The sequence below is a fragment of the Oncorhynchus masou genome, chromosome 24 (genome assembly GCF_036934945.1).
Source record: "Oncorhynchus masou masou isolate Uvic2021 chromosome 24, UVic_Omas_1.1, whole genome shotgun sequence".
Lineage (NCBI taxonomy): Eukaryota > Metazoa > Chordata > Actinopteri > Salmoniformes > Salmonidae > Oncorhynchus > Oncorhynchus masou.
In genome coordinates this window covers 73,925,462-73,986,409 of record NC_088235.1, presented here as the reverse complement: position 1 = coordinate 73,986,409, position 60,948 = coordinate 73,925,462, and the positions used below count along the sequence as shown (strand labels likewise).

The 60,948-nt window shown below is 42.1% G+C and overlaps 2 protein-coding genes across 4 annotated transcripts; one reads left to right on the top strand and one right to left on the bottom strand.

Moving 5' to 3' along the window:
- Positions 1-2,203: 2,203 nt before the first annotated feature.
- On the top strand, positions 2,204-33,397 carry LOC135512615 (zinc transporter 7-like). Of its 2 annotated transcripts, none has more exons than XM_064934825.1 (11): positions 2,204-2,369; positions 2,926-3,027; positions 3,570-3,683; positions 6,749-6,836; positions 6,999-7,131; positions 14,492-14,674; positions 15,448-15,495; positions 19,583-19,718; positions 30,694-30,784; positions 30,946-31,095; positions 32,448-33,397. In XM_064934825.1, exons 1-11 carry the CDS (start codon positions 2,290-2,292, stop codon positions 32,493-32,495), a joined length of 1,173 nt encoding a protein of 390 aa, XP_064790897.1. In that variant the 5' UTR covers positions 2,204-2,289; the 3' UTR covers positions 32,496-33,397. The 2 variants fall into 2 exon arrangements, with proteins under 2 accessions (XP_064790897.1, XP_064790898.1); XM_064934826.1 differs by lacking the exon at positions 2,204-2,369 and adding an exon at positions 2,721-2,787.
- A 1,001-nt stretch (positions 33,398-34,398) lies between these two features.
- dph5 (diphthamide biosynthesis 5) lies at positions 34,399-47,804 on the bottom strand. Of its 2 annotated transcripts, none has more exons than XM_064934828.1 (7): positions 47,704-47,804; positions 46,213-46,337; positions 39,591-39,699; positions 38,034-38,154; positions 36,288-36,327; positions 34,966-35,069; positions 34,399-34,889 (listed from the first exon to the last, which is right to left on the bottom strand). In XM_064934828.1, the coding sequence occupies exons 1-7, from the start codon at positions 47,740-47,742 to the stop codon at positions 34,654-34,656; spliced, it is 774 nt and encodes a 257-aa protein (XP_064790900.1). In that variant the 5' UTR covers positions 47,743-47,804; the 3' UTR covers positions 34,399-34,653. The 2 variants fall into 2 exon arrangements, with proteins under 2 accessions (XP_064790900.1, XP_064790899.1); XM_064934827.1 differs by lacking the exon at positions 47,704-47,804 and adding an exon at positions 46,809-47,289.
- Positions 47,805-60,948: the final 13,144 nt, after the last annotated feature.

Here is a 60,948-nt window from a genome sequence, read left to right as displayed (position 1 = left end):
TTTTCATTGATGGATTTAATTTATTAGTCTATTTTTTCAATACATACTGTACATAAGGGTGCTCCAGCCAGTGACGCCTCCACATTCAATTTAAGAAAATCATCAAGGATAACACAACGCTTAACAGATTATTTCCATTGTGGTCCTTTTGGAAGGGGGACGGGGGATGCAGCAAGTTTAGGCGGCAGTTGTAGTTGCAACAGACAATGACAGACAGAATTGTTGTTTGTTTCATAAAATGAGCTAATTAGTACAGTTTCACTCCTAATAAACAACCATAGGTATATCTCCCTTGTCTCACATACCCTTAGTATATAAAACAACCAATACCTAATATATACAAGACAATCACAATATGACACACAATAGGCACCAAAAGGCAGACTATATGCTATCCCGGGCATTTCCTTCTCAGCCACGCACTATAATCTTACTACTCACTTTTGAGACATGCTACTGTTTAGAAATTTTTCCAGTGAGAACTTGAAACTATTATTTGGAAGACCATTCCAAAGAATGGCAGCTGAGTTTAAAAAAAAGTGAATTTCCCCATACCACTATTAAATCTAAAATGAACAATGTCAGTTTCACCAAGTTAAAGGATTTACATAGGTACCTGAGGACCGTCCTGTGGACAATCTTATGGACAAGACAATTTAGTCTGAGAGACTCTCTCGTTCCACTTTGGAGCAATCTAAGGCTTTCAAAGTGGGAATGGTCAAGATTAATACGTGCTGGAAGTTTAAGAGTTATCCTGACTAATTTGTTCTGAGATGTCTGCAATTAATTTTGTATTATCTGTGGGGCACTATTGTATCAGGAAGAGCACGCATAGTTGAAGTGGCACTGAACAAGAGCCCCTGCCAATGCCACCATTGCATTCTTATCCAGATATTTGGAGGTTCTTGCCAGAAGCCAAATTTTATGTTCCACTTTGGAGATCATTTTTTTGTGCCGTGCTCTCTTCTGTCAGATGGTTATCTAGTGTAACAGTATAGCAGCTTCCGCCCCTCTCCTCGCCCCAACCTGGGCTCGAACCAGGGACCCTCTGCACACATCAACAACAGCCACCCTCGAAACATCGTTAACCATCTCGCCACAAAAGCCGCAGCCCTTGCAGAGCAAGGGGAACCACTACTTCAAGGCCTCAGAGCAAGTCAAGTCACCGATTGAAACGCTATTAGCGCGCACCACCGCTAACTAGCTAGCCATTTTACATCGGTTACACTAGCACACATCCAAGATAATTAACAGTACTTTACTGTGAGCACTAAGTCATCTACTACCACCTTAAAATCAGGGGATTTCCTCAATTTCACTTTGGAGCCGAACAAGATGGACTTTCCAGGGCGAAGTGACAGCTTATTGCCATTTACTGACATTCCGAAGTTCAGCACTGAGGTCTTTCTCAACCACATTTTTGTCTTTGTGGGAAACCAACAGCGGAGAATCATCTGCATAGAGGAAAAGGTCACAGGTACAGGCAGATTTCAGATAATTTATATTCAACAAAAAGAAAAGTGGACCCAGCACACTCCCTTGGGATTTTCCGCAGTTCAAGATTTGGGTTTTAGACAGGGTCTCATCCACATTCACCATCTGTTTTCTTTCTTGCAGATAAGAGCTAACCCATTTTACTGCTAAGTTATTAAAGCCCATGGCTCTTAGTTTGATTAAACAGAATTTCATGATCCACTGTATCAAGCTCCTTTTGGAGATATAACATAACCATACCACAAAAGTTCCCTCCAACTTCTTCCTTCCTGATGTAGTCAGTTAGATATAGTAGGCAAGTATTGATTGTATGGGATTTCCTAAAGCCAGATTGGAGCTCATATAGTAGGTTATGTAAGGAAATATCTGCTAATATCAATCTGCTCGAACATAATTTTTTCCATGACCTTAGATAAAATACACAGGATTGAGACAGGCCGGTGGGGATCCTAATAAAATACCAAATACCATATCTGATAGGGGGTTCTTAGCACATTAATGAGAACTCTGGGGGCTCTTGGACCTCCATATGGGAACCCCAGAATATAGGATTACCTACTGTATCCATACACCAACATACCATTCATTGGCTTTATTTGAGAATCTGTCTGAAAACCACTTGAACCATAGCTGTAGGCAGGCAGTACAGTCCCTATAACATGTATTACATGTTTTGGTAGCGCAAGCGACCTCTATTGATCGGATGTATTTGGCTGAGAGCTGAGTTGGTGGTTCCAGCTCAAACCAGCAGTATTTAGCTAGCTAGCTTGGCACAACCTGGGAGGGACTGCTAAAATGTTACCATTATCTATAAAAGACGACGAGTACAAGCCACCCAAATTCAACCTCCTCGCCAAGATTTCAGGATGGTTCAGGTAAATTGTCTTATTTGTTTGTGTTCTTGATGTATTTTTTTTTAGGTCTTAATTAGCTTGTTAGCTAGCTATTTTGATTTCTATGCTCACTGGCTAGTTTAATTCCGATGTGAAATATATGATGCAAAATATTATGCTGTAGTTACCAAAAACAGCTTGCTAGGGGTATGGGACCATCCACCTTGGTTGCTGACCAAATAGATATTTGTTAGCCTTATGTTTGTCTATTGAGCTAACTAAGTTAGCTGTCTAGGTAGCCAGTTAGCTTCAGATGCACGAATGTCTGGCCAACACAGCTGGAAGTTAGTTACTTCCCGACTTACTTAGCTAGGAGGGGGGGTTATAGTATTAAATATTTGTGTGCGGTCAACAACATGCGTGTTCAGGAAATTGATGCAATTTTGCACATTTGACATAGGTAGGTACTTCTAATTCTTAACTGGCTCTACTGTTTTGATGAGCGCAAGCTAGCAAACGTTAGTTAGGTGACGTTGGCTTGGTTGATAACTCGCGCTAGCTGCGACTAACTCAGTGAAATTTCTTTTTTCCCCCCCAGATCGATCCTATCTGATAAAACATCACGGAATTTGTTTTTCTTTCTTTGTCTGAATCTGTCCTTTGCTTTTGTTGAATTATCGTACGGCATATGGAGTAACAGGTAAGTTCCGTATCATTCGACGGGAAAAGCCTAAAAAACGCAACTCTTATTTCAGGATGTGCCACGTATGTCTAAGCAAGCGTTGTACCAACAATGCCCGTTGTTTGCATAGGCTCCCATCAGTGGGAATGCACCACAAACTACATTATAACATCTAGCTAGACACATGTTATTCCCTGGTTATGTGTTTTGAAATGGCTATCCATCTTGATAGCTGTATTTTATGCATGGATTTCTGCCAGGACATCCTATCTGCAACATGTGTTCAAATTGTTGCCTGGAACCAGCTGCTGGGGTTAAAATGTCACTGTTATAAAATCTGTGTGTTCCCATAGACAAGTAACTAGCCAATTAGAACTAATATGTGCAGTAATGTTTTATCAGCCATAACTTAGTCATTCATTAAAAAAAACTATTTGTTTGTGTTTTAGTGTAACTTTTACCCCCGGCAATTGTAAAGCTTGGGGAGGATATCTGGTGCGGGAGACAGTCCAGTCTAACAAGTTTTTTTTGTGTGTGTGTGTGTGTATATATGCTCTCAGTTTAGGTTTGATATCAGATTCCTTTCACATGTTCTTTGACTGCACTGCACTTTTAGCCGGACTTGCAGCCTCCGTGATTTCCAGGTGGAGGTCGAATGACTCATTCTCATATGGGTACGTATGCAATCAATGTAGACTGTAGCTTCACTAGCAAAGGTAACGCCGCCTCCAACACTGCTAAGGAGCCTCTGCTAATGTTAACATTTTGAACTTTGTGACGTCTTACCAAGCGTGTATGATTACCTGTATTTTTGATCTTATGCCTTTATTGATATCCAGGGTTGCCAATCTGCACCTTTAGTACATATTTGGATGTGTGTATTGCTACTAATGTAGCAAAGGTGTTGCAGCTGTATGGTGTGATTTCAGTTCAAACTGAAATTGTATTTAGGTTCTATAATTCTGAATTAGGATTTTGAATTTGTAATGCACAAATGGAATCGTAGAAGTCCTAATTGACCTTGTATTTTATGATTTGATACTGAATTGAATGAATATTGCATTGAATGTTCAATAGAATTTCAAATTGAAGTTCAACATTTATTTTCAGTTTCAATATGGTAGATATTGAATTCATTGTCTGTGTATCAAGTTTACAAACTAATTTCAAGTTGATCAATATTTAATATATTCAGCTTCTTGGAGGCTTTAAGTTCTCTAAATTCAGATAAAAAAACAGAGATGTAAGCCTGGTACTTTTCCAGACAGGAAAGGTAGTCAAAAGCTATCTGTTCTCCTCTGTCTGTGGTAAAGTTTCTGAAGCCAATGTGGCATGTTGAATATTTTTTTCCAGTGAATTTACCTCTAATGTTTGAACCGTTTTGGCTATAAGCTATTATGACCCCATTCCTGAAGCTAATGCTCTTGGACATGGAATCGCCTTCTGTTCCCTAATATGCTGATCACAGGCCGCGTAGGACACGTTAGAAGGACGTGTGACAAGTTTGACCTCCATAAGAATATATTTGAATAACCTTGCCATAGTCTTTCTATGTCCTATTTCATTTTGCTCTTGTGAATGACTGGGTTTGAACCATGTCTCCTATATGTCACAAGACTGTGCCGATCCACTTAGCTAAAGCCCCTGGGGAGGAAATCAGGAAGCTAACACATGTCTTCAAGTCTGCAGCAAGTTACTCCTCAAAAGAGCGTGGTTCATCGGACCACCTCGGTCACATTTCAACGCCCTTTGACCTCCTATTCAGAGATCACGGCACCAAACTGTCTGGGTTCGAAATCAGGCCTACCATTTTCCGTGGCAAACGGCAGCATAAGGATCTGTGCCCTCCATTTTTATGAGTGCAACAGAGGTGGTTTGGTGATCTATGCATGTGATGAGTAACCTTGCCTGAGACCTGAAGACTTGTTTTTTACTGATGGGGTTCGGGCCCAGGTATCCTGAGCGCCAGACAATGCAACTTTTCAGGTCTCAGACAAGTCACTCATCACATGAGCGTTGTCACCGAACCTCTTGCGTTACGCTTCACCCCCCTTTGACCTCCTTGAAGAGACCATCCAAGTCACAGGACTAATGCCTAGGCTTTAGCTCAGCAGGCCAACAGTCTTAACCCAGTCAGTCACATGTTACCCTTATAATGATGACCCTTGATGGAGACTTAAAACTACACGATATATGCGAAAGTATGTGGACACCACTTAAAATTTGTGGATTTGGCTATTTCAGCCACATGTTGCTGATGGGTGTATAAAATCACACAGCCATGCAATCTCCATAGAAAAACATTGGCCTGTGAAATTTCTGCCCTGCTAGAGCTGCCCCGGTCAACTGTGCTGTTATTGTGAAGTGGAAGCGTCTAGGAGCAACAACTGCTCAGCCGCGAAGTGGTAGACCACACAAACTCACTGAAGTGCGTAGCATGTAAAAATCTTCTTTCCTCGGGTAGCAACGCTCACTACCGAGTTCCAAACTGCCTCTGGAAGCAACGTCGGCACAAGAACTGTTCGTCGGGAGCTTCATGAAATGGGTTTCCATTGTGGAAATGCATTCTCTGGAGTGATGAATCACGCTTTACCGTCTGGAAGTCAGACAGACGAATCTGGGTTTGGCGGATGCCAGGAGAACGCTCTCTGCCCGACTGCGTAGTGCCTACTGTAAAGTTTGGCGGAGGAATAATGGTCTGGGGCTGTATTTCATGGTTCGGGCTAGGAAATCGGGAAATCTTAGAGCTACAGCATACAATGACATTGTTGACGATTTTTGTGCTTCAAACATTGTGGCACCAGTTTGGGGAAGGCCCTTTCCTGTTTCAGCATGCCAATGCCCCTGTGTGCAAAGCGAGGTCCATACAGAAATGGTTTGTCGAGATCGATGTGGAAGAACTTGACTGGCCTGCACAGATCCCTGACCTCAACCCCATCAAAGACCTTTGGGATGAATTGGAACGCCGACTGCGAGCCAGGCCTAATCCCCCAACATCAGTACCCAACCTCACTAATGCTCTTGTGGCTGAATGGAAGCAAGTCCCCAGACCAATGTTCCAACATCTAGTGGAAAGCCTTCCCAGAAAAGTGGAGGCTGCTATGGCAGCAAAAGGGGAACCAACTCCATATTAATGCCCATGATTATGGAATGAGATGTTTGATGATAGGGAGTGTAACAGTTATCTACTTTTTTTTTGTGACCCATTAGCCAAAATAGTTGAAACGTTAGCGGCAAATTCATAGGCAGAAAATGTATTCAACATGCCACATTGGCTTTAGAAACCACCAGAAGCTTCTGTATACTGTAGAGTTTAATCCTCTGTTCTCCTCTGCCTTTCCTGGCTGGCAAGGTACCAGGATGTTCTCTCTGGTTTTGAATCTGATTAACTTGAAATTATAGTTTGTAAACTTGATACACAATTAATGCAATATCTACCATATTGAAACTGAATATATAAATATTGAAAATGTAATTAAATATTCAAATAACTCAATGCAATAATTCATTTCAGTTTCAAATCAAATACTATCTCAATTTATGAATGAAATTATTTCATTTGTGCATTTACACGTTTAAAAAATATTACATTAAAATTCAATATCCTAATACAAATACAAAATGATGGAATTCAAATACAATTTCTGTTGGCACTGAAATAGCTCCAGCTGTTTTTAAGTCACATTGATTAGCCTCTATTGTTGACCTGTGTGTACTGTACATCCCTTTCTGTTTTCAGATATGTGAGGGCGGAGGTGTTGGCAGGGTTTGTGAATGGCCTGTTCCTCATCTTCACCGCCTTCTTCATTTTCTCAGAAGGCGTAGAGGTATGCCACAGAACACAATGTGTTTGATTAGGAGTATTTCACATATTGAAAAGAACATTGATTTGAATGATTTTGATAGGCCTTGTCTTATATTGTCAACTTTTATTTAAGATGGCCAATTCTCAATAACGATGTTGATTTGACTGGTCTTGTCTCTGACAGAGGGCTTTGGAGCCGCCACACGTGAATCATGATCGTCTGCTCCCTGTGTCTGTCGCTGGGCTGCTGGTGAACCTGGTGGGCATCTTTGTGTTCCAGCACGGGGGCCACGGCCACTCTCACGGAGGGGATGAAGGTAAGATGAGGATCTCTCTCTCTTCCTGTAGTCACTTTACACATCTACCATCTTCACTCTCTCACAAGTGGTCACTCCACACTTTCCTGTACTGCTTCTATGCTAGGCCTAAAAGCATATGTGTTGGGGTGGAGCCATGAGTTGATTCAACTCATGCACCCATCACTTGTGTCCCCTACAGTTCCTTTACTTGGTGGTCCCCCAAGTTGTTCTCTCAAATTCCCTCAGGCTCACTGCCTAACCCCTTTCTGCTCTTAAGTCACCAGTCACTGTACACTTTTCAAACACTAATAGCTTGCCTCATATGTGGCGCGATACTAAACTCAGCAAAAACAAAAGACGTCCTCTCACTGTCAACTGCATTTATTTTCAGCAAACTTAACATGTGTAAATATTTGTATGAACATAACTAGATTAAACAACTGAGATCTATACTGAACAAGTTCCACAGACATGTGACTAATAGAAATGGAATAATGTGTCCCTGAACAAAGGGGGGTCAAAATCAAAAGTAACAGTCAGTATCTGGTGTGGCCACCAGCTGCATTAAGTACTGCAGTGCATCTCCTCCTCATAAACTGCACCAGATTTGCCAGTTCTTGCTTTGAGATGTTACCCCCACTCTTCCACCAAGGCACCTGCAAGTTCTCAAACATTTCTGGGGGGAATGGCCCTAGCCCTCACCCTCCGATCCAACAGGTCCCAGATGTGCTCAATGGGGTTGAGATCCGGGCTCTTCGCTGGCCATGGCAGAACATTGACATTCCTGTCTTGCAGGAAATCACGCACAGAACGAGGAGTATGGCTGGTGGCATTGTCATGCTGGAGGGTCATGTAAGGATGAGCCTGCAGGAAGGGTACCACATGAGGGAGGAGGATGTATTCCCTGTCACGGACAGCGTTGAGATTACCTGCAATGACAACAAGCTCAGTCCGATGATGCTGTGACACACCGCCCCAGACCTTGACGGACCATCCACCTCCAAATCGATCCCACTCCAGAGTACAGGACTCGGTGTAACGCTCATTCCTTCAACGAGAAACGGGAATCCGTTTCACCGCCGGTGAGACAAAACCACGACTCGTCAGTGAAGTGCACTTTTTGCCAGTCCTGTCTGGTCCAGCAATGGTGGGTTTGTGCCCATAGGCGATGTTGTTGCTGATGACGTCTGAGGACCTGCCTTACAACAGGCCTACAAGCCCTCAGTCCAGCCTATTGCGGACAGTCTGAACACTGATGGAGGGATTGTGTTCCTGGTGTAACTCTGGCAGTTGTTGTTGCCATCCTGTACCTGTCCTGCAGGTGTGATGTTCAGATGAACCGAGCCTTTGCAGGTGTTACACGTGGTCTGCCACTGCGAGGACGATCAGCTGTCCATCCCGTCTCCCTGTAGCGCTGTCTTAGGCGTCTCACTGTACAGACATTGCAATTTATTGCCCTGGCCACATCTCTTTAAGTATCCTAAGTTTTCATAACTGTGACCTTAATTGCCTACCGTCTGTAAGCTGTTTGTGTCTTAACGACCGTTGTTATGGTTCATTGAACAAGCATGGGAAACAGTGTTTAAACCCTTTACAATAGAGATCTGTGAAGTTATTTGGATTTTTATGAATTATCAGGATCCTGAGAAAGGGATGTGTTTTACTTTTTTTTAATTTTTTTTTTATTTTTTACTGAGTTTAGTTGTGGCAGGAAATTGAGTCGCACTACCTACACCTGACTTAAAGCTGCAGCACATGATATGCAGCTCAATCTGAGCTTCGCATCCAGTCAAAGATGACAAACACTCCTCTGCAATGGCCGTTTTTAATTTAGTTCATCATTCTGCAAACGTCATTGCTGCTGCTTGTGCTCACCTCAGCTCCACCTTTCGTGGTTTGCTCTTCTGTCTGTCAGGGGAGATTGACTCTGCTCTGCCTATAGTCTGGCTTTGGTCAGTTTGATTAGCTATATATGCTCTCAACAATTGAATGGGTAATCCTAACGGGTAAGGTTTACCCATTAAATTGTTGGGAGCAAAGTGTGCACCTTTATTTTTTAGAAATTATACAGTGCATTTGGAAAGTATTCAGACCCCCTTTTCCACATTCTTACATTACAGCCTTAATCTAAAATGGATTCAATAAAAAAAAAAGTTTCATCAATCTACACACAATACCACAAAAAAACACAGCATAAACAGGTTTTTAGATTTTGTTTAATTTATAAAAAAATGTAATAAAACGATACATTATTTACGTAAGTATTCATACCCTTCGCTATGAGACTTGAAATTGAGCTCATCCTGTTTCCATTGATCATGGTTGAGATGTTTCTACAACTTGATTTGGAGTACATGTGGTAAATTCAATTGATTGAACATGATTTGGAAAGGCATACACCTGTCTATAAAAGTTGACAGTTCATGTCAGCACAAAAACCAAGCCATGAGGCCAAAGGAGTTGTCCATAGAGCTCTGAGACAGGATTGTGTCGAGGCACAGATCTGGGGAAGGGTACCAAAAACTGTTTGCACAATTGAAGGTCCCCAAGAACATAGTGGCCTCCATCTTTTTTAAATGAAGAAGTTTGAAACCACCAAGACTCTTCCTAGAGCTGGCCGTACGGCCAAACTGAGCAATCTGGAGAGAAGGGCCTTGGTCAGTGAGGTGACCAGAACCCGATGGTCACTCTGACAGAGCTCCAGGGTTCCTCTGTGGAGATGGGAGAACCTTCCAGAAGGACAACCATCTCTGCAGCACTCCAATAATTTTATTTTTATTTTTTTACCTTTATTTTACTAGGCAAGTCAGTTAAGAACAAATTCTTATTTTCAATGACGGCCTAGGAACAGTGGGTTAACTGCCTGTTCAGGGGCAGAACGACAGATTTGTACCTTGTCAGCTCGGGGATTTGAACTTGCAACCTTTCGGTTACTCGTCCAATGCTCTAACCACTAGGCTACACTGCCGCCCCGATAATCAAGCCTTAATGGTAGAATGGGCAGACGGAAGCCACTCCTCAGTAATAGGCACATGACAGCCCGCTTGGAGTTTACCAGAAAGCACCTAATAAAGGACTCTGACCATGAGAAACAAGCTTTACTGGTCTGATGAAACCAAGATAGAACTCTTTGGCCTGAATACCCAAGCATCACATCTGGAGGAAACCTGGCACCATCCCTAGGGTGAAGCATGGTGGTGGCAGCATCATGCTGTGGGGATGTTTTTCAGCAGCAGGGACTGGGAGACCAGTCAGGATCAAGGTAAAGATGAACGGAGCAAAGATCTTTGATGAAAACCTGCTCCAAAGTGCTCAGGACCTCAGGCTGGTGCGACACACACAGCCAAGACAACACAGGAGTGGCTTCAGGACAAGTCTCAATGTCCTTGAGTGGCCGAGCCAGAGCCCGATCAAACATCTCTGGAGAGAAAATAGCTGTGCTGCGACGTTCCTCATCCAACCTGGCAGAGCTTGAGAGGGTCTGTGGAGAAAGACTGGGAGAAACTCCCCAAGTACAGGTGAGCCAAGCGTATACCGTCATACTCACGGCTGTTATCGCTGCCAAAGGTGCTTCAAAGTACTGAGTAAAAGGGTCTGGTCTGTGTGTGATAATTCAGTTTTGTATTTTGCAAACATTTCTAAAAACCTGTTTATACTTTGTCTTTATGGGGTATTGTGTGGAGATTGAGGGGAAAAAAGGCTGTAACGTAACAATGTGAAAAGTCAAGGAGTCCGTACTTCCGGCGCCGACAGATGGCCGCCTCGCTTTGCGTTCCTAGGAAACTATGCAGATTTGTTTTTTTACGTGTTATTTCTTACATTAGTACCCCAGGTCATCTTAGGTTTCATTACATACAGTCGAGAAGAACTACTGAATATAAGATCAGCGTCAACTCACCATCAGTACGACCAAGAATATGACTTTCGCGAAGCGGATCCTGTGTTCTGCCTTTCAACCAGGACAACGGAATGGATCCCAGCCGGCAACCCAAAAAAACGACTTCGTAAAAGAGGGAAACGAGGCGGTCTTCTGGTCAGACTACGGAGACGGGCACATCGTGCCCCACTTCTTAGCATTCTTCTCGCCAATGTCCAGTCTCTTGACAACAAGGTTGATGAAATCCGAGCAAGGGTAGCATTCCAGAGGGACATCAGAGACTAACGTTCTTTGCTTCACGGAAACATGGCTCACTGGAGAGACGCTCTCGGATGCGGTGCAGCCAGCGGGTTTCTCCGCACATCGCGCCGACAGAAACAAACACCTTTCTGGTAAGAAGAGTGGTGGGGGCGTATGCCTTATGGCTAACGAGACGTGGTGTGATCACAGAAACATACAGGAACTCAAATCCTTCTGTTCACCTGATTTTAGAATTCCTCACAATCAAATGTAGACCGCATTATCTACCAAGAGAATTCTCTTCGATTATAATCACAGCCGTATATATTCCCCCCAAGCAGACACATCGATGGCTCTGAATGAACTTTATTTGACTCTTTGCAAACTGGAATCCATACATTCTGAGGCTGCATTCATTGTTGCTGGGGATTTTAACAAGGCTAATCTGAAAACAAGACTCCCTAAAATGTATCAGCATATCGATTGCGCCACCAGGGTTGGCAACCTTGGATCACTGTTATTCTAACTTCCGCGATGCATATAAGGCCCTACCCCGCCCCCCTTTCGGAAAAGCTGACCACGACTCCATTTTGCTGATCCCTGCCTACAGACAAAAACTAAAACAACAAGCTCCCACGCTGAGGTCTGTCCAAGCTGATTCCACACTCCAAGACTGCTTCCATCACGTGGACTGGGACATGTTTCGTATTGCGTCAGGCAACAACATTGACGAATATGCTGATTCGGTGTGCGAGTTCATTAGAACGTGCGTTGAAGATGTCGTTCCCATAGCAACGATTAAAACATTCCCTAACCAGAAACCGTGGATTGATGGCAGCATTCGCGTGAAACTGAAAGCGCGAACCACTGCTTTTAATCAGAGCAAGGTGACTGGTAACATGACTGAATACAATCAGTGCAGCTATTCCCTCCGTAAGGCTATCAAACAAGCTAAGCGTCAGTATAGAGACAAAGTAGAATCTCAATTCAACGGCTCAGACACGAGGTATGTGGCAGGGTCTACAGTCAATCACGGACTACAAGATGAAATCCAGCTCAGTCACGGACCAGGATGTCTTGCTCCCAGGCAGACTAAATAACTTTTTTGCCCGCTTTGAGGACAATACAGTGCCACTGACACGGCCTGCAACGGAAACATGCGGTCTCTCCTTCACTGCAGCCGAGGTGAGTAAAACATTTAAACGTGTTAACCCTCGCAAGGCTGCAGGCCCAGACGGCATCCCCAGCCGCGCCCTCGGAGCATGCGCAGACCAGCTGGCTGGTGTGTTTACGGAAATATTCAATCAATCCCTATACCAGTCTGCTGTTCCCACATGCTTCAAGAGGGCCACCATTGTTCCTGTTCCCAAGAAAGCTAAGGTAACTGAGCTAAACGACTAACGCCCCGAAGCACTCACTTCCGTCATCATGAAGTGCTTTGAGAGACTAGTCAAGGACCATATCCCCTCCACCCTACCTGACACCCTAGACCCACTCCAATTTGCTTACCGCCCAAATAGGTCCACAGACGACGCAATCTCAACCACACTGCACACTGCCCTAACCCATCTGGACAAGAGGAATACCTATGTGAGAATGCTGTTCATCGACTACAGCTCGGCATTTAACACCATAGTACCCTCCAAGCTCGTCATCAAGCTCGAGACCCTGGGTCTCGACCCCGCCCTGTGCAACTGGGTACTGGACTTCCTGATGGGCCGCCCCCAGGTGGTGAGGGTAGGCAACATCTCCACCCCGCTGATCCTCAACACTGGGGCCCCACAAGGATGCGTTCTGAGCCCTCTCCTGTACTCCCTGTTCACCCACGACTGCGCGGCAACGCACGCCTCCAACTCAATCATCAAGTTTGCGGACGACACAACAGTGGTAGGCTTGATTACCAACAACGACGAGACGGCCTACAGGGAGGAGGTAAGGGCCCTCGGAGTGTGGTGTCAGGAAAATAACCTCACACTCAACGTCAACAAAACTAAGGAGATTGTGGACTTCAGGAAACAGTAGAGGGAACATCCCCCTATCCACATCGATGGAACAGTAGTGGAGAGGGTAGTAAGTTAAGTTCCTCGGCATACACATCACAGACAAACTAAATTGGTCCACTCACACAGACAGCATCGTGAAGAAGGCGCCGCAGCGCCTCTTCAACCTCAGGAGGCTGAAGAAATTCGGCTTGTCACCAAAAACACTCACAAACTTCTACAGATGCACAATCGAGAGCATCCTGGCGGGCTGTATCACCGCCTGGTACGGCAACTGCTCCGCCCACAACCGTAAGGCTCTCCAGAGGGTAGTGAGGTCTGCGCAACGTATCACCAGGGGCAAACTACCTGCCCTCCAGGACACCTACACCACCCGATGTTACAGGAAGGCCATAAAGATCATCAAGGACAACACCCACCCGAGCTACTGCCTGTTCACCCCGCTATCATCCAGAAGGCGAGGTCAGTACAGGTGCATCAAACCTGGGACCGAGAGACTGAAAAACAGCTTCTATCTCAAGGCCATCAGACTGTTAAACAGCAACCACTAACATTGAGTGGCTGCTGCCAACACACTGACTCAACTCCAGCCACTTCAATAATGGGAATTGATGGGAAAGGATGTAAAATATATCACTAGCCACTTTAAACAATGCTACCTAATATAATGTTTACATACCCTACATTATTCATCTCATATGTATACGTATATACTGTACTCTATCATCTACTGCATCCTTATGTAATACATGTATCACTAGCCACTTTAACTATGCCACTTTGTTTACATACTCATCTCATATGTATATACTGTACTCGATACCATCTACTGTATCTTGCCTATGCTGCTCTGCACCATCACTCATTCATATCTTTATGTACATATTCTTTATCCCCTTACACTGTATATAAGATATTAGTTTTGGAATTGTTAGTTAGATTACTTGTTGGTTATTACTGCATTGTCGGAACTGGAAGCACAAGCATTTCGCTACACTCGCATTAACATCTGCTAACCATGTGTATGTGACAAATAAAATTTGATTTTAGTCGGAATACTTTCCCACTGTACTTTTCCATAGTCGGCACCTCTCCAAACATTGAGTGCTTTTTACAGAACACATTCCTCAAGTTGGGCGCACCCCCTAATAGACCCTAAACACCAAGACCAAATTATTATTAATTCACGTTTTTATGTTCAATGGAACTGACAACACAAATGTATTTGTAGGTGTAATGTGTGTTTTACGGTCTTTTGCAGGTCACAGCCACAGCCACTCTCTGTTCAATGGCAATGCAGGTCACGGACACAGCCATGGGGGGCATGGGAACGAGTCCAAACATGGAGATGGGCACGAGCACAGCCATGGAGATGGACACGGGCACAGCCACGGAGGGCACGGACATGGGCACAGCCACTCCCACGAGGGGCCCCACTGCCATGGTAAGGCAACAGCACTTCCTAGCACAGAACCAAATGCCTGTAATGCAGTATGAGAGAATAATTTTGTTCTAGAATTGGTAGTTATTTCAGTGGCATCCAATGTTTTAAAATCTTAATTTAGGTAAATACGCAAAACCATTTGAGGAGAGTGAATGTGCAGTGTATGATTTGTGGCAACTGGCAACAATTTCCTAAAAATTGGGTTTTTGTCACAATTGTTGGTGATTTTATTGAAGACCATTTTAAATTAGTTTTCTGCTTCTGTGTGTTTGCTTTAGAAGTCCAATCCCAAATCAATTCCTACCTGGGTCTGTGATGCCTCTTTTAAAAAAATAAAAAAAAATGTTTTTAAAGCTCTGCACACTGGATAAGTTGCCCAAATGTGCAAAATTCTACCTTGCCTAAAACACTAGGTGGCGCTATTGCCACATTGCTGATGCTGTCTGCTCAAGGGGACTCAATGATGTCGGGCAGGGGGATTAGTTTATTAGGCCTGAATGTTCACTATGCAATTCTTGACTGTTCGTTCTACTGTTGTCTATCGCTATTCACACAATTTAGTATTTGCTAGAACTTGATATGTGAGCTGGAGTTTTAAGCATATGTGGCAGCACTTCACTCCCTTTTCGTTGTGTCCCAGCAGAAGTCTCGATGAGCCTATCCAGGTAGTTGAAAGGCTGTTGTAAATCTCATTTGTGGTTTGCCCTGTTTTCTATAGTCAATACTAATTGTCTGCTGTATTTAATTAATGCATGAATTGTATTTTATTTCAGATGAACTGCACACGCCAGGGAAGGGCTCCAGCAAACAGATTTTGCAAGGTACTGAACATTGAAATGACTTGACTAATTTGATGCAGCTTTTTACTTGTCTTTGTTCACCTTACAGCCTTATTCTAAAATTGATTTAAAAAATATTTTCCCTCATCAATTTGTACACACTACCCCCTAATGACAAAGTAAAAACAGTTTATTTGTGTTTATAAAAAAATATTTTTTTTACAAGCCATTTACATAAGTATTCAGACTCTTTACTCAGCACTTTGTTGGAGCACCTTTGGCAGCGATTACAGCCTCGAGTCTTCTTGTGTATTACGCTACAAGCTCGGCACACCTGTATTTGGAGTTTGTACCATTCTTCTCTGCAGATCCTCATGTGTTTTGGCTGTGTGCTTAGGGTCGCTATCGGGGCGGCAGGGTAGCCTAGTGGTTAGAGCGTTGGACTCGTAACCGAAAGGTTGTGAGTTCAAACCCCGAGCTGACAAGGTACAAATCTGTCGTTCTGCCCCTGAACAGGCAGTTAACCCACTGTTCCCAGGCCGTCATTGAAAATAAGAATTTGTTCTTAACTGACTTGCCTGGTTAAATAAAGGTAAAATTAAAATAAATAAAAAATCCTGTTGGAAGGTGAATCTTCACTTCAGTCTGAGGTCCTGAGCGCTCTGGAGCAGGTTTTCATCTAGGATCTCTCTCTGTACTTTGCTCCATTCATCTTTACTTCGATCCTGACTAGTGTCTCAGTCACTGCCGCTGAAAAACATCCCCACAGCATGATGCTGCCACCACCATGCTTCACCGTAGGGGTGGTGCCAGGTTTACTCCAGACGTCACGCTTGGCATTCAGGCCAAAGAGTTGCCTTTTTGCCAAACTCCAAGTGGGCTGTCTTACTGAGGAGTGACTTCCGTCTGGCCACTCTACCATAAATGCCTGATTGGTTGAGTGCTGCAGAGATGGTTGTCCTTCTGGAAGGTTCTCCCATCTCCTTCAGAAGAACTCTAGAGCTCTGTCAGTGACCATCGGGTTCTTGATCACCTCCTTTACCAAGCCATTCTCCCCCGCCCTGTTGATCAGTTTGGCCGGGAGGCCAGCTCTAGGAAGAGTCTTGGTGGATCCAAACCTCTTCCATTTAAGAATTATGGAGGCCACTATGTTCTTGCGGACCTTCAAGGCTGCATAAATGTTTTGGTAACCATCCCCGATCTGTGCCATGACACAATCCTGTCTCGGAGCTCTACGGACAATTCCTTCTAACTCATGGCTTGGTTTATGCACTGACAATCACTGTCAACTCTGCGCCTTTCCAAATGATGTCCAATCAATTGAATTTACCACAGGTGGACTCCAATCAAATGGAAGCAGGATGCACTTGAGCTCAATTTCGAGTCATAGAAAAGGATCTGAATACTTATGTAAATAAGTTTTTTAATTTTTTTTTATACATTTGTAACAAATTCTAAACATGTTTTTTGCTTTGTCATTATGGGGTATTGTGTGTAGATTTCTGAGAATAATCCATGAATACTTATTTCTGAGAATAATGGATATGTAATCCATTTTAGAATAAGGCTGGTCCTTAACAAAAGGTGTAAAGTCAAGGGGTCTGAATACTTTCCGAATGCACTGTATGTGGACTGTGCACAAACTATTTTGATCGTCTTAAAATATTTACTCACGTCAGACTTGGTAAACTACCATACGACACGTCCTTAATGGGCTATAATGTTGCATGTGAGATTGTAGGGATACATTTTCATCCAGTTCAAGGGAAGAATACTGTGGGGGGGTTATGCATAGATTATAGGGTACGGCTGCCTTGACATAGTAGGACTGCCTTGACATAGTAGGACTATCTGTTTGGCAGTATTTCCAACATCTCTGCAAAAAACCTTTGAAATGGAGTGCGATTTAATGGGTCTGGTAACTTGAATTTGGTGGGGAAATGTCAAGGCACCATTACATCTGAGAAAGAGTCCAGGAGAACTGTCACTAAACTCCTTTGTCCAGGCTTCTGTGGGAAAGGATAAAGTAGTTTGTCCCTTTCACCCGGCACATAGAGAGAAATGAAGAGGGGGAGAGCGACTGGGCCTTTTGGGAGGCCTGCTCAGGGGAAACACTGGGCCCACACAGAAGTTGGGGTGGCGTAGGGGGCTCTGGAGAACGGAGGAGGTGGATAGGAGAGAGGAAGGGGGAGCTGACAGTGCGGAAGTTGGGTGGCGTAGGGGGCTCTGGAGAACAGAGGAGGTGGATAGGAGAGAGGAAGGGGGAGCTGACAGTGCAGAAGGTGACTGAACCACTGTTCCCTTTTGGCCATTGATTGAGGACCATTCCTCTTCTTTGGGTGGCATTGTTATGAAGCTGGAACCCAGGAGGTTGGTTGATATTTCTTTTGTCAAATTGTAGGTTATAGGCACAGTAGCAAATTATAATTTTTTTCTTATTGACGTGCTCCTTTAAATAACTGGTAAATGCTTATTTTTTTCCTCTTTTTTAAATTTTTGTGCTACAATGAATGTGTTACACAATATCTCAACTTCCGAAGGCTAACCCCAGCCAAACTCCAAAATGGAATTCCATTCATGTTGCATTTCAATTGAAGGACTAAACAAAAGTGGATAAAATTGAGTTATAAAAAAAATGGTAATTGACCACTATTTAAATGTTCTGATACTGTATCTAGTCATGGCCTTGACTGTTTATTTTTACTATTTTCTGCGTTGTAGAATAATAGTGAAGACCAACTATATGAAATAACATCTATGGAACCATGTAGTAACCAAAAAAAATCAAAATATATTGGAGATTCCTCAAAGTAATCACCCGTTGCCTTGATGACAGCTTTGCACACTCTTGGCACTCTTCACCTGGAATGCTTTTCCAACAGTCTTGTAGTTCCCACATATGCTGAGCACTTGTTTTCCTTCACTCTGCTGTCCAACTCATCCCAAACCATCTCAATTGGTTTGAGGTCGGGTGATTGTGGAGGACAGGTCATCTTATGCAGCACTCCATCACTCTCCTTCTTGGTCAAATAGCCCTTACACAGCCTGGAGGTTTCTTGTGTCATTGTCCTGTTGAAAAACAAATGATAGCCAAACTAAGCACAAACCAAATGGGAAGGTGCATCTCTGCAGAATGCTGTGGTAGCCATGCTGATTAAGTGTACCTTGAATTATAAATAAATCACTGACAGTGTCACCAGCAAAGCACCATCACACTCCCTCCATGCTTCACCGTGAGAACCACACATGGGAAGATCGTCCATTCACCTACTCTGCGTCTCACAGACTCATCAGACCAAAGGACCGATTTCCACCGGTCTAATGTCAATTGTTCATGTTTCTTGGCCCAAGTCTCTTCTTATTGGTGTCCTTTAGTAGTGGGTTCTTTGCAGCAATTTGACCATGAAGGCCTGATTCAGGCGGTCTCCTCTGTACTGTTGATGTGTCTTGTTACTTGAACTCTGAAGCATTTATTTGGGCTGAAATTTCTGAGGCTGGTAACTCTGGGTCTTCCTTTCCTGTGGCGGTCCTCATGAGAGCCAGTTTCATCATAGCGCTTGATAATTTCAAGTGTAGTCGCAAAAACTTTCCCGATTGACTGACCTTAAAGTAATGGACTGTCATTTTTATCTTTGCTTATTTGAACTGTCCTTGCCATACTATGGACTTGGTCTTTTACCAAATAGGGATATCTTCTGTGTACCACCCCTACCTTGTTACAGCATAACTGATTGGCTCAAACACATTAAGAAGGAAAGAAATTCCACAAATGTACTTAACAAGGCACACCTGTTAGTTGAAATGCATTCTAAATGACTAGCTCATGAAGCTGGTTGAGCGAATGCCAAGAGTGTGCAAAGCTGTCATCAAGGCAAAGGATTGTTGGATTTGTTTAACACTTGTTTTGGTTACAACAGGATTCCATATGTGTTATTTCATAGTTTTGCTGTCTTCACTATTATTCTACAATGTAGAAAATAGTAAAATGAAAGAAAAACCCTTGAATGAGTAGGTGTTCTTAAACTTTTGACTGGTACTATATATATCTATATTGTGTTTTGCTGCGAGACAAATTATTTGTAGATGAGGATGATATGAAATACTTAAGACAACCCATGTTGTTTTACAGGGGTGTTTTTACATATTGTAGCTGACACTCTGGGCAGTGTGGGAGTGATCATCTCAGCGCTCCTGATGCAGAAGTATGACCTGATGATCGCTGACCCCATCTGCTCCATGTGCATCTCCATTCTGATCGGAGTCAGGTCAGTTGACCTCGCACAGTAGTACGATTCTCAACAGGCCACACACTCATTTCTACAAATATTCCCGCAAGCGAGAAACTTGAAGGTCATCGTCACACTGCTGCCAGAAAGTACCACACACACATACTCAGGGCTAGATTTACTGTGTCGTTTTCACCAGTACAATTTGGAACTGTTGTCTTCAGGATGGACTTAAAATGCCTTCAAAGTTAGCTCAAAACAGTAATGTACTTCTCTTTTTAGGCAATTTTGCCTTTGTTTGATTTCTGCACTGGTGCAGCCACTTCCTTAAGCACCCCAATAGATATTTTTTTACCTCACGTGTCGGTCACTTTGTTTTCGCCTTGCCATCGTAACAACCGAACACCAGAGCAATTTCACAAGAATCCCCATCTATTGAACGCTCCACATGTAGGGCTGAACCCAGGGAATATTGCACACTGGCTTCTCCCATGATGATGAGTATTGGTATTCAGCTAAATGTCTTTAAGGGTGGGTCAGTCTCCACTGTAGACCCACTTCTCCTGGTGCTGCAGAACAAGATGAAACGACAGAGAAGACAAGCATGCATTCGGGCATGTTGTCTCACCACTTCAAATTGGCCACTGTTAATCTTTCTCAAACGCTGCCAACACCACTGTAAAGTGCAGAATTACAGGACTTGTACAGTGGGGTGGAGTCTTTGTGGCTCCCAGAACATATGGCATCCCAGAAATCATGCTCTGTCCTGCTTTGTAGCATTCTTCAAACGTTTACTGCCAAGATGTTGCCAAGTAGGCTTTTTATGCAGTGTAAGAGTCATGCTCTCTCCACACTAAATAATGCTCAGCATTGATTTGAATGTTCTGTGTAGCCTCCATCTGACTTAAGGAGCTTTAGTAAATATGACTCATGATTTACGTCAAGCTTCAGGAAGTTTCAGCAACCAGTAAACTTAAACTGGTTTCTTCCTTTGGGGTGAAGACCGACTGAGCCAACCTCAGCAGACAGAACGAGTCGCACTTGCAATAGAGTGCCAGTCACTCCAACAGGCCGAATGGGAGGGCCAAGAATTGTTCCTTGACCACCTGGCCATTCCCAGCAGATAGGTGGTGTAGCCCAACTTTTACACAGCGCGTGACCCTACGAGAAGCGAGAGAGTGACATTTTGGCATCTAAATAATAGATTTAGCTTTTCAGATTTTGTTACCCAGTGGTAGATGGACCTGCAAAACTGCTGAAATCTGCTGAAATCCAGTTGTTAGTGGCTCTCCTGCTCATGTTTTGCTCAATTCTTCCACTGTCCTCTTAGTCGTACAGTAGTGACAAAGTGGTTGGGGAGAGGGCCCCATTATGCAAATGTAAACTCAGTGAGTAAGGCCTCTCTGGTAAACTTGTTTGCCATCTCTGTCTTTGAGCCTTTTCTTTCCTCCTCTCTGGAATGTGGTCATGATCTGTGACGGTTCCGTTTTAAATATGTGTGAACAAAGCCATCCTTTTTAGTGTGGCTTTCTCCCCCTTTTCTTGATCTGCCTGAGTGGGGTTTTGTCCTTGAGACTTAAGCATTTTTCCTCAAGTTTTTCTCGATAGCCATCTGTGAAAGGCAAATTAACAGTTCACATGTTGGACAATGAGAACAAACGAACCCACCTCGGCTTATTCTACAGCATGTTGCATTCCATCTTGGAACCGAGCGAGGCTCGTAAAAGAGTCATTTCAATACAGGTGTGAAATGGAACAAGTGAGGGAAGAATGAAGAGGGAGAGGAGCAAATAAAATAATGAAGCAGATTTGAGCCCTAAAATAAGTAGCGAAAAACATAACTAACCTCCAACATTGTAAAAACACCTTATCCACAGCTGGTATTTGGCTATTATTTTCAGAATGTTTGTACTTCTTGTTTTTGTTAAGCGGCTGGACGGGGAAAAATGGAGAGCGAGAGAGTAGTTAAACAGGGATTTGAAAACATTTCCCCTTTGGACATTTTGTTGGACCCCACCCAGATGGTTGTGAGGGATCGGAGATTAATTTCCACGGGCCTTGATGCGTGTTGTTTTGTCGTGAATATTTGTTTTTGTTTTGAGTGTAATCACCTTCCTGTTAGTTTATGTTCTGTGTGAAGTTATTTTGGGACCTCGTATTGTGATATCTTGATAAAAACCTTTAGGACTGCAAAGCGTGCTGGATTTATTCCAGAACAACGCAAAATGAAAGTTGTGTAATTACTTGAAGTATATTCCCCACTGTTCTGGAATTGCCATCATCCATTTGTGGGATTCAAGATTCAAACAATATTGGCCTACAGATATCGTTTTTCTATTTGATTACCCAGTGAAATGGACCGTAGTTCTCGCTCTGTTATTGGACCGGCAGAAGGACAGTGGGTTGTTTGGAGAAATGGAAGTCAGATTGTGTGCTCCCTGAACCTCAGCTGGTTGACCATGTTTTATTTTATTTTGCTGACATTGACCACATTTGGAGGCAGGAGGACTATTAAGGGGAGGGGTGCAGTTTTCCCATCCTCCCTGAACGGCCATACTTGGAAGAAACCTTTGCAGCTTGCAAAAACTGTACAGAACCAAGCACAGACCCTTTGCACGTGTGTGTTTGCCTTGGGCCGTCCCAGTGTGTTTCTTTGTGTGTGCCTCGGTCAAGGCCTGGTGGCTGCTGGCCTCGCACCAAAGGGGGAATATCTGGGTTGGCTGTGGACAGATGGAACAGTCTGTGCAGCCTGTGATTAGAGAGTGGAGAGAGGTGGTTAGAGGCCCCTGCGGGCCCCTTGGCTCTCTCTGTGGGGCTGTGGGTTAGCTGTGGCCTTATGTGGTACTCTGCTGCTGGGACCAAGAGCCTGGCTGAGGCTCCTCCCTCCCTGCTGGAGGAAAAGGCTGGGTAATGACTCCCAGGTGAAAGCCTGGAAACCAGATAAGGTAGGCGTGAATAAATTAGGACACTATGTAAATACGACTACTAATCAAGGCCTTTTGGGACAGTGATTTGGCGCATTTTAAATGAGGATAACTATTGGAATGATGTAAAAGAGACGACGGTGTGCTAAGATGAATTGGCTTTAGTGTGGCAACTCATTGTTAGATGTTTGAACAGTACATACCCAGGTGCCATACAAAAGTACATTGATTACATATAACGGGTGAGTGCTATGCGCTAACTTGAATGCTGTTTATTTTTGACCCAATTATTGAAGGCTTGAAGTTGAAGCATTTAAAAAATAAAAATACAATTCATCACTTCCAAACTCGTACATAATTAGTCATAGTGTACTCTTACCTTTGACCTCTGTTACATCATTCCCTTGAGGTATTTCCTTTCATGAACTAGACTTGGCAGAAGAGCCATCGTGTTGGCTGGTAATGAAGGTGAGGGCTTGAGGTTAGGTAATGAGCCCTTCCTCCACATAACCACTGTGAAAGCCATCCCCTTTCTGATGGGGAGGGCCTTTCACATAGGGCCTTGTGTTTTCAGTGTTCCCTCTTTAATGCTGTCATGTTTCCTTGAGTTGAGGATACATAAAGAGTTGAAAGATGGAAAAGGCAGAAAGTTGACTCTACTTTCGTAAATTCTTGACAATAACCAGGTTTTCATCTAACTATCTAATGCAGATGAATTACCTGACGCGTAAAAAACACCCGCCACAACAGGGCTGATGGAAACAGGACATGTCTGTACAATTTCATAAATGTCGGCACGCCATTTGCTCATTCTACTGGTCAGTTTCATTCATTTTAATACATTTATTTTTATTTTTTTATGACAATGTAGAGTAGTTTTGGCCTCCCATGTCTACTAAACCCATACCATTTTGTTTAAGGTAACCATCCTAGTGTAGCTGACTAATAACAGGTTTTTCATGCTCCTTTGAATCAGAGGGACTTCTGATGGTTTTAGATGTGGGGAGATTTCACTAGCACGTCATGCTTAACCCACATGTCCTACATTGCCATTGGCTCTCTATTTAATAACAGGTTTACATGTTCTTTTGAATTGTTATTTCACCTCTTTTCAGTGGCTTGGGTCAGTATCGTGTTCAAGGCCTTGCGTCTGAGATTTATGTATCCATCTTAACATGGGTTGAGAAGTTAGAAACACAGTTTATCCATGGCAGGTCTGTGTCCTTTTTTAGATGTTCTAATGATGAACATGTGCTTTCATTCAGAACGGATGGATGTAGGCTTAATTTTCTTCTGGTTTTGTCGTGGTGGAGCTTCCATAGTTTTGCTTCATTGTTCAACTCCAAGACTGTTCACGCCAAGGCCTTAAAGAATGTGGGTCTGACTCCCCCTCTTTACAACTTGGGGAATTCCAGAACAGTGTTGACACTTTGGCAGCCCCTCATTGGAAGAGCATTATTTTCCCCATTGGGAAGAAACGGGATTTGCTTCAACCTCATCATGCAGTAACATCAGTATGAGTCAAATGTTGCCTACTGTTTAGTATTGGTTGCCTGGTGAGTGCGATGTTCCCACTTTTTTCCCCCTTTTTTTTGGTGGTAAATCTCCCTTGACTGAGGGGTTTGGGCCTATACTGCTCTTGCTACTGTTTATTGAATGACTGCTTATATCGATAATACTTAGTGGTTGATTATTGTGTGCCTTGCTAAAGATCCTGTACTTGTTAGACGTCCACTAATTGGTGAGAAAATGTTTGGTGAATTGGTTTCCAAGATGCCAATACCAGGGATGTTACACATTGGCGCTTTGAGTCTTGGTTCAAAGCTCGAAATCAGGGGACTCAAACGCATTCCATGGAGGGCCTAGTATCTTCTGGGTTTTTTTCTTTTCAATTAAGACCGAGACAACCAGGTGATGGGAGTTTCTTACCAATTAGTGATCTTAATTCTTCAGTCAAGTACAAGGGAGGAGCGAAAACGCTTCATCACAACGCTTCATCGATACGTATGCTATGATGCTGGTAAAGTTGTCTCGTGCACCTACAGTGCTGGTCATAAAAAAAGCTAGCTAGCTCATGGATGCAAACAATATTGTTCCCCAAAAACATAGCACAATGACATCATCTGTTTCCGTAGCTATAGTTAGCTAGCTAACTATATAGCTGTAACGTTAGCTTTGGGCAACAGGGTTAAGTAGTTGGCTAGCTATTTATTTTTATGAACAGAAGTTCAATTTCAATGGGCGAACAAGTGGCAACCTAGCTCATACTTACTCACAAGGATTCCTAAATCTTTATTAAGAATAATGAAAATGACTGCAGTTTCTACTGGTCATTGTTTTCAGGCTGATTTGTATTGGTGCTAGCTAGGTACCAAGCTAAAGCTAACTACACCAGAAGTTGCGGTTGAACAAATTATGCTTTATTACCGTGAAGCTAATATCGACCAATTCCGTTATGTTCATCGATTTTATATTGTGCATCCCTAATAAAAATGTTGAATTCGTACTGGTAAGTAAATAGGAATTTGTTCTTAACTGACTTGCCTAGTAAAAAAAAAATATATATATATATATATATAAAAACCCTACCTTCCCTAATTGAAGTAAACTAATGGACAACACAGGCTTTTACTACCAGCCTATGCATACCGTATACATTTTACAATAGTTATATTTTGTTTTTAGTCCCATCCTTCAGCTACTAGTTGGTTTTTGATTCAATGAAACTTCGTGATTGAAGACAGTATTGCATTCTGGAAAATATCATAGAATGTTTCTATAATTTACCAGTATGAATTCAATATTTTCATGAATCAAATCAGGGAGCAAAACAAAGACACAAGCTCCTGACTCTGAGATTCTATACTGTTGGTTATTGGCTGCTCCACAGTAGCATACAGTACATGGTTCAGTACACCACATGTATTACACAAAATGCTTGTGTGTGCTGAATTGTTAAGTGTGTTACCACAGCGTTTACTGGCCAGGAGTGCTGAACAGTCAGGAAATGGATGGATCACTTAACGGCTCCTCATTTGGCTACTGTTAATGTCAGGCTGGCACAAATAAAAGCTTCTCTAATTGCTGCCCATACCTTCATAATCGTAACTAGTCAACTGGGGAAGAGGAAGTCACTGGCATTTCACAAGATGCCTTTCCTTCCACTTATTACCAAATATTTTTAGACATTGGCCTTAAATTTCCCTGTGGAAATCGAATTTTAACATATCAAAATCCCCCTGTTTAACCCTCTAGATTGGGGGGGTTCTAAACTAACATATGAAATTGTTTTAAGATGGTCATACCAAGGATTATTTAGCTATTTGATTTTGAATATAGACTCCTTTTTTAAGGTATCTAAAAAATTACATATACAGTTGAAGTCGGAAGTTTACATACACCTTTTAGCCAAATACATTTAATCCCAGTAAAAATTCCCTGTTTTAGGTCAGTTAGGATCACCACTTTATTTTAAGAATGTGCAATGTCAGAATAATATTAGTGATTTATTTCAGCTTTTACATTTACATTACATTTAAGTCATTTAGCAGACGCTCTTATCCAGAGCGACTTACAAATTGGTGAATTCACCTTCTGACATCATTTGTTTCTTTCATCACATTCCCAGTGGGTCAGAAGTTTACATGCACTCAATTAGTATTTGGTTGCATTGCCTTGAAATTGTTTTAACTTGGGTCCAAGGTGTCAGGTAGCTTTCCACAAGCTTCCCACAATAAGTTGGGCCCATTCCTCCTGACAGAGCTGGTGTAACTAAGTCAGGTTTTTAGGCTTCCTTGCTCACATGCTTTTTCAGTTTTGCCCACAAATGTTCTATAGAATTGAGGTTAGGGCTTTGTTGTCCTTAAGCCATTTTGCCAAAACTTTGGAAGTATGCTTGGGGTCATTGTCCATTTGGAAGACCCAATTGTGACCAAGCTTTAACTTCCTGACTGATGTCTTGATGTTGCTTCAATATATTCATAATTTTACTTCCTCATGAAGCCATCTATTTTGTGAAGTGCACCAGTCCCTCCTGCAGCAAAGCGCCTCCACAACATGATGCTGCCACCCCCGTGCTTCATGGTTGGGATGCTGCTCTTCAGCTTGCAAGCCTCCCCCTTTTTCCTCTAAACATAATGATGGTCAGTATGGCCAAACAGTTCTATTTTTGTTTCATTAGACCAGAGGATATTTCTCCAAAAAGTATGATCTTTGTCCCCATTTGCAGTTGCAAACTGTAGTCTGGCTTTTTTATGGCGGTTTTGGAGCAGTGGCTTCTTCCTTGCTGAGCAACCTTTCAGGTTATGTTGATATAGGACTCGTTTAACTGTTGATATAGATACTTTTATACTTGTTTCCTCCAGCATCTTCACAAGGTCCTTTGCTGTTGTTCTGGGATTGATTTGCACATTTCCCACCAAAATACGTTCATCTCTAGGAGACAAAGCGTCTCCTTCCTGAGCGGTATGGCGGCTGCGTGGTCCCATGGTGTTTATACTTGCGTACTATTGTTTGTACAGATGAACGTGGTATCTTCAGGCGTTTGGAAATTGCTAACAAATTCACTACATGGAACAATAGATGGTTCCAAAAAACATCTAAAGGAAGTTTGTTCTGACGTGTCTGTGGTATATGCATGTATATGTATGTGTGTGTGTGTGTGTGTGTATGTATGTGTGTGTGTGTATATATGTATATGTATATGTGTGTGTGTGTGAAAGATCAGAAAATGTATTTATTTTTTACATGTATTTATCCCCTTAGTTTAAATGTCTAAAATATCTCCATATATACTTCCATTCATAAAAATAAAACAGGTACCAGGGACTTTCAGACGAGGCTTGTGGGTATCCTAGAGCAAAATGGGGAGAGACACCTTTCAATAGTGGTTATAACCGTTTGGATACTACAGACATTTGTGAGAAGACCGATTTTTCGGGATGTCTCATGGTCTGACAAACACCGCTCAAGCTCTGTCACCTTTCACTGCAGATACAGAAGGCTGATATCAGTGTATTGAGAAGCAGCCCATGGAAAATCTTGTCTTAAACAGACCGACGTAAACAAATCTCTTTCCCATTTGTTTATTTAGCTTCAATTCAAAGACCGTTTTGAGAAATGGTTGTCATTTAAGTTATTACAAAATTAAGTTCATGGCTGTTATAATTGTGGAATACATGTCATAAATAAGGAGTCAATGTGTGACTTTAAATTTCTTCAAAGGTTCTCTTTTCCCTTCGGCCATAATCAAGTCTTTGATTTCATATTAACATGTTGGGTGGGGGAACGTTGGCTACATTTCGACCGGACCCTTAAGACTCAAAGGCAAAGCTGAGGAATGTACAGTAGCCTATATGCCGACGAGCTGGTTAGTGTAGTGTGCTACTAGCATGTAGTGCAAGGAAGACTGTAGATGTGGAGGAAGAGCAAAGGGAAAGTTTTGCCCACGTTGACATGGACCGAGTAGGGCTTCTGGTGGGGTGTAGGGGATTCAGGGATAATGACTGGGAGAAGAGGGGAGTGAGTGGGGTTTTGGGAACAGGGAAAGCTGCCAAACCCTCTGATGGCTCACATATGCTGTGGTCGGCCTTGTGGCTTTGGTATAGAGGTTAGGCGGGACATGCAATGGGATTTAAAAAAAAAACTGTGGCCGCGAGATGGTTGCGAGGAGACAAAAGGAAGGATCAAGAATGGCTGACGTGGCACTGTCCAGCCTCATGAAGTCATTGTTCAACTATGCTAGTAGTCTCGGCAGCAGCCAGCTAGGGTCTGCAGTGCAGTATTCCTGCTCTCTGAAAGCAGCTTCTGTGACTTCCAATTCTGTATGATATGGCCCTACCTGCATAGTCTTGAGTACCAATCCCTTTGGCAAGCAAGCTAGGCAAGTTGTTGTAGTTTTAGATTTTAAGCCTCAAAATAAGATTTTGTGGTTCTAATTGCAGTATGTATTTACACTGAGCTAGCAACTTTTGACAGGATTGTCTGGGCAAATATGGTTTCTTAGCAACCGGATATCAACGTGAAGACTGAATTTGCCAGGTCTAGCCCAAATTTCTAGCACAGTCACCACTCAATCTGCCCACAAGGCTTGAAAAACTAGCCCCAAAAATGGATGCACAGTGAGAGGAGTTGTCATATTTATACAAACCCTTTCCCCATAACGTTAGAGCGAATTAAGGAATATCAACATAAGAAGCAAAACTCTGTTGTCATCAATCTAATAATTGTGAGCTAACGTCATGTAAAAGGAATTTGAATAAGCCGGGAGAGAAAATAATTTATTTTATTAAACTTGGCAGATCATTTTCCACCAGTGGTTGTCATTTTAACTCGTTTGACTGCTGAAATTTTAAATAATCCCTTTTCGCATAACTATATATAAATCCGACAGGAGTTTTGAGTGACGAAATTTGGACAGAGGATCACAATCCCAAACATTGGGCTATTTTCTGGCAATTGTGCCATCATTATGAGCCAGATGGTAAGACTGGAACCCGTTTTATAAATGGCCTATTTGCACGATTGACTTGTCATTTCAATAGGCTAAATCTGGTTTTATGATTAATTATATTTTGCATAGCTAGATACAGGTAGCCTGTAGCCCCTTATAGGCCTACATAATATGGCCTACAGTAGCCTGGACAAGTGCTTGTGTTGCACAATAACCTGCTGGAATAGGCTACTGAGGATGGTGTCATTTTCAATCGCCGAATCAAATATTAATAGTATGGATATGAACTGAAATAGGCCAATGCTTGTCTTTTATTTTAATTGTATTTTTTTACCTGTAGCCTAAGCTGATGCTTTCTGACAGCTGATCAGCAATTGCAATAGAGCTTTGATCACAATTGATAACTTCAAATTTAATTAACTAAACTTGGCCATTAATTGCATAACACAACGCTACAACAACAAACTGAAGTCATACGATATTTACAAAATATTTGCTAGCTGCAGTTAAGTGGCACAAATTGATTTGCAATAACTCCAGAGATTTTGTAATTTCAACATTTTTATTGTATCAAATGGTAGACTACGGTAGCCTATAATGACATAAATCAATAGGCCACTTGATGGCCAACATATGCAAACGTTTCATTGTGGACTTCTCCCCATAACCGAAGCATGCAAGGGAGTTCCAGAACTTCCATTTCAAATTTCCACTCGCGCAGCGCTCAAACCCTTCGCTTGATACGGTTTTCCGTAAGCAAAAGTTGACACAGAATGCAGTTTAAACCACCGAGCGAGTTTATCTAGTGCGCCATGTCATTTTCCAGGGCTTTGTTGCCTTTTTATTTCTTGACCCACATTAGTTCTATATCGCGTTAATGTTTTATGGACAACGGGTTGGAAATAAGCGTCTCCATAATGATAATCTAAATAGCCTACATACAACCAATGTTTTTATATAGATATATTTTTTATATATTTCACCATGACCTGCTGCTGCGGACTATCAGACAGTGATTGCATACAACTGGTAAAAATGCATTGGCTGCCTGCAGTGATTTCAACACACACACACACCCACCTCCGGCCCTCACACTCAGCAACAGCCTCATCACTGTCTGATACCCCAAAATCCCAATTTAGAAGTTACCCCAAAATCCCGAGACCAATACATTTTCACCCGTTTTCAAAGTAGCCCAATTTATGGGAAAATTTCAGATAGGACAACCTTGTGTGGGGGAAAAAAAAGTGACGGTTCCAATATTTGCATAATCGTTGTGATTTGAGGATAGCTGTGAGGAGGATTTGTATCCTGATTCAATCACCATCTTTCCTAGTGCTCATTAATGTTCATATTTGAAGATGGCAGAAAGGACATTTTCTTTGGCACATGACATGGAGTACAGGGATTGGATTAGCCAAAGACTGGTACCTAGGCTACCACCTACATGCCTAACCAAGCAAGCCGTCATTGTCCAGGGGATCATATTGTTCAGCGTGACTTGTGCCCCAGAAGCACAATATCACTTTGGCCAGATGTGGCATGCCTTGGCCCTGGGTCTGCCAGTGTTGACAGGAAAACGTTGGGGAAGTAAGTCACGCTGACCTGATATTTTTCTCCCTTACCCTCTGTGCCACAGTGTAGTGCCTTTGTTGAGGGAGTCCATTGGGATTCTGATGCAGCGGACTCCGCCCTCTCTGGACAATGCCCTGCCAGAATGCTACCAGAGGGTAAGTGCTGCACAACCATGTCTCAACCATACCCCCACGTCAATGCTGAACATGTTAAATGTTTAACAAGGGGAAAAGGTCATATAAATCTAGGTGTGAACTGTGTGTGTGAGGGGAAAAGGTCATATAAATCTAGGTGTGAACTGTGTGTGTGTTTGCAGGTGCAGCAGTTGCAGGGTGTGTACAATCTGCAGGAGCCTCACTTCTGGACCCTATGCACAGATGTCTACATTGGCACAGTCAAGCTGCTAATTGCACCTGACGCTGACAGCAAATGGATTCTAAGCCAAACGCACAACATTTTCACACAGGTAGGAGAGGAACCCATCCTTTTGTAATATCAGTCATTCTCCTACAAATACACACACTGATTATCCAGCAGCTGATGGGAAACCACAAAATCACTAACATTGGAACATGTGTAATTTACTTATTGTGCAATGGGTGGGTCTAATCCTGAATAATGATTGGTTAAAAGCTCATTCCAGTTGTCTATTTGACAAGTTACCACCGGCTAAATCGATGATGCCTATTTACTCTGTTCCATCTGACTGTAATCCACTGCCTCATCAGCCCAGCCAGGCAAGTTATAAACTTGATCTCCACTATAAAAAACATCTAGACATTCTCACATTTCTAAAACTAACATTTAGTTTTCAACAGCAGAGTTTTGTATAAACCTTGCTGTCTGACATTTGCAACATTGTTTCAATAGTCGATCTTCAGCCGTCCCATAGTAACATGTGGGGTTCGGACTCGGGACGGGAAGACAGCGTTTCTCAGCCAGTCAAAATCATGAATCAGCTGGCATCATTTTTATGGATATATACAAAGAAATGTAAAATGAAACTAAGTGCAGCTAGTTTGCAGTCTTTACAGTTTCAGTGTTTGAAGTGATTGTGTTGTTGGCTAGCTCCTCTGAACAACAGTGTCCTGACGAGAGCACATTTTCTATGCCAGGTGAAATCGTGCCTCATTAGCTCATTGTTATGGATGTATCCAAATAAATGTCACTAGAAAACAGCTACTGTTTTTCTTTTGACGTGACTGGAAGTTAGCCGTAGTTGGCTAGCTAGCAAGCAAGGGATAAGAACGTTGCCAGCCGGTATGGCAATGGAACATTTAGAACAGACGACTAGATAAAGAACAAAGACTGAACGTCTTGGTCGCGTCTCTGACAACCAAACCAATAGAACGAATGACCAGCCGGCTTGGGTAGCAACCATAGATGTGTCGGGACTATATCTTGTGGGTGAATAAAATAATGTTAATGAAAACATGTTGGTAACCCGTTGTATAAGTGATAATGCCCTTGAAGCCAGTGTTTGGATGATATATTGGCACATCTTCAGAACACCGGCTTCGAGGCATTATCACTTCAATAACCGCCAACTGGTCAGCAGCCTAAATTATGGTTTATGGACAGACAATCGGTCTATTCAAGTCCAGGTGGAAGGTTTGAGAAACAAAGATGTAGCAGCCGAGTATTAAGAGCTCTGCCATTACCACTAGACCATCTTAACATTATCATTAGAATTACATTACACCTGTACTAGGTAATGACAGGCCACAGAAATGTCAGACATTAAAGGAACCATATTCACTGTTGTGACAGGTGTTGAAGCAAATCGTGACTGGTTTTCTCCATTGTACTTGTCCACAGGCTGGAGTACGGCAACTGTATGTCCAGATAGAAGTGGCGACGATGTAGGACGCGTTCTTCGTATCTCCCTGGGACCAAAGCCTCTGTGCTGCTGTGGGGTTTCCTCCCCACCCTTTCCCCCCTAAACCCAGCATCTCTCTGGGTTTTAAAGTCCACATCACAAACCAAGGACCAAGACGGAAGCAGCTACAGGACAAGTACACTGACTCTTGAGAGGACACAAGAAAACAGGGGAAACCAGAACTGGTCAATTATGATGCGACGTCTGCGGGGAAAACGAGAACTTTGCACACACCCACTTCAACCCATTCTACTGTTTAGGAAGTGTTTATCTTAATGTCAGAGACCTATTTTGGTTTTATCATTCCCCCCCTCCATTTTAAGATGGGATTTTAATTCATTTGTAACTATTGTCTGTGTTAAAGTACACTTCAATGGACATTTGTGTTAAGCCCTGCAACCATGTAAGATCCATAGTCTATTTTTATACGTCCATATGAGTCACACACAATTAACAAGGGGCATATTCCATTTGGCCATTTAGTTGCACTTTGCACACTTGAGCCGTTCAACTGTCATTCTGGGTTTCTTAAGTGCCTTTTTCACCAAATCATGGACTGGAATCATGTCCCTCCAGACCCAAAAGGAATCAGATGACCAACATGGGTCTTGTTATTCCAACCCCTTGATCCAGCATCCCTTTGAGGGTTGTCATGGTATTTTTCCTAAGGGAATATTGTCATAATTCCCTGGACGGCACACAGTGGTTTTATTTGAACCTTGAACAGCTGCGTACGACCTTGTCAAAGAGGATGGTTAAAACCGATGTAAGCCTAAAACCCATGATTTCATTGCCCTCATTGGTCTTACTTTAATGTAATGGGCCAAGTGTACAGTTGGCCAGTTCCATTCTTATTTTGAAATGAAATAAATTATTTTACTGCATATAATTTAATTTCTCTCATTACTGGCAGAGGTTGAAATTTTGATAGTTTAACTTGAGGAAAAGGTTTGGCACAGATTGCACATCAATGTTTATTCGTTACATGGATATTTGAGAGAAGAGGTGGCGCACATTTTGAAATGTCTTTTGCTCAGTTTGCGCTGTCATCCATGATTTCTTATCTGTACATTTTTTTATTTTTGACAATGTAATTAAATAGGGCTCGACTATCTGTAGCACTGAAGAGCTACAGCTATTCAGCTTTAGCAGAGACTGCATTCACGGTAAACACTGCATATTTCGGCTCAATTGGAAATGAACTTTTTTACATTTCAAAAGTTGTGAACTTCAGCGACACGAGCCCTTACATTATCTGGAGGAAAGGGAGTTGCTGCTGCCTTTTAAAAATCTATCCAACTCAGGAGCTAGATGATGAATTCTAAGTGTCATTTAAGCACATCAGTATAATATATGCTTTGGTCTATGTAAAACTCTTAATTCTGATTTCACAGGCCCAGATAGGGGTCCAGGTTGACTTTTTGGCAGTAGTGCTGCGCATACCAGAAGATTGCATTTCATTTTCCAAGACTACAAAACATAATTACAGGACAGCTTAATTTTTTACCAAGATAATCTGACTCAGTTATGTTCCTCCGTTACCTCTTCAATCATGGTAATAACATTGCCATGGCAAGCTAGCGTTGTGATTTTAGCTAAAGCACGGGGGATGACGTAATTTGATTTTTTGGGAAGCAAAGTAACGGATTGCCCATTTAAAAAGCATTCAAACCCCTTTCACATTACAGCCTTGTTCTTAATCTACACACACTACCCCATAATGACAGAAAAAACTATCCCTTATTTACATGTTCAGACCCTCAATTGAGCTCCGGTGCATCCTGTTTCTACATGATTAAGAAAGGCACACCTGTCTACATAAGGTCCTATAGTTCACAGTGCATGTCAGAACAAAAAAATTTCAAATGATGCAAACTTATTTGCTGAATGTTAAATACAATGTCTTTAATGTATGGCTCGATCAGAGATATATGCTTTAGAATGACAGTTCTGGTGGGAAATACTGGATTACCCGGGATGGAACGTTTAAATACATAACCCTAATGTCGATCCAGATCTACTGGTGTGTTGGTATCGGCCAGTGGCTAGACGTGTCAAGTCAACAGAAGTTAGCAGGCCTATATGACACATGGTGCTAGGTCGTTTGGAGATCCTGAGAGTCATTCTTGAGGCAGTATGTGTGCATTAGGAGATGTACGTTGAGCTGTCGGTCATTCGGAGGTCCTGCAGTGCATCGGGGGTGGCAGCTGACAAACGCAACATGTCTACCTCCAGCGGGTGCAGGTGACCCGTCACGATCATGGAATGCAGCGGGCCGCCCAGGTCACATGACGCCAGTTGGCGTAGTGTCCCGGCGCGGATGACCTGGTCCTCTGCTCCCACCCTGGCTAGACCCACACATATGGTCTCCTCGCTGATGGCTAGATGGAGAGCGAGGCAATTAGTGTTTGTTTTTTTCACATTGTCACATTCAATTCCAACATGATAGCAACTCACCCAGGTCATCTCCCCGCTCCCTCCTGTTTTGTACTATCTCCAGGAGCTGCTCAGCCGCCTGGCTCACGGTCATAAACCTGGGCGGTTCATAAATCTTACGGCCCCTTTACAAGAAAAAGAAATGAGGACGTTACTTACGGAGTAACGCAATGCCAATGGGTTCATACTGCCCAGACCTATAAGTGCTGTGGAGGTGACTTCTTCAGAATATAAAAGCTGAATCTAATAACCAGGTGTAGACAAAGCAAGCCCCTTTGTTACCAGTAGAGCCATTCAAAAGGAAGGAGAAAAGGACATGCCATTATGCTAAGCATTCAGTACTGTGCTGAGTAGCTCAGATGGGGCTATTCTCAGCTCTTTCAGCACTTTGAAATCAAGCAGGTTTTATTCTGGCAATGTTTCACTGTGGCTGTTCTGGTGCTAGATCAGAACTAAAATAACGGAGTCTCGTGTAAATCTCCTACAGTCATAAAATGCTTACAAAGCAAGCCAGAGATCTATTTGATAACTATGTTACTGGAAAGAAAACGTTCACAAATGTGTCTAAATTCCTTGGCCGGGGGAGAAAAGACAGGGTATTTTTTCCTTCGGCTAATACTGTATGGCATGAATCTCTCACTGCGCAAACATTTTAATATTGACCAAAATCATAGGGCATGTGTTTATTCCATTTCCTAGGAATAATATATATGCACCAGTAAACCTTGGAGAAATTAAGACTCTTTTCTGTCTTAAATGAAAACCATACTTTTCCCCTGTACATAACCCTTACATGGCAGATTACTGAAGTCCATTTCAGCTTTTATAGATTCACATATAAAACTACTTCCATGCAGGCTCCTGTTGGGAAAATAATTGCAGGACACCGCAAAGTGAACGAGGAGTTGACAACCTTCCTGCAAACCAATACATGATACAGTAACGCATTAGTGTGGAATGAGATGAACTGGCATCCAAAACAGACATGTCTGTTGATTCTCAAGTGTGAGACAAACGCAACGTGTTTGGGACTGGTTGTATGTCATCTTTTCTGAAAACACATGCAGGAGATTAAAATACTAAATGTATTTCCTGAACCTGGCCCAACTGACAACAGATTGGGTGTCCAAGTCAAACAAACCACTGTATTTTATTTTTTCTGACTCACTGGCCTGGCCCGTCTCCAGCTGTCAGTATAAATGTATGTTAAGTGAACGTCTGCAATAAACCTCAACTCTGCTCCGTTTCAGAGTCCTGCTGGATAGAAACACCACTGACCAGATATAAATCAGACTGCCCCCTCCCAGACAGTCCAGCGCAGGAGGGGGAAAGGAGAGACTTACCTCATGAGGTTCTCCATGGACTGCTCTTTGACTTTGATATCTGCGGACAAAAAAAGGAGGGCTGTCGAGGTAATGAACCATTTCACAGATGTGGACAATTCCTTTTCCCCTCAAACTGGCCATGGACAACACATCTTGACAAATTACCCAAGGCCAGCTTGAGGAACTAAATATCCCTTTAAGTCTTCCATGGTCACCTTTAAGCCATTCCATTTTCAGGAATATTTTACGCTCCGCTAGAATAATAATCATACATCATTTTGTTGAATAATATGAACAGTCAATAATCCTTACACAAAAACCATCAAAATCTTACCCAAACATAAAAAAAATATATATATAATTATAAATCGGTATTAATCAAACAGGAACAATGGTCCTGCTAGTTTCATTACAGTGATGAGGTTTCCCTCATGTAGATGTATGGCGTGCATGTTGTCCGGGGAAGTCATGATAGATGACCCAATCAGAGTTGTGCATGCGTCTGCTTTTGTTGTCTGCGCTCGTTCTTCATCCTTTCAGAATCGTGCCCTTTGCTTCACGGGTGTGGAGGTGCATTGGCTAATGCCAGGCTTTCCGATCCACTATTGAATAATGGGGGTTCATATTGGTGGGGTTCATATCGGTGAGCTCACAAGCGCACACACCCTTCTGCAGCTGGGGCCGCACCTGGGGACACATAGGGAACTTGGCCCAGAGACAATAAGGGTGTGACCCAAAACCGTCTCCGCTTCAACCAGCATCCATTACCCCGAATTATAGGGCTCTCCCATGTGAGGAGGGGGGAGAGGAGGGGGAGGGGGGGGGCAACCCTCTGCGTCCAAACAAAAATCTCTTGCTCAAATAAACATAAATTATGAGCGTTCGGGCCATCTGCCTCTGCAGTCACAGCCGCCTTCCCATTACAGAAACCTACTCCCTAGTCTACTACTGTGACTGTGATCGAGGACTGTTTAATACACACCCAGGGGATGACACACACAGGAGGGAAAAGGTCTTGGAGTAGAAACAGTCATAATGAGGGCTTTGTTCAGTTCCAGCCTCCCAGAGATGAAAGTGTGTAGAACTGACTGGCTTGCTGGCTGGCTGGCTGGCACACACACTATATCCTCGCTCCTTTCCTCCACCTGGAAGGCAGACCAGCACCTTGACTGGAAGTAGGTCTGGAAGAATATGAGCTCTGAGGGACTGCCTGGAGAATCACTCAGACACACGTGTGCAAGGATGTGACCTCCCATGTTTCCTCACCATGTGCTCGGGTGTGACCAGACCCAATGTTACTACGTAGCGTGAGCGGTCCATAATGGTTACGGGCATACTGTATGTATGCTATTCTGTAGGGATGATACCAGTATCGCGACACTCGTTCGTATAGTGGCAAAGGAAACAAAGCGGATTTAACTTCTTGATAAAAACGGCCCTAATGTTGGGAACAAACATCTTTATGTTGTCATCCAGAGTCACATTTATGTATTTTCCAAGCTACAGCACACTATTTTACAAACAGCTGGTTTTTAAATGACCAAATAGTTTTTACAGCTTTGTGTTTTAATTTTTGCCACGGGGAAAAAAATATTGCAATACGGGTTTCGTCTCAGCCCTACTATTCTGTACAGATTTTCCACTTCGTATTTTTTTCACGGTCCATATTAGGACAGTCACTTGACTCCTAATATGGACACCGCGTCACTGGATGTTTGTACTGATTTGGTTGGTTACTAAAAGAGATGAAACTGTAGGACTCACCAAGCAAACATAGTGTGTGCATCCCCAGGTCCCTGTTCTTCTTGATTTTATCGTAGAAGCTTTCCGGTCTCCACGTATCTGTCCAGAACACAATGGACACCGTCTCTCCAAAGTTGTACAGCTGTCCAAAGGTAATGTACACAATGTGATTTAAGACTTGTCTTCTACTCAGGGTTAGACTTGTCTTCTACTCAGGGTTCATTGAAAGTATCTTAGGACAGCAGCACTGGGTGGGAATGGTCAGTTTCTCAAATAAAGAGTTTGTGGTTCTGGTTCACTTGTCTGACAGCTCCTGTGAGCTTATCGATTGATATTTGTGTGTGTGTGTGTGTGTGTGTGTGTGTGTGTGTGTGTGTGTGTGTGTGTGTGTGTGTGTGTGTGTGTGTGTGTGTGTGTAGAGCAAAATTATGTCTCGTGAGCAGGCCGTGATTGCTGCAGCAGACTGGATTGCACTAAGTGTCCCAAGGTGCTTCCTGTTATTCAGTGTATGAAAAATCACATGGCACTCTGAGCCACGGCATGCTTGATACAGCACGGCGACCCAAAACATGCATTGGGACCCTACCTAACTCCCCCCTTCCCCCAATACACTAACAAGAGCACTGCAGTGCAAGACCAATACACCGTTGACTTGAGCTAGACAAAACACTTGATATGGCTGGTCTGAATGTATTTTCTAAAACATTTCTTACCATTTAAAATTCTGAGTTAGAGAGCGATTGTAATACCTCATTTTAGCCATCTATTTTTACATCTCATTTGAAACCAATGTCAAATTGATATGCTGATGTTTGGCAAAACATGCTAATTCAACACCCACATATTCCCAGTCATCTGGACTCAAGTTGGTCATTTTATTTAAAAAGAAATTGGTAGGGTAACAGGGAAGACAATTAAAATGCACAACCAATTGAAAGGTAAATTATACAGGCACATATAGTATAGAATAGAACACCCCTCCCCAGAGGGATATGGTGAAGCACACTAGGTTGACAGGCAGGGAGCACACACAACCTTGATCCCTGTGATGGGCACGTCCTTCATTAGAATAGCAAAGCCTCCTTCTCTCCTGTCATTGCTCACTGGCAGTGGCTTTGAGTTGCCAGATCACTTCCAACTAGTGCGTCTGATGCACGCCCAAAGGAGCGTCACCACCCACTAATGACAACCCTGATGCGCTAACACTGACGTTAGCGACACTCATCCCCCCCACCACCACCACATCAGAGGCAGGGTGGGACAGCTGGATGCCCCCATGCTCACAATGCTCCCCCTGACAGGTCAATGCAAGGCCACATTATGGATGTCCTGGGCTGAGCTGTGTATTAAGAGACATTGGTGCTGCTCTGCCATTTCAGTCCATAGGCTCCGCATGGATTTTCTTTCCCAATGGGCAATTATGCACTTTGATTGCCTTCATAGGACGTTGCTACAGAATGGTTAAGATGATGGGGCATTGAAGACCAGATGTTATAAGCTCTTTTTTTTTAGCAAAGTAGACAACGTTTCTGCTAATCTGTGTGTTTCAGTTTCCAATAGGACTTCAAGTGGACGTACCTGGAGGCCGCAGCATCCAACTGCGTTCATTATAGAGGCGTTATGGATGACCCTGTATTGTATCCCAGCATTCACTGCTCTCAGGACCAAGTCACTGTGGGTGGTGGCGCTATAAGGAAAAGATACATCAAGTGTTAAGAACATGGCATGATGCTGCCTTTAGAAACCTGACAACAAAGTCCAAGCTTTGACCAAACATGTCACATTGCTGCTCCATTTCTATTCCAAACCAACTGGCAATTTGCTACAGTAAGGATGGTTATGGTCAGTGAGACTCATTATTCGACTGCCTGATTTATTTATTTCAAAGGCCACACTTGGCCCCAAACCGAATCCTTGGTTTTAGATGTCATTAACTTTATTAAATCCCAACATTTCTTGGAGCAAATCGTGACCGTGATGGAGAGTGGAGAATTTGACTGAACCTCCCCTCCTCCTGGTCAGTGGTTTTGGATGGAAAAAGAGCAGAGCCAAACATTCTTCATCATTTAAAAAAATAAATCTTTATTTAACTAGGCAAGTCAGTTAAGAACAAATTTTTATTTTCAATGATGGCCTAGGAACAGTGGGTTTAACTGCCTTGTTCAGGGGCAGAATGACAGATTTTTACCTTGTCAGCTTGGGGATTTGATCTTAGAACCTTTCGGTTACTCGTCCAACGCTCTTACCACTAGGCTACCTGCCACCCCCATGCCGTTAAGCACTATTAGTAGCGCTAGCAAATGGGAGTGCAGTACAATGAATGAGCGGCTCTTTCCAGAGACGTTGCAGTGTTCACACAGCAGTTCGGTCTAACTACTCCCTCCCCAGAACGTTTCCCCACCGGCTCAGAGAGCAAATAGCTGCAAAAACACTTTTCTTAATCGTGTGGTGCTCCGTTGAGCATCGATGTCATACCAAACGATTTTGTGAGATAGTATTTTTGTAGCAATTAGTTCCGTTTCCATTTGTATGGGAAGCAAATGGAAACTGCAGATGATAGTCATTGCGGACTGAAGCATACCAAGGTCATGATACTTTCAATATTTTTGCGGCAAGGGATGTTGTTCAAATGATGACAAGCATCAACTTCCAGCAGGCTTTCAAATGGCAAAGAAGAAAAACAGTGTGATCACCAAAGCAACATTCTCCACTGAAGGTTCAGGGTTCTCTTTCAAATCGCGAAATTAAGGAGTGAGTGAGTGGTATTGATGAGCGTTGTTTACAATGGTACTCCCTAATCAGATAGGGCTATGTCTTACTGATTTACTCATTCCTACTTGTGTGCCTCCCTCAGAGAAAAACTGAATGCAACGCTGTCATTTCAACCTGTCTGTAATGACGTTATTTTCAACCTGTCTGTAATGACGTTTTATCAACCTGTCTGTGATGACGTTATTTTCAATCCTGTCTGTGATGACGTTATTTCAACCTGTTTGTGATGACGTTATTTTCAATCCTGTCTGTGATGACGTTATTTTCAATCCTGTCTGTGATGACGTTATTTTCAATCCTGTCTGTGATGACGTTTTATCAACCCTGTCTGTGATGACGTTTTATCAACCCGTCTGTAATGACGTTTTATCAACCCGTCTGTAATGACGTTTTATCAACCTGTCTGTAATGACGTTTTATCAACCTGTCTGTAATGACGTTTTATCAACCTGTCTGTAATGACGTTTTATCAACCTGTCTGTAATGACGTTTTATCAACCTGTCTGTAATGACGTTTTATCAACCTGTCTGTAATGACGTTTTATCAACCTGTCTGTAATGACGTTATTTCAAACTGTCTGTAATGACGTTATTTCAACCTGTCTGTAATGGCGACTGTCTGTAATTATTTCAACCTGTCTGTAATGACGTTATTTCAACCTGTCTGTAATGACGTTATTTCAACCTGTCTGTAATGACGTTATTTCAACCTGTCTGTAATGACGTTTTATCAACCTGTCTGTAATGAGCGTTTTATCAACCTGTCTGTAATGGCGTTTTATCAACCTGTCTGTAATGACGTTTTATCAACCTGTCTGTAATGACGTTTTATCAACCTGTCTGTAATGACGCTTTATCAACCTGTCTGTAATGACGTTTTATCAACCTGTCTGTAATGACGCGTTTTATCAACCTGTCTGTAATGACGTTTTATCAACCTGTCTGTAATGACGTTTTATCAACCTGTCTGTAATGACGTTTTATCAACCTGTCTGTAATGACGTTTTATCAACCTGTCTGTAATGACGTTTTATCAACCTGTCTGTAATGACGTTTTATCAACCTGTCCGTTTTATCAACCTGTCTGTAATGACGTTTTATCAACCTGTCTGTAATGACGTTTTATCAACCTGTCTGTAATGACGTCATTTCAACCTGTCTGTAATGACGTTTTATCAACCTGTCTGTAATGACGTTTTATCAACCTGTCTGTAATGACGTCATTTCAACCTGTCTGTAATGACGTCTTATCAACCTGTCTGTAATGACGTTTTATCAACCTGTCTGTAATGACGTTATTTCAACCTGTTTGTAATGACGTTATTTCAACGTGTTTGTAATGAGGTTTTATCAACCGGTTTGTAATGAGGTTTTATCAACCGGTTTGTAATGAGGTTTTATCAACCGGTTTGTAATGACGTTATTTCAACCTGTCTGTAATGACGACCTGTCTGTAATGGCGTTATTTCAACCTGTTTTATCAACCGTGTTTGTAATGACGTTTTATCAACCCGTCTGTAATGACGTTTTATCAACCTGTCTGTAATGACGTTTTATCAACCTGTCTGTAATGACGTTTTATCAACCTGTCTGTAATGACGTTTTATCAACCTGTCTGTAATGACGTTTTATCAACCTGTCTGTAATGACGTTTTATCAACCTGTCTGTAATGACGTTATTTCAACCTGTCTGTAATGACGTTTTTTCAACCTGTCTGTAATGACGTTATTTCAACCTGTCTGTAATGGCGTTATTTCAACCTGTCTGTAATGACGTTTTATCAACCTGTCTGTAATGACGTTTTATCAACCTGTGTTATTTCAACCTGTTTGTAATGACGTTATTTCAACGTGTTTGTAATGACGTTTTATCAACCGGTTTGTAATGAGGTTTTATCGGTTTGTAATGGCGTTATTTCAACCTGTCTGTAATGACGTTATTTCAACCTGTCTGTAATGACGTTATTTCAACCTGTCTGTAATGACGTTATTTCAACCTGTCTGTAATGACGTTATTTCAGCCTGTCTGTAATGACGTTATTTCAAACTGTCTGTAATGACGTTATTTCAACCTGTCTGTAATGACGTTTTATCAACCTGTCTGTAATGACGTTATTTCAACCTGTCTGTAATGACGTTTTATCAACCTGTCTGTAATGACGTCATTTCAACCTGTCTGTAATGGCGTCATTTCAACCTGTCTGTAATGACGTCTTATCAACCTGTCTGTAATGACGTTTTATCAACCTGTCTGTAATGACGTTATTTCAACCTGTTATTTCGTGTTTGTAATGACGTTTTATCAACCGGTTTGTAATGAGGTTTTATCAACCGGTTTGTAATGAGGTTTTATCAACCGGTTTGTAATGTTTTATAATGACGTTATTTCAACCTGTCTGTAATGACGCGTTATTTCAACCTGTCTGTAATGACGTTATTTCAGCCTGTCTGTAAACGTTATTTCAAACTGTCTGTAATGGCGTTATTTCAACCTGTCTGTAATGCGTTTTATCAACCTGTCTGTAATGACGTTTTATCAACCTGTCTGTAATGACGTTATTTCAACCTGTCTGTAATGACGTTTTATCAACCTGTCTGTAATGACGTCATTTCAACCTGTCTGTAATGACGTCTTATCAACCTGTCTGTAATGACGTTTTATCAACCTGTCTGTAATGAGCGTTATTTCAACCTGTTTGTAATCGTTATTTCGGTTTGTAATGACGCGTTTTATCAACCGGTTTGTAATGAGGTTTTATCGGTTTGTAATGAGGTTTTATCAACCGGTTTGTAATGACGTTATTTCAACCTGTCTGTAATGGCGTTATTTCAACCTGTCTGTAATGACGTTTTATCAACCTGTCTGTAATGGCGTTTTATCAACCTGTCTGTAATGACGTTATTTCAACCGCGTTATTTCAACCTGTTTGTAATGGCGTTATTTCAACCTGTCTGTAATGGCGTTATTTCAACCTGTCTGTAATGGCGTTATTTCAACCCGTCTGTAATGGCGTTATTTCAACCTGTCTGTAATGACGTTATTTCAAACTGTCTGTAATGGCGTTATTTCAACCTGTCTGTAATGACGTTTTATCAACCTGTCTGTAATGAAGTTTAATCAACCTGTCTGTAATGACGTTTAATCAACCTGTCTGTAATGACGTTTTATCAACCTGTCTGTAATGACGTTTTATCAACCTGTCTGTAATGACGTTTTATCAACCTGTCTGTAATGACGTTTTATCAACCTGTCTGTAATGACGTTTTATCAACCTGTCTGTAATGACGTCATTTCAACCTGTCTGTAATGACGTCTTATCAACCTGTCTGTAATGACGTTTTATCAACCTGTCTGTAATGACGTTATTTCAACCTGTTTGTAATGACGTTATTTCACGTTATTTCCGTGTTTGTAATGACGTTTTATCGGTTTGTAATGAGGTTTTATCAACCGGTTTGTAATGAGGTTTTATCAACCGGTTTGTAATGAGGTTTTATCAACCGGTTTGTAATGACGTTTTATCAACCGGTTTGTAATGACGTTATTTCAACCTGTCTGTAATGACGTTATTTCAACCTGTCTGTAATGACGTTATTTCAGCCTGTCTGTAATGACGTTATTTCAAACTGTCTGTAATGACGTTATTTCAACCTGTCTGTAATGACGTTTTATCAACCTGTCTGTAATGACGTTATTTCAACCTGTCTGTAATGACGTTATTTCAACCTGTCTGTAATGACGTCATATCAACCTGTCTGTCATTTCAACCTGTCTGTAATGACGTCTTATCAACCTGTCTGTAATGACGTTTTATCAACCTGTCTGTAATGACGTTATTTCAACCTGTTTGTAATGACGTTATTTCAACGTGTTTGTAATGAGGTTTTATCAACCGGTTTGTAATGAGGTTTTATCAACCGGTTTGTAATGAGGTTTTATCAACCGGTTTGTAATGACGTTATTTCAACCTGTCTGTAATGACGTTATTTCAACCTGTCTGTAATGACGTTATTTCAACCTATCTGTAATGACGTTTTATCAACCTGTCTGTAATGACGTTATTTCAACCTGTCTGTAATGGCGTTTTATCAACCTGTCTGTAATGGCGTTATTTCAACCTGTCTGTAATGACGTTATTTCAACCTGTTTGTAATGACGTTTTATCAACCGGTTTGTAATGACGTTATTTCAACCTGTCTGTAATGACGTTATTTCAACCTGTCTGTAATGACGTTATTTCAACCTGTCTGTAATGACGTTATTTCAACCGTCCGTTATTTTCTGTAATGTTTTATCAACCTGTCTGTAATACGTTTTATCAACCTGTCTGTAATGTTTTATCAACCTGTCTGTAATGACGTTATTTCAACCTGTCTGTAATGACGTTATTTCAATCTGTCTGTAATGACGTTATTTCAACCTGTTTGTAATGACTTTTTATCAACCGGTTTGTAATGACGTTTTATCAACCGGTTTGTAATGACGTTATTTCAACCTGTCTGTAATGACGTTATTTCAACCTGTCTGTAATGACGTTATTTCAACCTGTTTGTAATGACGTTATTTCAACGTGTTTGTAATGACGTTTTATCAACCGGTTTGTAATGACGTTATTTCAACCTGTTTGTAATGACGTTTTATCAACCGGTTTGTAATGACGTTATTTCAACCTGTTTGTAATGACGTTTTATCAACCGGTTTGTAATGACGTTATTTCAACCTGTTTGTAATGACGTTTTATCAACCGGTTTGTATTGACGTTTTATCAACCGGTTTGTAATGACGTTATTTTCAATCCTGTTTGTGATTGTTGTTGTATACACTCCCTCAAAATGTGTTGGGACTTTCATTTTCATGACATACTTACGAAGGTGCGTGTATAGTATGTGTGATATAACACCTCACTCATTATATCACACTGTACATACATTAGAGCAGTGCAAACAGGGGAAGTGATATGACGTGTGTGCGTCAGTGGAGGTAATCATGAGCTTAACAGATGGAGATCTCTCCTTAGCGTGTCTGATCAATCACACACACCTGTCATAATGCAAAAAAATATATAGCTCATTCCAGCTGCCATAAGCATTCCTAAAATAAAGGTCACGTGTCATGTGTTAGGACACTTTACGATGCCGCTTATGACATTGTTATGACGCGTCATAAACGACACTTCATGTGAAGTGTTACCGATTTGTATCGCCTACTGCCTGGGAGGTGGAGGGGCTCATGTAACATTCCTAGGCGCCTTACGACCTCCCAGAAGCCCTTCAATCCTATTGGAGCAGTGGTTAGCAAGTTCATCTACGGCCAGGGCCTGCACTTCTATTGTTCACGGCAACATCTTTTGAAACTAGCCTGCCAGTAATAGTCATAACGTAATGAATTACTTTTCAAGCATGAAAAACAAGTACAGTAATCAATTACCCAAATGGATCTCCCACCACAAGAAATGCCACATCACTGACGTCAGCCCCTTTCAGGATCTCATCAGCCTCCTGTTCCACCAGGTCTCTGTCGGCCAGTATCAGCTCCCGTCCATAGTACTCCTCCTAAGGTCATAGATCACACTTATTCATGACACATACTGCCTTTTGAACTTGCTTTAAAAACGGTGGATGGCCTTTATCTGATGGCAACGATAAAACCTTGATCTCAACCCTGCCAGCTTGAGTTCTGTTTAATGAACGTGTACTGTCTATAAACTTGAGAACATGTGACTTTTACTCAATTTTAAGAAAACACCATGAGTAGGAAGTGTCAACGCCACACAGTCTATACGATTTCCAGCTACTCATTAGTCATTTCAACTAATACAACTTTAATGTCATGGAAAAGTCTATAATATCTTTAACTAGAAGCAAAGACAACACGCACTTCAAGAGGTATTGTACCCTGATACAGTTTTATCACATGCTCTGTACTGCATCAGTGCCGACTTCGAAATGGTTGGGATTGTTGTAGCACATACATGCACAATTTCACCACATGCATGCCGTAGTGCTACATAATATTCAACCTACCAATGCATCTTTCCCAACTGTCAATATGGACGTGTAGGCTTCCAAGTAGACACGACTGCATTGCTTTACAATTTCTAACCCCTTTACGGTGATGTCCTTTGCATCTCCCAACCCAAGCCCAATAAAGTACAGCATCGCAACGTAGAAATACCACACTTTTAATGAGTTAGCTATATTGGTGGCTAACACCACACGTCATCACAACTGTCTTAATAGCAGGCTAAGGCTAGCTAATTGCTAAACCTAGCAGAAAACAGACCGCTGCCGTTTTAAAATGTTCCGTTAGTTATGACATAACATATCTAAGCTGGTACCTAGAATACGCTTGCATTTATTATCAGATTCCCTCCTGAATATACGCCGCTACTACAGTATGGAATTTGAATCCACTTGTCACTAAACGCACGTGTAAACACTATGCGATTTCACATACGTCTTGACGCAAAATACTCTTGATTTTACGACACAGTTGCATGTCTTCCTGCAATGTGGGTCCGTTCCAGCCCGGTATTAGAACAGTGGGAGTGCATTCGTCGGTGAAGCGTCATGTAGGCTACTTTCAGATTATTAAAAAAATTGGATTTTTTTTTCAAAATCATAATGTGATTGCATAGTTAAGTGCATGTTCCCGAGTGGCGCAGCGTTCTAATGCACTGCCTCTAAGTGCAAGAGGCGTCACTACAGACCCTGGCTTTATCACAACGTCCGTGATCGGGAGTCCGGTAGGGCGGCGCACAATTGTCCCAGCGTCGTCCGGGTTAGGGGAGGGTTTGGCCTCATTTGGGAGGGTAGGCCTCATTGTAAAATAAGAATTTGTTCTTAACTGACTTGTCTAGTTAAATAAAGGTTAAATAAAGACACATTTAAAAAAAATAAGCATGAAGATCATACTCACAATGCAGAGGGCATGCCATGACAGTTCAGCAACACACATTTTCACTTTCTAATGTCACTCTTTCTAAGCATTTACTAGACTCCCTATCAGTATGTATTTAGGCAGAGGAGATCATGGGGTTGTGTTTTGCGCTGATTGTCCTGTTTATTGAATGGATACTGTTGTCAAGGTTACAGGCATTGCCCCGGAACTCGACCCCACAGTTTCTCTAATCTGACTGGAATGCGTTTAGAGTTTTGATTCTAGCTGATTCGTTACATGGATTGTAAAACAATCCACAGGGAGCAACACTTTTCATGGAGCTGGTTTGGGCAATACCCAAGCACTTGCATGTTAATGGGAAGGAATGTAGCACCAAAATGTATTAATGTGAAGGCCTGGTTTTGAGTGCAGTTTATTACCTCATCAGTGTACAGTGTTCACAAAGTTGCCAAGATAATGTGGAGTAGACTGTTAGATCTGTTAAACAACTTCCTTCCCTTCAATAATGTATTCGACATTATCTGACCAGGTTTCATTATATCAATATATGCAACATTTTGTCACCAAATGGAGAACTTGGGCAATAGGAACTTTGATGTATAGTTAGGGGTTGAGGGTAGAGGCCATCAGTGAGGGGCTTTGTGGGGCTCCGCTTGTCTCTACAGCTCTTTCAAAGAACTGCTTCGAATGGACAGAGTGAGGGAGGCACTGCCATTGTACTGAGATGGGGAAGCAGTGTGTGTGTGTGTGTGTGTGTGTGTGTGTGTTTCCTCCTCTTCCCTCCCACCATCACCTACAGAAAACAAAACAAAATAAGACATGCCTTTTCCTCTCACCTATTAAACCTGGAGTCTTGTACTCATTTGTCAGAGTTTCAGCTAACACATAATCCATGAAAGTGATGAAAACTCCAATAAACAGAAGTTCTCTCTCACAAGATCAGAGTGATATCACTGATATCAAGAGGAGTTAGAGGTAATTAAGGCTACTTTTATAATCATTTCAAGACAGATATGAAATCTGATATGAGATTGCTAATGGCTTCCTACCTGTTCAGGGAGCTGTGGGTAAAAGAGGAAGTGCAACAGAGGGCAGACATACTGCACAACGGACTGGAAAGATCGTCTAGAGCTGATAGCCTGCCATGGTGTGCAAAAACAAATAGAAAGTATTAGCATAACTGTCTGGGGAAGAGTTGTGTGTTGGAAATTAAATGAGCACCCGCCTAAAGGAAATTATCAGCAGGCATTGTTTTGCTGAGGACACGTATCCAAATTTACATCTTTCAAGACCAAGGTGGTCTTCAACACCACTTGAAGTGAGAGTTGAAGGAATTGGAACACATAGGTCGAAGACATATTAACCATCTTGTCCACTCTCCATCACTGAACCACTTGGCAAAGGTTATTATTTGAATAGCGTATCAAATGATCTGTTTCTTCATGAGGTTTGATAAGTTACTAATTGAAACATGGTTGTCAATCTTTTATTCTCTTTAAATAAAGGGCAATTCCACAGTAGCGGAATTAAAATGTATGCCAAACAAAAACCATTGATTTATGCACTACTTTTGAAAAAAATTCACAGAAAATTTTACACAAAAACACATTTACTGGAAGAACTGTGCAAATACAAAGTTTGCAATGTCGGTAAAATCTTCCTCCAGTTTTTTATGTGACCACATTTTCCAAGAACTTTGTTAAATATCTTCTCCTAATTAAGAGATTAAGATTCAAAGATGTCTGCAGAAAAAAATGTGGGTGTCAGCTATGACATGAAACCTTGAGTTAGAAAGAAATCTCTTATGGTTAATTTAACTACACTAAGTGAAGAGGATTTACACCAGTAACATAGTTCTGGTAACGGAATTACATAATTATGGATATGAATGTCATTCCTTTCATGGTGATGTACCCTAAATGGATACATAAAGGTATTTTGGGTATTTGTCTACACACTAGCTATTATTTATTGAGCTCCACAACCAAGACTGGACTAAATCTGAACCAATCATAGATGTTCATGTTTCACAGGCTTACACATCAAAGTCCAGCACAGTAGAGCTCAGTACAGTGCAGTAGAGTTCACTACAGTACATTTGTGTACTCGAGTCTAGTGTGCTCTACTGTGTACTGAACCATACTCTACTTCTCTGTACTGTTCTGTACTGAACTGAATTTCGGACCGGACCAAATCTGAACCAATCATGAACGTCTAAGTTTGGGCCAGGTGAATGCTGGTCCAGACGTCTGTGGACAATGAAAACAAGGCTTGTCCGAAAAGGACCGAAAAACAACGTCTGTGGGCATTCAATTCAAGGCCAGGGCAGACTGACAAAATTTCTACTTCTTTTCAACGGCCATGGACTTCCGGTGTCGGTCGTTGCTCAGTGGGTGAGGATGCTTGTTTTGGTAAATGGAAAGAGCGGGGAGAGGTGTCATTAATTGGAGAGAGAGAGAAAAGAGAGAGAGAGGGAGGGGTTGTCCAGACTTTTCACACTCTTGCTTTGACCACCAGGTGACAGAAAGAGAAAGAGAATAGTTATGAGCTGAACATAACATTATGTCAGTGGAAGGGAAGAAGGACAGTAGCAGGTGACCCAACTGTGGTTTGTGACTACTGGGAATTCCCATTGTAGCCAATTTAATTGCAGAAATTCTGTTACCGTTTCTTGGAAATTCTGTTACCAATTTGGTAACATATGTCTCTGAAGAACCAGTTACTAGCCCCGACCCGATAGCTTTTCTGAACACTGTGTCACCTGCTCGCTCTAGAGTAGTAGTGACTACCGAACAGCACTCTGACTCACCTACTGCTGCTCTTTTGACCCTATGATCACACTTACCCGTTGTTGTCTTAGCTCTCCTGATCAACACCTGTGATTGCTTTATGCCTCTCTCTAATGTCAATATGCCTTGTCTACTGCTGTCTTGGCTAGTTTTTACTGTTTTATTTCACCGTAGAGCCTTCAGTCCCGCTCAAAATGCCTTAGATAGCTCTTTTGTCCCACCCCACACACATGCGGCGACCTCACCTGGTTTAACTTGTCCCACTAGAGACGAAACCTCTCTCATCGTCATTCAACGCCTAGGTTTACCTCCACTGTACTCACATCCTACCATACCCGAGTCTGTACATTATGCCTTGAATCTATTCAACCACGCCCAGAAATCTGCTCCTTTCATTCTCTGTCCCCAACGCACTAGATAGCCTTTAGCCGTACCCTTATCCTACTCCTCCTCGGTTCCTCTGGTGATGTAGAGGTTAACCCAGGCCCTGTAGCCCCTAGATCCCCTCCTATTCCCCAGGCGCTATCATTTGTTGACTTCTGTAACCGTAAAAGCCTTGGTTTCATGCATGTTAACATCTGAAGCCTCCTCCCTAAGTTTGTTTTATTCACTGCTTTAGAACACTCCGCCAACCCTGATGTCCTAGCCGTGTCTGAATCCTGGCTTAGGAAAGCCACTAAAAATTCTGAATTTTCCATCCCCAACTACAACATTTTCCGCCAAGATAAAACTGCCAAATGGGGTGGAGTTGCAATCTACTGCAGAGATAGCCTGCAGAGTTCTTCCATGCCATCCAGGTCTGTGCCCAAATAGTTAGAGCTTCTACTTGAAAAAATCTTCCTTTCCAGTAATAAGTCTCTCACTGTTGCCGCTGGTTATAGACCCCCCTCAGCCCCCAGCTGTGCCCTAGACACCATATATGAATTCATTTCCCCCCATTTATCTTCAGAGTTTGTACTGTTAAGTGGCCTAAACTGGGATATGCTTAAAAACCCCGGCCGTCCTACAATCTAAGTTGCCCTCAATCTCACACAAACTATCAAGGAACCTACCAGCAACAACCCTACATCCGTAAACATAGGGACCCTCATAGATATCATCCTGACCAACCTTCCCTTTAAATACACCTCTGCTCTCTTCAAATAGGATCTCAGCAATCATTGCCTCATTGCCTGCGTCCGTAATGGGTCCGCCGTCAAACGACCACCCCTCATCACTGTCAAACTCTCCCTAAAACACTTCAGCGGGCAGGCCTTTCTAATCGACCTGGCCCGGGTATCCTGGAAGGATATTGACATCATTCCGTCAGTAGAGGATGCCTGGTTATTATTTAAAAGTGCTTTCCTCACCACTGACATAAGCATGCCCCATTAAAAAAAAAAAAAAAACAAAGAACAGATATAGCCCTTGGTTCACTCCAGACCTGACTGCCCTTGACCAGCACAAAAACATCCTGTGGCATACTGCATTAGCATCGAGTAGCCCCCGCGATATGCAACTTTTCAGGGAAGTTAGGAACCAATATACACAGGCAGTTAGGAAAGCAAAGGCTAGCTTTTTCAAACAGAAATTTGCATCCTGTAGCACAAACTCCAAAAAGATCTGGGACACTGTAAAGTCCATGGAGAATAAGAGCACCTCCTCCCAGCTGCCCACTGCACTGAGGCTAGGAAACACTGTCACCACTGATAAATCTACGATAATCGAGAATTTCAATAAGCATTTTTCTACGGCTGGCCATGCTTTCCACCTGGCTACCCCTAGCCCGGTCAACAGCTCTGCACCCCCCACAGCTACTTTCCCAAGCCTCCCCATTTCTCCTTCACCCAAATCCAGATAGCTGATGTTATGAAAGAGCTGCAAAATCTGGACCCCTACATATCAGCTGGGCTAGACAATCTGGACCCCCTCTTTCTAAAATTATCCGCCGCAATTGTTGCAACCCCTATTAGTAGCCTGTTCAACCTCTCTTTAGTATCGTCTGAGGTCCCTAAAGATTGGAAAGCTGCCGCGGTCATCCCCCTCTTCAAAGGGGATGACACTCTAGACCCAAACTGTTACAGACCCATATCTATACGACTCTGCCTTTCTAAAGTCTTCGAAAGCCAAGTTAACAAACAGATCACCGACCATTTCGAATCCCACCGTACCTTCTCCGCTATGCAATATGGTTTCCGAGCTGGTCATGGGTGAACCTCAGCCATGCTCAACGTCCTGAATGATATCATAGCCACAATCAATAAAAGACAATACAATGCAGCCGTCTTCATCAACCTGGCCAAGGCTTTCAACTCTGTAAATCACACATTCTTATCGGCAGACTCAACAGCCTTGGTTTCTGAAATTACTGACTGGTTCACCAACTACTTCTCAGCTAGAGTTCAGTGTGGCAAATCGGTGGGCCTGTTGTCCGGACCTATGGCAGTCTCTATGGGGGTGCCACAGGGTTCCATTCTTGGGCTGACTCTTTTCTCTGTATAGATCAATGATGTCGCTCTTGCTGCTGGTGATTCTTTGGCTATGCCGGATTAAGTGATATGACATGCTATTCTATAAAATCCTTTCTCTGTAATTAATATTACCTGATTGAGCTAATCATGTAAATGTAATTAACTAGAAAGTCGGGGCACCACAAAATAATATTTATAGAGCAGTTATCTTCCAAATAAACTCTTAAAGACCTAGTAATATTTTACATCAATACCAGTCAATATTAATCGTCACCTTATTTCAGTCTCATCTGAAAGTTGTAAATTATTGGTTATCTTCATGAACCCTGGCTAACAAGTTGAATCAGCAATACAAAATTGGGTTTAATTATTTATTTACTAAATACCTAGCTAATCACACAGAATTACATATACACAGAATGAATCATACATTCATTACACATTTCGTCATCAAGAAAAACGTCCCTAGTGGGCGGAACAGATATGACAGCTGGCTACCCAAAGAAAAGGGTTTGAGTGAAAGAGCGGGAAGACTGAGGAACAAAGGGAGTAGTGATGTCTCTATTGTAAATATAGTATCTTATGCATTCCAAATTACCGCCCATTTGGAAAAGGAAAATGCAATAAATATTTACTCTGAGCTGCGCTTCGGTAGGTTGGTGGTAAATGAAAAGCCATGTCCTTTGAAGAATGTCTCTGCTGGTAAATTGGTTACGTTGTAGTAATGTCATTGTGTGGTAGACGGGATACTCTGTCTGTTCTTTCCTAGCCCACGCTTGCAGCTGCTGTTGCTAACTCAATGGTTAGGAGGTATCACTTCTGTAGTGAATACGAGTTCAAAGTTCATACCATTCGCAACCAAAGCTCACGCTGAGGTTGGCTTTGTTCTGTAGTTATTATCTGAACCATTTTGACATCGGACCGTCATCCTCACATCCTCGGAACAGGAGGTTACATTTTCTTCAAGGCTTTATATAGTGGAGTGAGAAGGGTGTGTTTGAAAAGTTTTATAACCCATGTCTCTTCACAGGGGCGGGCCACTGATTGAGCAGATCCCTAATCTTATGAAAACCCAAATCTCTCATTTGGAAGCTAAAATTACATTTAATCTCTTCACCAATAATTTTATATTCAAACATTTGAATTGAACAACAATTCCATGTGAATCCGATTACTACAATGTGTAGACTTTCCACTGTCGAGTTTATGTCAACCTATCATTGATGAGAATGTCTTAGATGATAACCGAACTGACATCATATTCATTAAGTACCACCGCATATGTTCAATTGGTCGGATTACCAGAATATAGTTCATTTCCCCCCACCATCTGATGTTCCCAGAGTCTCTATGTTAACCAAAGGATTATCAAATGTCACATCAGTAAGGTAGAGAGAGAAAAAAGGGGGGAGAGGTATTCTTTGGATGAGCTTCAATGCCATACAACACTCCTTCCGTGGCCTCCAACTGCTCTTAAATGCAAGCAAAACTAAATGCATACTCTTCAACCGATCGCTGCCCACACCCGTCCGCTCGTCTAGCATCACTACTCTGGATGGCTCTGACTTAGAATTTGCGGGCAACTACAAATACCTAGGTGTCTGGTTAGACTGTAAACTCTCCTTCCATACTCACATTAAGCATCTCTAATCCCAAATTGAATCTAGATCCAGCTTCCTATTTCGCAAACAAAGCATCCTTCACTCATGCTGCCAAACATACCCTCGTAAAACTGACTATCCTACCGATCCTTGACTTTGGCAATGTCATTTACAAAATAGCCTCCAACACTCTACTCAGCTAATTGGATGTAGTCTATCACAGTGCCATCCGTTTTGTCACCAAAGCCCAATATACTACCCACCACTGCAACCTGTATGCTCTCCTTGGCTGGCCCTCGCTTCATATTCTTTGCCAAACCCACTGGCTCCAGGTCATTTATAAGTCTTTGCTAGGTAAAACCCTGCCTTATCTCAGCTCACTGGTCACCATAGCAGCACCACCCATAGCACACGCTCCAGCAGGTATATTCCACTGGTCACCCCCAAATCCAACTCCTCCTTTGGCCGCCTTTCCTTTCAGTTCTCTGCTGCCAAACATCACTGAAGCTGGAGACTTATATCTCCCTCACTAACTTTAAGAATCAGCTGTCAGAGCAGCTTACCGATCGATTACTGCACAATTGGTGGCTGACTAAATACTTTTTTGCCCCACTGTACATATATATATATATATATATATATATATATATATATATATATATATATATATATATATATATATATAGACATGTATATATATTTTTTTAGTTTTAATCACTTAATAATTTATACAGAAAATTAATATCAGGAAAACACTATACCGAATTGATAGGTCTACCTTTACTTGTTACTTCTGTGAACTTTTGTTATCCCCCTCATGAGGGAGAGAAATTAGAAAATATCTTAAAGTTTTTGGTAACAGAAGTGTTTCTTAAACATACAGAAAGCAGAACTTTTATTGATAAACTAAATATAAATGTTGATATTATAGTTGGCAGGGGTCTTCAACATTATTGTGTTTGATGTATTTCTAATAACTTTTAAGATGTTTTCTGGGAGATGTTTTTTAAGATTAATTTTACATCTGTTTGACAAGAAATCCAAGCCTTTGCTTATTCCACATTTTTAGGATGGGAAATGGTAAAATTTTGTTTTACATGTGCCTTAATTAAAACAAAATGTGACACCCACTTTGACATGCTCATATGAACTTCACATGTTGGTGCTCATGGGTCCTTCTACATGGAAATGAAGTTAATTCAAACATGTTTCATTTTATTCCATTTTGTTGTTACTTTGTTTCCAGTATGGCACCAGAATAATTGGCTTTATTTCAAAGAGTGTAACCCTAACCCTAAAGTTGATTAATTAAATATATTTTATAATATAAATGAAAGAAAATGACTTATCCAAGGGCTTGCCAGTGATTCTTCCTTGCCATTTGTAAAGGGCCAAAAAGAGCCCGTCGGCGGACATTGTGCGTGGCAAAATGGGCTCACTGAACCCTGGAAATGGGATTTGCAGCATGCCCGGATCTCTCTCTTTCTCCCTCTGCCCATTCCAACACTGCCTGCCACGCCAGCCTACTCCCAGACGTTTCCAGGGAAACTCAGCCAGGCCAGCATCTGAAAACAATTTGGTTCTTAATGAGGATTTACTTCACACATGCGGTGTGGGAAAATGGGGGGGGGGGGACGACGACGGAAGGAGGATTGGAGTTCTGCTCCTTGGACACTCAACATTGAATGCCCTGTTTTATGTACAGTATTTTAACAAATTTAAGCTGATGGTTTAATTGAAGCTAAAGTTTATGGCCCAAATGTCTGGGTTTTATGGCCCAAATGTCTTTTCCTAATGAAGTACATTAGATCTATTGATATTTTCCTTATGAAGTACATTAGATGTATTGATATTTTCCTTATGAAGTACATTAGATGTATTGATATTTTCCAATGAAGTACATTAGATGTATTGATCTTTTCCTTATGAAGTACATTAGATGTATTGATATTTTCCTTATGAAGTACATTAGATCTATTGATCTTTTCCTTATGAAGTATATTAGATCTATTGATATTTTCCTAATTAAGTATATTCAATCTATTGATATTTTCCTTATGATGTATATTCGATCTATTGATATTTCCTTTAAGAAGTACATTAGATCTATTGATATTCTCCTTATGATGTATATTAGATCTATTGATATTTTCCTAATGAAGTACATTCGATCTATTGATATTTTCCTTATGAAGTACATTAGATCTATTGATCGTTTCCTTATGAAGTGCATTAGATGTATTCCTTTGTTTCCCCATATAATTGTACCTGAAAAGTTTTTGATTACAAAATGGGTAGATGATATGATAAACTTTTGAAGTGTGACACTTCTCCCTTTCTCACTATAATATTGGGTATCTAGGCTTATCAAACTATCAGCTCTCTGTAACTCACCTGATATTGCACATGTATGTCTCTCTGATTAACCCTTTAAGTGGAAAACAGCCAGGCTTAATCTCTGGGACACTCCTCCCCAAACTTTAAATTGCAACCCAATTAATGGCAGTGGTTGTTGTTTTAGTGGCTGATTATGTAATGGCATTCTGTGCTCCTCTGTGAGGTGATTAAGCTTGCCATGGGGAGGAGTGCCAGCTTCCACTGGCGACTCTCTTTGTCCCCTGGTCCCCTTTCTCTTCCATTTTGTTTGAGTCCAGTCAACCAGTAGCAAATTGTCCCTGCAGCAAGGGGCAATACGGTTGGACGGTACTGTGGTGAGTGTCCTCCTCCCACACACAAACTAACTATTTCCCAGTCCTCAGCTCCTTGGTTAAATGAACTTTAACCCAGCATAGAGGGGGGCTTTCAGAGAAAAGAAGCAACTTGTATTGTATGCCAAAAATAATGGTAGGCAGAGGGGGATGGGGAAAGATGTATAGAAAAAGTAAGGTAGTGTGGACTAAAAGAGAGTGGGGGACATGTAGGTGTTTGAATGTAGCGAATTTTAAAAATGTAATTGAAATAGTTCCCTATCTTACTGTATTTTACCATGTTAATATAATATACGCCACTTGGTAGATGCTTTTATCCAAAGCCACTTACAATTAAATGATTGCATACATTTCTATGTGATCCCTCTGTTGCTCAGCAACTCACTGCCTTCCGGAAGACAAATAATATATACGAAACAATCCAATCTGGTTTTAGACCCAATCATACTGCTGATACTGCACTCATGAAGGTGTTAAATTACCTTTTAAAGGCTTCAGACCAAGGCTCTGCATCTGTCCTCGTCGTCCTAGACCTTAGTGCCGACTTTGATTCCATTGGTCACCGCATTCTTTTGGAGAGATTGGAAAGCCTAATTGGTCTACACGGACAAGTTCTTGCCTGGTTTAAATCTTATCTGTCAGAATGTTATCAGTTAGTCTCTGTGGATGTTGTGTCCTATGACAAATCAATTGTAAATATCGGTGTTCCTCAAGGTTGTGTTGTAGAACCACTATTGCTTTCACTATATATTCTACCTCTTGGTGATGTCATTCGGACACACAATGTCAACTTTCACTGCAATGCTGACGGCACACAGCTGTATATTTCGATGAAACATAGTGAAGCTCTGAAATTGCCTACCCTGGAAGTCTGTGTTTCAGACATAAGGAAGTGGATGGCGGCAAATGTTTTACTTTTAAACTCGGACAAAATAGAGATGCTAGTTCTAGGTCCCAAGAAACAAAGAGATCTGCTGTTTGAGCTGACAATTCACCTTGATGCTTGTACAGTCGTCTCAAATAAAACTGTGAAGCACCTCGCGTTACTCTGGACCCTGATCTCTCTTTTGACGAACATATCAAGACTGTTTCAAGGACAGCTTTTTTCCATCTTCGTAACATTGCCAAAATCTGACATTTTTTGTGCAAAAATTATGCAGAAGCTAATCCATGCTTTTGTCACTTCTAGATCAGACTGCTGCAATGCTCTACTCTCCGGCTACCCGGATAAACCACGAAATAAACTTCAGTTAGTACTAAATACTGCTGCTGGAATTATCATATAACTCCAGTGCTAGCCTCTCAACACTGGTATCCTGTGAAGGCTAAGGCTGATTTCAAGGTTTTACTGCTAACCTACAAAGCATAACATGGACTTGCTCCTATCTATCTCTCTGATTTGGTCCTGCCGTACATACCTACACGTACGCTACGGTCACAAGATGCAGGCATCCTTATTGTCCCTTGAATTTCTAAGCAAATAGCTGGAGGCAGGGCTTTATCCTATAGAGCTCAATTTTTATGGAATGGTTTGCGTATCCATATGAGATACGCAGACTTGGTCTCAACCTTTAAGTCTTTACTGAAGACTCATCACTTCAGTAGGTCCTATGATTGAATGTAGTCTGGCCCAGGAATGTGAAGGTGAATGGCAAGGCACTGGAGTGATGATCCGCCCTTGCTATGTATTCCTGGCTGGCTCCCATCTCTCCAATGGGATTCTCTGCCTCTGACTCTATTACTGGGGCTGAGTGCTCTTCCATACTGTCCGTAGGAGGAGTGTGTCACATTATGCAAGGCTTTAAAAAGAAATACTACTTGACTTGAGTGAGTTGAGCCACTGACATGTTCTTCCTGTCCCGTTCTGTGTCCCCTTGGGCTTGTGCTGTGGAAGAGATCTTCGTGGGCTATACTCAGACATGTCTCAGGGTAGTAAGTTGGTGGTCTGGTGTGGGGTTTGTGCTTTGGCAAAGTGGTTGGGGTTATATCCTGCCTGGTTGGCCCTGTCCAGGTGTATCGTCGGACAGGGCCACAGTGTCCCCCGACCACCCCCGTCTCAGCCTCCAGTATCTATGCTGCAATAGTCTATGTGCCGGGGGGCTAGGGTCAGTCTATCCTATCTGGTGAAATTCTCCTATCTTCTCTGGTGTCCTGTGTGTACTTAAGTATTTTCTCTCTCTTTCTCTCTCTCAACCTGAGCCCTAAGACCATGCCTCAGGACTACTTGACCTGTTGACTCCTGGCTGTCCCCAGTCCACCTGGTCGTGCTGCTGATCCAGTTTCTGCTGTTTTGCCTGTGGCCGTTGAACCCTGACATGTTCACCCTCTACAACCACTGTGATTATTATTCAAACCTGCTGGTCATCTATGAACATCTTGAAGAATGATCTGGCCTTAATAATAATGTACTCTTATAATCTCCACCCAGCACAGGTTTCTCTCTAGGTTTCTTCCTAGGTTCCTGCTTTTCTAGGGAGTTTTTCCTAGCCACCGTGCTTCTACATCTGCATTGCTTGCTGTTTGGGGTTTTAGGTTTGGTTTCTGTATTAGCACTTTGTGACAACAATGGCTGGAATGGAGTGAATGGAATGGTATTAAAGCATATGGAAACCATGTGTTTGATACCATTCCATAAATTGCGTTCCAGCCATTATAATGAGCCCGTCCTCCCCATCAAGGTGCCACCAGCTACCTGTTTAGTGCAGTATAACAAAATTAGTATTAATATAACCAAATTTTGCGGAGCAACTGAGAGCATAACACAGTACACAAACTGAACGCAACTCATATAAACAGCAGCATCCACAACAAATAGAGTAATAAAGAGTTAAATCCACTTAAATAAATAAACAGCGGACTGGCTGCCTTGTGTTCCTATGCTCCAATCTGGGCATGAAGTGATTTGTTTCATTCACTGGCTGCAGTCAGACCTCTCCCACGGCTTACAGTGGGGAAGTCACCAGTCCCCTATATCAGGTTGTTGTTGCTGACTGTGAACCAGACATGTCAGGGGAATTGTCAAGAATGTCTTTTTTTGGAACTGGTCTGTTTCCATAGCCCCCGATGCCCTCAACAACCCCCAAGGCTCACACGGTGGAGAGGTGGTATTGTACGATTGTAATTAGTGTAGAAGAAGAGCACAGTTGACGTTTGTCACTGGAGCCATGTAGACAACATTCTTGTCTCGGACTTCACAATGTATTATTAATTCGTCTGACGTGTATGGGGAATTCAACTGAGTGAAGCATGAGATTATTTCTCCCAATTGCGTCACACTGACTGAACTGACAAGCAAGATTGTCGTGGCAGGATAGTCATGTTTCAGTGGAGACGTAATTGTTGGACTTGGAAAGGTCCTTACACACATATCATAACAACAACACATATGCTAACGACGGATAAAACCAACGTACAAACAATGGAAGGTCAATGTGAGAGCTGACATAGCTGTTCACTATGTGGATGACTAACAGGAGAAAACAACTCTGCGATTGCAACCATGACACTACGAGAAGAATTCAATTTGTTTTCAGAAATGGGATGCACAGGCGAGAATGGCTCATTTCCTGGTGACATCCAGGCTTCCTGTCACTAGTGTGTCCTCAGCACCCCAAAGCGATACACACATCCTTCCTAAAAAATGTTCAGCCAGTAACCGAAAGTTGCTGGTTCGAATACCTGAGCTGACAAGCTGAAAGTCTACCCATGTGCCCTT

Bases quoted from the DNA above. Each gene is read 5' to 3' on its own strand.
- dph5 (XM_064934827.1), bottom strand. From the start codon at position 46,943: ATGCTGTACTTTATTGGGCTTGGGTTGGGAGATGCAAAGGACATCACC. The intron at 35,070-36,287 runs GTAAGTCTCTCC...TTTCTTGTAAAG, and splicing joins TCCATGGAGAACCTCATGAG to GGGCCGTAAGATTTATGAAC. The intron at 34,890-34,965 runs GTGAGTTGCTAT...CTCTCCATCTAG, and splicing joins GGAGCGGGGAGATGACCTGG to CCATCAGCGAGGAGACCATA.
- LOC135512615 (XM_064934825.1), top strand. From the start codon at position 2,290: ATGTTACCATTATCTATAAAAGACGACGAGTACAAGCCACCCAAATTC. The intron at 3,028-3,569 runs GTAAGTTCCGTA...ATATGCTCTCAG, and splicing joins TACGGCATATGGAGTAACAG to TTTAGGTTTGATATCAGATT. The intron at 15,496-19,582 runs GTACTGAACATT...GTTGTTTTACAG, and splicing joins CAGCAAACAGATTTTGCAAG to GGGTGTTTTTACATATTGTA.